Source organism: Juglans regia, chromosome 16, assembly GCF_001411555.2.
Source record: "Juglans regia cultivar Chandler chromosome 16, Walnut 2.0, whole genome shotgun sequence".
NCBI lineage: Eukaryota > Viridiplantae > Streptophyta > Magnoliopsida > Fagales > Juglandaceae > Juglans > Juglans regia.
The window spans coordinates 13,758,762-13,819,709 of record NC_049916.1 but is presented as its reverse complement, the minus strand read 5'-3'; the positions used below and the strand labels follow the sequence as shown (position 1 = coordinate 13,819,709).

At 36.4% G+C, this 60,948-nt stretch overlaps 1 protein-coding gene across 5 annotated transcripts; it reads left to right on the top strand.

Moving 5' to 3' along the window:
- The first annotated feature begins 387 nt into the window (after positions 1-387).
- LOC108998148 (DNA repair protein XRCC2 homolog) lies at positions 388-32,842 on the top strand. 5 transcript variants are annotated; one of them, XM_018974623.2, is made up of 10 exons: positions 388-672; positions 861-926; positions 3,661-3,840; positions 6,519-6,589; positions 21,567-21,629; positions 24,204-24,338; positions 31,831-31,924; positions 32,226-32,262; positions 32,379-32,479; positions 32,556-32,842. In XM_018974623.2, exons 1-10 carry the CDS (start codon positions 481-483, stop codon positions 32,577-32,579), a joined length of 963 nt encoding a protein of 320 aa, XP_018830168.1. In that variant the 5' UTR covers positions 388-480; the 3' UTR covers positions 32,580-32,842. The 5 variants fall into 5 exon arrangements, with proteins under 5 accessions (XP_018830168.1, XP_018830165.1, XP_018830171.1 ...); XM_018974620.2 differs by having other exon boundaries at positions 861-1,011; positions 3,680-3,840; XM_018974626.2 differs by lacking the exon at positions 32,226-32,262 and having other exon boundaries at positions 861-1,011; positions 3,680-3,840; positions 32,430-32,479.
- The last annotated feature ends 28,106 nt before the right edge of the window (positions 32,843-60,948 follow it).

Sequence of the window (60,948 nt, the reverse complement as noted above, 5' to 3'; positions counted from 1 at the left end):
ACTAGAAACCGGTAAAACCGAAAGTACCTGTTTAGGAGGGTAACCAGTGCGTAATCGGTTTTGAAAAATGCAGAATCGGTACATACTGGTTCGATCCTAAATTTTGTCCAAAATTGGACTGGACTGGACTAGTTACACCCTTAGTATGGTGTTTACTTCTCCTTCATTAGAGGATGGAGTGTGGATGAGAGTTGGTTTTGCCTCTGTTTTATATAGAGATTGATACTCTATTTTAAGAGTTTTTTGAAGTTTAGACAATGTCTGTCATAAATATATTTGTGTACGGAAAATCTTACAATAGAAGTTAGTTTGACTTGTAACTTGAGTTATATATGTAACTTCCTTACGAAATGAAACGATGTTTATTTCCTATATAATAAAAAAGAACATGCCTTGATTTGATTGACCAAATGTCATGTGCTAATATTTTCCCCCAGACTCCCGCCCAAAGCCATCCGGAAGTAGTTTCAAGTGAAAAAAATGGAAGAAGTGGTGGCCAGCCCCAGAGAATGGATCGATCGGAACGAGAGCGCCAAAACGATGCTCGCTAGGGTTTTAACAGCGCGACCCTTGCTGCTTCTTCCCCCACTTCATAGGGTTCCCCTACGCGTCGGTAATGTGGTTGAGCTTGTCGGCACTTCTCCTTCTGCCAAAACCCACATCCTGATTCAGGTCCCAGATAATGATTTCCTCTTATCTTCATTATTTTTATATTTTTGTACTAGAACTGGTCTATGATCATCCTATTGATAATAACGCTAGAAGAAAAAAGAATTATACTGATTGCATGTTTGAAGCTTAATTCAACTCAACTTATGATTATTACTCCGATGATATTCTCCATAATTAGATGTTTGTAGGCTGCAGTGAGTTGTGTTCTTCCTAAAGAGTGGAATGGGGTGCACTATGGAGGCCTCGACCGCTTGGTAATGTTCATTGACTTGGACTGTCGGTTTGATATTTTGCGCCTTTCTAAAATGCTGAAGCATCGAATAAATGGGGAATCTAATGGTAAGAATCTGTACCGCCTTCCATTGTTTGCCGATAAAAGGGCAAATCCATGGCTAAGAGATATCATACTTTAGCTTATGAATTATACTATTGACCATCCTCTCAACATTCTACGTGGTATCAACTGGTTGGAAAGCTATTTATCTGCCACTCATTTGATGCCGAGGATGATGAAAGTATGATGGTGATTATGAATAGCATTTTTCTTAGCTTCTTAACTGCAAATTTGTAGTATAGTTTATTACACCATCTGAATTATACTATTGACCATCCTCTCACCATTCTACGTGGTATCAACTGGTTGGAAAGCTATTTATCTAACACTCATTTGATGCCACATCAGAGGATGATGAAAGTATGATGATGATGATGAATAGCATTTTTCTTAGCATATTAACTGCAAATTTGTAGTATACTTCATTACACCATCAGTTTCACCTGATATAGTATTCCAATTCTTATACTCATGGTACTACCTAACATTTTGTCTGAAAAAATAAAAATTACATGGTCACTGACATGGTCCAACACTTATACAAGGGCATCACCTATGCTAGGTGATTTAGTGATACAACAAGTTCTTGTAAGTTCATACCACTATAATCTATTACAGAAGTCCAATGGAATAAAGTTTTAAAAAAGAAAGTTCTAAGCTCATGCATTGACCGCTCACTATCTTCAAAGCTTCTATCATTCCCCTTCCCCCAAAGGCACCACCCACGGGCACATTGGAACCATCTTCCAGATTTCTAAGATTTGTGAATTGCCCTGAAGGCATCTCCAAGAAGCTAGAAGATCAATTACTCTTCTCGGCATCACCCAAGCTATCCTAGCAAATATTTCATTTCATAAGGTCATGGAAATCTCACAATGAAGTAGTAGATGATCAACACTCCCCACCCTTTTTGCACATACAAGACCAATCCATGATAATAATTTGATGTTTCCTTACATTATCTAAGGCGACGATCTTCCCTCAAGAAGCCATCCTTACGAAAAATACTGCTTTTAGTGGAGCCTTAGGGGTTGTTTGGGAAACACATCCCGTCTCATTTCATCTCATCTCAAAATTTCCTTACCAACATCACTCAAACACATACTTTTCAATTTAAAATTTTCATCTTTTTCATCTAATCATTACCTAATCATTACAACTTTATCAAACTTTCAAATAAAACACAAGCAATTCAAACTTTTCAAATCCCAAAACAGAAATAATATTAAACAATTATATTCTAACAATATTTTAACTTTATATTATTTTTATTCAATTCTTTCTCTCATTTTCCAAAACCTAATAAAACATCTTAACTCAAAATCATTTCACTACTATTCACAAATTACTCAAAAAAATGGACTTGCGTTATGAGTAGCAAGGGATTGGTAAAAATGAGTGAACGGTGAATTTCCTTTCTTTGTAGGACACAAAGAAATCATATCTTCAATTTCCTCCCTCAAGAATTCGTCTACCTCTTATAGAGACATTTTGAGATTATGATATACTCTTCTCCGCCACCATGCTCAATCTATTCGCAAGACTTCTGAAAAATTTTGTCCATCCCACTCACCAAGCTAATGGGACGATAATCTTTTATCTGTATCACACCTAGTCTTTTGGGAATGAGAGGTTGCATTGAGAGTTTTTCAAACTTGACATTTTCATGGAATTCGTGGAAGACCCTTATGATATCTTCTTTGATCACTTCCCAACATGTTTGAAAGAATGCCATAGAGAAACCATCCGGGTCTGGAGCTTTGTCACTTGCCATACTTCTTAAAACTTTCTGGATCTCCACTCCACCTCTTCAAAAGGCATCTCGAGCCCCCCTTGCTTCTTGTGAATCTAGAGCATAAAAAACAAGTCCATGTAACTTCGATCTCCAAGAGAATTCTTCCGAAATCTTTTTCTTGTAGTAGAGCTATATGATCCAAGATCTCAGGGAGGTTAGAGGTAGGCACACCATTCATCATTAACATCTCTATGGCATTGTTTCTCCTATGCGAATTAGCCATCCGGAAGAACTTGGTGCATTTAACTCCCTCCTTCAATGATAATGTCTCGATTTTGGTCTTCAAGATATATCCTCGAACAAAGAAACTGACTCAAGTTCTGCAATCAGTTGAGTTTTACCTAGACCTCTCCACTTTTGACATGTCCCTCTCCTCCTCCAAACCCTTTAATCCCTCGAGTTCTTGGTAGGAGGAACCCTTTATTTTTCTTTTTGATGCACCATATAATAAGCAAAGTTATCCGAGTGAAAGAGCCAAACAAAGTATCTATTTTAAATGCCGTTGCAACCTGAAAATAGGAACTTTAGAAATGGGTCAACTATATGCTTTGTTATCACCTTGCTTTGTACTACATATAGTGTATGAATCCATGCGAAACAATTGTTCACTCTTTTCCTTATTCTCTATTGTTAAGAATGAGAATTTCAATGCTGGCCAATTGTTCGGATGCTTGGAAGAGGAATGCATTGGAATCCGAAGTTTATTTGGCCTGTTTATGGAGTCATAGAAAAGGACTGTAGCTACTGTTACACATGATATAGGAATCCTGATTTCATTTTATTTCCTCGAACAAAAATAAGTTTTTCAATCTCTTTATTCATATAGAACTTGAGCAAGTAATAATTTAATTTGCTGTAGTTTTGTTTGAATTTTTTAGGATCATTAAAAAAAATAGATCAGGAGCACATGGATTTTGACTTATGGAACAATGATACCAAAAAGAGTCCTACTTATGATGAGGAATTATATTCTTTGTGCATGAGACGGTTCCTGTTCATTCGCTGTTATGATAGTTTTCAGTTTCTTGCCACGCTCAAGGTGAGGATATATTTCTTAATTTTTTTTATCCTTTTTATCTCTAAATAATTTTTCTGTTTTTTATGCTCATGCTATTTCTTCGAGTTTTCTAAATATAAAAAAAAGAACTCTTTGAGTTTCCCATAAACTTAGAGGCCAAGAATAGATCCACACAGCTTAGGAGATATAAAGTTAAAAGTAATGCTCCTTGGAGCAGGAATAATGATAAAATTATGCTCCCACAATAGTTCGTGCTTTATTGGAGGAAAATTATCACAACCTCATAGTAATTATTTGGTAACTGCCTCCATTTACTTTATGTGGAAGTCAAAGTTGATCTACTTAAGATATTAGAATTTACAATGAAAGTTTCTTTTTGATAGGTCAATTTACACTGAAAGTTATGTGCTGCTAGAAGTCAAATATAATATGAACATATTAGGATATACCTTGAGCCTGCCCAATTTGACAAATAATTTTTGCCTTCACGAAGATGCCCATATAATACTTTTTCTACCATTAAAAATAAAACTCAACTTTGTTGTTGGGTTCGTTGATCATATTCCGAATTGTCCAAGATCCAAGAGCGAGATGGTTCAATATATCTCCTCCAATAACAAAATAAGGGAAAGCAAGATCAGATAATGATTCAATAGAATGAATAGAAGGAAAGCATAGCAAAGAAGAATAAGACATCACATAACTTCGAAAAAAATATGCTTCAAAATCTAAAAATGCAAAACAGGGGGAATGAGATGAGAATGAATGATGAGAACCAGTACAAAAAGCCTCTAAGATGGATAAAAATAGCATTTAGATATATATGAATGTTGCATCAAATTGTTCGTGAAATTTAATATATGTGGACTGGGTAATCTTTTAGGGAACCATGTCTTTTGTCACTAATAGTTCCTGGACTTGTTGACCTACCTTCTACTATTCAATGTGTCACATGCCATTGCTTTTATTCTCTAAAGTTTGTTCCAACACCATGGTTTGAGTGTGTCATAGCGCTTGAAGGTGAGAATCAGTTCTCTTCCATATGCAGATCTGCAAAAGTTCAGTCAAATTGAAGTGAAAATTCTCATTGGTAAAGCATGCTATCATGTCACTGATACAATGCTATGAAGCATTTAATATATTCTTTGAAAAAAGGTACCATTGTGGATAACATAGCAAGATATAAACTTGATCTCATCCAGCAATTTTGAGGCTCATCCAAGCTTGAGATCAATCTCATTCTCCTTGCCTTTAAGAAGTGGTCAGTTTATTTCTCTAAGTAAATTTCTTCCTGTGGTAAGCAATCTTGAGGATTTTGAAAGCCATCATGAGATTCACTTATTACTTAATGGATTATGTTCAAACTTCGCTACTGAAATAATCTTGTGGTCTTGTAACAACGCTTAGATATTACTTTGATCAGTGAAATTTCAGCCTATGTTGCTTCCTTTAATAGTATGACTCCATTAAAGTTATTATAGGTGAGATTCCTAGAATGCCCACGTTGAGACTCCTAGAAGGTCCTTGTTAGACCACAAGGCTCATTACTCCTTTCCTTTAATTTTCTACTTTCTTTGAATTGTGGGTCACAATCACATCTCAGTAAGACTTCCTTTTAAACCTCATCCAACCCTAAAAATCATATTCCATAAATCCCTATAATTTCTACTGGTGATGAGTACTATTCAAAGGCCCTGGACAGCAAATATATTTTTCTTGTCATTTTACAACGTCACTTCTGCCCTCGTGTTTGCTTGACCTTGCTCACTGGAGATAGAATAAAGTGTCTTACAACAAAGATGCTTGTTGATGGGAGTTTCAAACTCAATGGTGATATCTGAGCATAAACTTGTTCTTATGACCTCCTGCTTTGCACTTTATTAGGCAAGTAATTATAATTCTTTATATATTAATGTTGATGAAAATGAAATGCACGCACATTGTAGTTCACTGGAATACACTTGCCAATAAGTTAGTAAATGTGAAGTTTTATTAAAGGCCATGAGCACTTAAGCCTCGTTTGTTTTTAGAGATGAGACAAAATGAGATGAGATAAGTTGAGATAAAAATTAAAAGTTGAATAAAATATTGTTAGAATATATTTTTTAAATATTATTTTTGTTTTGAGATTTGAAAAAGTTAAATTGTTTATTTTATTTTGTGTAGAAATTTAAAAAAATTGTAATGATTAGATGAGATGAGATGTGAGTGTTTGGGAAAACAAACGAGGCCTTAGTTGATCTATAATCCATCCTTGTCATTTTTTGGCATGAAGGACCACTTTGTGCCGATCTGCTGCCAGTAAACCTTCCAGCTCATTGAACTATCAATTCTTTTTTAGGTCATTGTATTAAACAAAGAGGGGTTCTCTTAAGATTAGATGGCAGAATAGTAACAATAATAAAAAATCAAATCGAAAAGTTTTAGAGGTGTTATTTCCTTTTCTTTTCTCCAAGAATTTCTCTTTAGAAAAGCATCATCCACCATGTTAGCAATGGCAGATATTACTTTAAGATGTGCATGCCAAAAAAGAAGCATATGATAATTAAACTAGCATGATTACATTTATTTTTAAAGAATTATTTACTTCCTAAAACAATTTATATGCCATATTCCTCTTTAAAACTGTCGCATTTATTTTGGTTCTATTTACTGTGGAAGATCTTATATATTCTGTTATTTAACTTTCCTGATTATAGACATTGAACTATCGGATTCGGAAGGAACAAGAACTGCATGGCATTAGTGTTCATATACTCATGATCGACAGGTTTGTTTTCTAACATGGAACATTACATATCTGCATTGTTTTTCTAGGATTTTGTTAATGGCATTACCAATTCTCGGGGGTTGATATTTTTCTTTGCAGTTTATGTTACATTGTTATGCTTGGTTAATTTTTAGAAGTGGTTAGTTTTATCTTTTTATTTTTATGTGGGTGGGGCTACAATTTTCACTTTAAAAGCTTCTCGAGTTTTAGCTCATTACTATAATCATTATTTTAATTTCTATAATTTTTGTGGTTATCATCATCAGTATAGTACGTCGTCATCGTCTATAATTTAAAGACTTAGTTTACGATACTAGGAAGTGTATAGTCATGTCACTTACCTTGTAGCACTAATCCTGTAATTTAATCATGAAGCTCGTCACCTATATAAAATAACATATCTTCAATTAGTTCTAATCAAGTGTGTGCTAATATTCTAAATAATTAACATATACTAACTTTTAAGAAAATAATTTATGTTGTAATTAAAAATAATTATTTAATTTTGATAAAAAACAAACTCAGAAGAGACTGAGTGGGTGGCATAGTGAGTTTAGGTAAGTTCGAGTATAATGGGAGTCCCAAAAATGTTAGTTATTGAATAAAAAAGACTTAGTTTTGATTAGGGAGGGAGGCTCCTTGATCATAACAGAGAGGAGTTGGAAGATTTGGGGAAAGCAATGTTACATTGGTTTATTAGAGTATTGGATGAATGCTTGAGGGGTGGGATGAAGGAGATGTATGCTAAGACACGGAAGGTGATAGAAGCTTCATAGCACGGAGGTGCTCAAATACCCGCGGTTGATATATGGCATTGGTGGAATCTGGTGGGGACGAAAGGTGGAATATGGGGGCTGGAGGAGGTTGGCAGATGTGATGAAGAACCTTATCTCGGAGGAAAAAGGTGTGAAACATAATGGAGTTGGGATTCTGCAGAGGTTACTGGGGATGAAGTTCAATACTCAGCATCAGTTGTGTAGGGAGGTGTTGGTGCAGTCCAGGGAACAACATAGGGGTGGAGGCACTGGTGGTAGGGAAACCTATGGTAATGGCTAGAAGCTAGTAATGTTTCTTTTTTTTTTTTATAAGTAATAATATTATATAAATATATATCAATAGGAGTAACTAAGTACATTGGATGTATAAAAGAAAACACGTAGCCCATACAAGAAAGCCCCTAATGACCCAAAAGCCCATGAAAACCTACCCAAAATACACCAAGCCCGAAATGGAATGTAACACACAACCCCGACCCCAGTCCCTAGATTCTGTAAAAACCTCTACCCGAAAGCCCTCCCTTTAGCCTTCCCTCATCTTGAACTAGCTCCCTTAGCATTGTAGTTGATTGCCCATAAAAGATTCTTTAACTCCCTGCTTTTCTTAAACTTAGATTTGGTTTCAAGCACGTGGCTCTCCTCAATTGTAGTGAGTAATGTTTTAAATTGGTCTTCATATTCTCCATATGAAAACCCCAGGGTTTGTAGAAATCCGTTATCTTTATTTAGAATCCAATCCGATGTTGAACCCACTATATCGTTAATCGAAGGAAGAGAAACCAGGGGAACGACATTGTCCCCAACCACAATACCCGACTGCACTCCTGACTCTAACCCTTCCCCCACACGAGGCACCAATGACAAATCGAGAATTTCCTTTCCTCCAAATTGTTGCTCGACAGCTATATGGTTGTTGTCCTGTAACGCCCCAATGGAAGGCTCAAACCACTTGGCCTATACTCCAAAAGGACTAGTCAATGATACAATTGGAGCCCCATTAGAACTTTATAAAGAGCAAGAACTCTCCTTCCCAAACAATGTGGGATCCCATACACCACCTACCCTTATCTATATCATATGGGGTATCACAATCTACCCCCCTTAAATTCCCGACGTCCTTGTCGGGCCTGTCCATTGTAGGTGGCACGGCTCAAGTCCCACATTTCTGGTTGGGATAGGCTCTGATACCATTTGTAACACCCCAATGGAAGGCTCAAACCACTTGGCCTATACTCCAAAAGGACTAGTCAATGATACAATTGGAGCTCTATTGGAACCTTATAAAGAGCAAGAACTCTCCTTCCCAAGCAATGTGGGATCTCATACACCACCTACCCTTATTCATATCATATGGGGTATCACATGTCCCCTCCATCTGTTACCAAAACAGGTTCCTCCCCTCCATCTACATTGATTGTATTTGCTCCACCCCTCGACAATCCTTGCCCGTTTACCGTGCCTGCTTCCTCAAGAGGGGAAGCACTATCTTCTGTTATCCCGTTTGCATCTTCTATAAGAGGCTCGACTGTTTTTGTTATCTAGTAATGGTTCTTAAGCCCTCGGGTATAGTATGTATGCAAAGGGAAGGAGGTGGTTAGGGTTGAGCACCGACAATGTCGAAGTCGGGCTGCCCTACCTCCGATTCCTACTCTGATTCACGTAGCCTTCGATCCGACTCTGACTCCGACTTGTTGGATCGAAGTACAAAGTTCTTCCATAGAATGACCAACTCTCATAGGAGAACTAGCAACATTGAGATGTTGAAAATACGTGGCAGGGATTGTGTGGAGGCTCTTGTGATTAGCGAGCATGTTAATGACTTTTTTGAACAATTGCTTTGTGAGCAGATGGGATGGCGGCCAAAACTCGATGGACTAGCTTTTGAGTCCATTGATACATAGCAAGCCTTGTGGTTGAAGAGGCCCTTTGAGGAGATTGAGGTTCATAGCGTGTTAAGGATAATGGTCAAAGATAAAGTACCTGGCCCAGATGGTTTTTTCATAGGATTTTTTCAGACATGTAGGGATGTGGTGAGGGAGGATTTAGAGGTTGTTTGGATAGTGAGACGAGATGAGATAGTTTTAATTTTAGTTGAATAACATATTGTTAGAATTTTATTTTTTAATATTATTATTATTTTGCAATTTGAAAAAGTTGAATTGTTTATTGTATTGTGTGGAAATTTGTAAAAGTTGTAATGTTGATATTGTTGTGAAATACTATGTAAAGCACACACACCAACGATGGTAAATAAAGTTAAAAGCAACACAATCAAGAACACGACACACAATATACGTGGTTCGGCAAATTGCCTACGTCCATAGAGCTGCAAAAATCTTATTATTCAGAGGAGATTACAATCACTCAATCTCAACTCACTCTCTAGGGCTTTTTGCTCTCTCACACAATATGTACTCACAAGACAATTGTTCTCTCTCAAAATATGCTTCAGATGGTCCAACATAAGTCTAATATGACATATATATAGTGAGTGGCGTTGGAAATCCTAAGTGGCAAAAACTGCGTACATCGCTCTAGCGGACTGTCGAGCGTGACTCGAGCGAACAACCAAATGAACATTGGCTCGAGCGGAGTGTCAAGCGAACACTAGGGTTTGTGTCTCGCTCGAGCGGAGTGTCGAGTGAACTCTCTGACTTGCCTTAGCTCGAGCGGTCTGTTGAGCGATGTTGAGCGAACCTTGGCTCCAGCCAACAGTTGAGCCAACAGTCGAGCTAACTTTAGCAAACACTATTTCAACTCTAAAACCAGTCTCCACATATACCTCAACAATCCCCTACTTGGAGACTGGGTCTCTACATGCCAGCCACTGTTTCCAGCCAAGCCCTATCATCTCTGCAGCTCACAGCTCCCGTCTTCAAGCTAGAAAACGCACTGAAGTCAAGCCTGACTTTAGTCTTCCACATACATCGCCCTTAGGGCGACTCACAACTCCCACTGCACTAGGAGTATCCGGTATCGAACCGATCTTGGCAACCTTAGCTAACTTTCCTAGGCTTTCATGAGGAACGGCAAAGCTGACTCCCTTTTGGTTCCTCACATGTTTCGCGCGATCAAGCCTGTCTTTTTGCACTCTTGTATTTCCCTGCACATCACTGGATCTTGATGTCAAATACAAAGAATTAGATCTTTTACTATGCGCTAGGACCAACGCACCCTTAGTGATCTTCCAAGCTTCTCTAGAGAATATTACTGCAAAACTGCTGTAACCAAGTTGTCCCACAGAGATCAGGTTTTTCTTTAGATTTGGAACATGTCTGACTTGCTGTAAAGTCCATATGCTCCTGTTTGGAAGTGTGATATGCACATCACCCACTCCCACTACATCCAATGCCTCTCCATCAGCCGCATACATCTTCCCAAAATCACCAGCAACATAATTCTGCATGATTTCTCGATATGAAGTGCTATGGAATGAAGACCCTGAATCCAACACCCAATCATCAATTGGACTGTGCACTGTAAGAAGTAAGGCATCATGAATTTCTTCTGCCACTACATTCACAGCATCATCATCAGAACTTTCTTGATTCCTGCAGTTTCTTTTGATGTAGCCCGGCTTGCCACAACTCCTGCACGTGATCTGTTGCCCATATCTCATCTTGCTATTTCCCCTGCCCTTGGAGCTTGACCTGCCATGTCCTCTGCCCCTATTGTCAACAATCAGGATAGATCCTGAACCCGAGGACTCACCCATGTCTCTCCTACGTACCTCTTCAGTGAGCACCATGTCACGTCTGTCATCGTAGTTCAGTTTTGCCTTGCCGGTTGAACTACTCATAGCCATCTTCATGGACTCCTAACTATTTGGCAGTGATGCCAACATAATCAATGCTCTGATCTCATCATCAAACTCAATCTCTATAGAAGACAGTTGATTTGTGATCGTATTGAATTCATTCAAGTGTTGGGCTACAGACATACCTTTAGACATCTTCAGATTGAACAATTTCTTCATCAAGTGCATCTTATTATTCGTAGACGGCTTTTCATACATACCTGACAAAGTCGCCATGAGATATATCGTGGTTCTCTCCTTACTGACATTGTGTGCCACTGTTATGGACAAAGTCAGCCGAATAAGACCTAGAACCTGTCGATCTAACAGGGTCCACTCAGCATCAGCCATGCTCTCCGGCTTCTTTCCCAACAATAGAAGGTGGAGCCTCTTCCCAGAGAGATAATCCTCAATCTGTATATTCCAGTATCCAAAATCAGTGCCGTCAAACTTCTCGATCCCGGGTGCGTTTACTTTATCTCCAGCCATCATTCTCCTTCAGATCGAACCTTGGCTCTTGATACCAGTTGTTGTGAAATACTATGCAAAGCACACACACCAACGATGGTAAATAAAGTTAAAAGCAACGCAATCAAGAACAAGACACACAATATACGTGGTTCGGCAAATTGCCTACATTCACAGAGATGCAGAAATCTTATTATTCAGAGGAGATTACAATCACTCAATCTCAACTCACACTCTCTAGGGCTTTTTGCTCTCTCACACAATATGTACTTACAAGACAATTATTCTCTCTCAAAATATGCTTCAGATGGTCCAACATAAGTCTAATATGACATATATATAGTGAGTGGCGTTGGAAACCCTAAGTGGCAAAAACTGCGTACATCGCTCTAGCGGACTATCGAGCGTGACTCGAGCGAATAACCAAATGAACATTGGCTCGAGCAGAGTGTCAAGCGAACACTAGGGTTTGTGTCTCGCTCGAGCGGAGTGTCGAGCGATACTCGAGCGAACTCTCTGATTTGCCTTCGCTCGATATCGAGCGAACCTTGGCTTGAGCCAACAGTCGAGCCAACTTCAGCAAACACTATTTCAGTTCCAAAACCAATCTCCACATATACCCCAACAGATACAAGATGAGATGCATTGAGAGTATTTCTTAATCCAAACAAACCCCTGAATGAGAGTGTTGCATGAATGCTTTTCGGTTGGGAAGTTTGAAAAAAGTCTCAATGCCACATTTATTGCACTTATTTCCAAGAAGTTTGGGGCATTGGAGGTGAAGGATTATTGGCGTATTAACCACGTGAATGGGGTGTATAAAATCTTATCGAATGTGCTCGCAAATCGCCTAGGGGAGGCCTGGGGAGAATTATTACAAAACCCCAAAATGCATTTGTGAAAGGTAGACAAATTCTGGATTCAGTTCTCATTGCTAATGAATGTCTAGACAGTATACTAAAATCTGAACAACTGGGGATTTCTATGCAAATTAGACATTGAGAAGGCATATGATCATGTTAATTGGAAGTTCCTACTTTATTTGTTTGGGAGGTGAGGGTTTCAGGTGAAATGGTGCTCGTGGATTAGATTTTTTCTTTTAAAAGAAGAGCCGAGGTCACATTTACAAGAGTAATCCCTTCCCAATTTTTATCAAGAAAGCCCTCACTTATGGCGGAAGAATACCAAAAAATATAACCCCTGAGAACAAGGAGCCCAAAGGTAAAAAAACCCCTAAAAGCCCAACAAAATACCCCCCAAAACCAATACATCACCCTCGTCTAAGATACAGAATGCTAAGTTTGTCCATACGAATAATTCCCCGGATAGGGCCTTGAATGGAAGTATTGTCTTCAAACTGAAAATGATCCCCGTGTGACCCTTGCTTAGCTAAAAAATCAGCCACCATATTAGCTTCTCAAAACATGTGCCGAAAGTGCACATTTAACTCCCCAACAATGGCTACAATTTCCTCCCAAAAATTCCAAAGAAACCAATATTTGCACTCCCGTAGCCAACATCCAACTATGACCATTGAATTTGACTCGACCAAAATGTCTCTCAAGCCCAATTGCTTATATAATCGAAGCTCAAGTAGAGCTTTACATTCAGCAATGTTGTTAGTAGCATGCCCATATGAATGAGCAAACCCCGCCACCACTCCACCTTGAGAATTTCAAATAATGCCACCTCCACCTGAGTCTCCCGAATTACCGCAAGATCCGCCATCTACATTCACTTTTACTCGCCCTCTCGCCGGTGGACACCATGCAATAAGTTTAAGTCTTTGTAGCAACCAGAAGAACTGGGCATGCTAAGTCCTCCAGGACCGTCCTCCCATGGATGCTTATGGACTGAAATTTCTCCATCTTACTCGACAATTCTCTAATTGACATTTTAACAGATCGAATAATAACATCAGGATTAAATTCCATACCTCCCATTCTTTCCACCCATCGAGCCCTCATAATGCCCATGAAATAGCAATCGGAAGCACCCCTTGAAGCCAGCCAACTTGCGTGGACATGGACGCTCGTTGCCACTAGAAACTCATCATTCCCTCCCAATTCTGGATCTGTGGAACTCTCATTCGGCAAGAAATTTCCAGATTTTTTGAGCTCCTCCACCCCCGCATAAAATGTGATTCAAAGACTCCATTTGTGGCTAAACACAACACTCACACTTAGAAATAATAGGAATGCCTAACTGTTGAATAATGTTATCCACCGGAATTGCCTTCCTCTTAGCTCGACAAACAAAGAAAGACCACTTCTTTGGAAGCCAATTCTTTAGCCATTTTTTCCAGGAGCATATTTCACCATGCTGTCGGATCAAACTCCAAGCGGATTTAGTAGTGAACTCTCCACTGGTTGTCGGCTTCCATACGCACCTGTCTACCCCTGAACGTAGCTTGAATCCAGCATCACAAATCAACGTTACAATTTCTTCCGGAACTTTCTCCCGCAGTGCATGAAGGTTCGGTCCCGTACATGTAAGAATGTTCGCCACTTGCAATTTCAAATCACCAATAATAAGAAGATAAGTGATTAACGGTCGCTCCCCTACCTAGTTATCCATCCAGAAACTCACATGGCCTTTCCGAATGATCCACCGTGAATTATTCAACACCTATGGCATGAGCTCCATTATCCCTTTCCAGAAGCCAGACCCTTTGTTAAGATTCGTCATTGAATAGAGATGAGAATTACCAACGTATTTGGTAATGAAAAAATTTGACCACATCGATTTATCATTAACTTTCATGCAGACTTCATAAGGATGATTGAACCTCATGCAAATCCGAAATACCCAACCCACCCTCTTCCACCGGCACACAAATTTTACTCCAAGAGATCCACCTTCTTTTTTTGTTTTCCAATGAGGAAACCCCATAGAAAATTTGAGAAAATCCTCTTTATCCCCGATATCACGCCTTTTGGTAAATTCAAAACCAAAAGCATGTGTATAGGCATACTATTCAAAACATGTTTGAGTAGAACAATTTTACCTCCAAAGGAAAGAATCTTACTCTTCCATCCAGCCAACTTTTTTTGAATTTTTGTCAAGAGCAAATCGAACACTCGGATTGTCATTCTCCCTACAATTAGAGGGATGCCCAAATATGTACACGGCCAAGTTCCTTCCTCAAATCCCGAAATAACCTTCAATTCATTTTTCCGGCCATCCAAAATAGAGGATGAAAAAAACATGGACGACTTGCTCGGATTAATCAATTGACTAGACATCACTTCATACTTGTGCAATACTCCCATAAGATTCCAAATTGATGACTTGCCCCTATTAGCAAAAATCAGAATGTCATCCGCATATAACAAATGAGAAATCAAAGTACTTCCACTAGGATGGAAAGTACCTGTTATTTCTCATTGTCCATATCAATATTTTGCAACGTTTATTGATGAGAAATAACAGGACTCACATTCCAAACATCAGTTTGCACAATCTCAAAACATGTAGAAGCACGACTTCCATGCGCAGGAAAATGTAGTCTTACTATTACCAAGTCGACAAGTAGCACAATCAAAAGATATATTATAAGAAGAAAATGAATCTTTATTACCTAATAAACCATGTTTCATAAGATGAGTCAAGACAATACAATTAGGGTGACACAATTTCTTATGTCAGACCTTACTATTATTGATAGTAGCTGTACAAGCAAGATAAACAATATTAGGAATAGAAAATTGTAAAGGAAACAAACGTCCCACATTAGGCCCCTTCGCAATCACCTTCCTCGACATCTAATCCTGCACAAGACAACTACTACGAGAAAAATGAACATCATAGTTATTATCCACCAATTGTCCAACTCAAATCAAATTGGTAGATAATCCAGAAGAGACAAAAACATTGCGAAAAGAAGAGCCCAAATTACCAACAACAGTGATAAGAAGAGTACTGTCATCGACAATTTGAATGTTTTGCGTGCCCCCATACTTACTAACACCATGGAGCCCCGTTGCACTACCAGTCATATGATTAGAAGCATCTGAATCAACAATCCAAGAAGTTGAGTTAGTACTCGTACCTTGCAGGCCTAAAGCAGTAAAAACAGACACAATCAATTGCTGAGCCATTGCTTGGATGATTAAGAGCTTACGGTGCGAGGTGCAACGGAAGAAGATGACAGAACAACATCCTGAAGAGCTTGGTATTGGCGATTTTGAGGCCACATCCGACAGTCCTTGATGATATGACCTTCTTTCTTACAATAGTTACAAACTTTCTTAGGACAATTGCGAGCAATGTGATCAAACTTCTTGCAACCGAAACACTGCAACTTGTTCATCCTTCTCCCTTGTGCTGCATAGGCGACATCAACAGCTTTGAAGAGACCTTCTTGAGAGTCATACTCATCTGAGTGGATAACCGCTTTTCTTCACGCAATAAATCTCCCAAACAAATATCCAAAGAAGGAACCGTATTTACGGTTCAATAAGCGGCCCGGACAGGCTCAAATTGAGGCCGAAGCTTCATCAGAAATTGATCGTGTTGACTCAGCATGAACCACTTGAAGAGCCGCTAGTGCCACTGAGGGGGGGACCTTAGCATGAACAATTGCAGAATAATCGCTCCAAAGATTAATAAAACCAGAATAAAATTGTTCAATGGTCAAATTACCTTGACTGTAATTGCTAATTTCTAACTCCAATTGGAACTTTCGAGCGATGTGATCTTTGTGATAAATATGGAGATAGTCCCCACATAGCCTGAGTTGTAGTAAAACAACGAACATTTGTTACAAGATGGGGCTTAATCGTCCCCAATAACCAGAAGACCACCTTAGCATCCTTGACCTCCCATTGTGCAAATTCCTCTTCATAACTGGGAAGTTTATCAGAACTATCAATATGATTTGATAATTCTTTCTATTTCAAAAACATTTTAAATTGAAATTCTCACTTAGGAAAATTATTTCCGATAAATCGAATAATAGTATTCTCAATAGACATGATGAAAACCACTTAAAAAATAGCAATAATCCCAACCAAAAAATACTCAGGCAATCACGACAATAACTAGCAAAATAACTCCCGAATAATAAGCCCAAGAAAAATAAACAGCAAGCCCAACCCAATTCAGGTCCAAATCCAAATGAGAATAAGGAAGAGCCCAAATGTTAATAGGCCCAAGTCATGCAACCAGATTGCCCTAGTTAGAGCACTAGCATTGGACTCATCAAATTCATCTTCAAATTTGTTTTCCATATATCTAAAACTTTCTTATCCATAACTCTACATTGAATTAGCTATTGAATTTATCAAAATAATAATATAATATTATTTTTTTAATAATAATATTTTATTTTTCATATTTTATAATTACACTAATATATGTTAATTAATAATTTAATTTGATTCTTACATTATTATTATAAGACAATTGGAGATTAAATGTGAATAAAAAAGATCATTGGAGATTAAAAGTGAATAAAAAATAGATTTGATGAGTGAACAGTAGCTCTTCAAATTTGAAAAAACCTATACATTTACTGTAGCCCAAAATTTCACATTTATCTCTTTGGCTAATCCAATGCAGCTCTCTTTTGATGAAATTCATCATATTTTACATTTGTCTAGGCTTTTGATGAAGCCAATGCCAATGCTCTTAAAGTGCCTTCCCAGAATTGACGACACCCTAGAAAGAGACAACCAGCACCTTCATCGGCCACACCAGGAGTAGTCGACCACCACACAGTCACCCACAGAAATTGCCGATTACCACACACAGAGCCGATTGTCACACAGCTACCTAGCCACCATGCAAAACCACCAAAAGGAGTCTACAACAAAACGATACTCACAATTCAACAAAAAATTGCCGACAACCACCAAAATATTAAACCCACAAAGTTGATCACCACATAAAGCACCGACTCCCAATCGAGAACACCAAGAGCAAGAAAAAAACTTGTGAAAACAGAGGGAAAAAATTTCCTCCCACCAACAACTGAAATCGCACACCAGGGATTAAGACCACAAAGACGGAAATCAAAGTGGGGGCTCTGATACCATGTCAATTGGTCTGAGGCCCTTTACTGAGGGTTTACTTTCATTATATAGAAGAGAATATACAAGATTGTCACCAGATTCTATGCGTCTACCAACCACTAATATACCATACAAGGTAAGTATTTACAGCCTAATTGACACATATATATATAATCTAGCTATAAATAAAATTATCACCAAAAATACAATAAATCTTCCCAAATCACATCTCCGTAACAAAGATGTAATGCAAAATTTCATGTAAAAGATCTGTGAACAAATATTCATGCATGACGAGGAATCACCCTCTAAGCATGAAGTATACTTTTTTCCCTAGGGACACGTCTACCCAATCACCGACTTGAAGACACCACACATGTTATGCCTTGGGAATCTCTCAATTCGTCTATCAAGTGAGGCCAATACGAAATCATCTCACCTCGATTATCACGTGGACTCTTACTTCCTATATGAAAGTCGTGGCAACGTGTCATAGGAATGGTGCTGCGAGTGTAGGGACTCTCAAATCACAGAGTAAAGATAATCCATAAATATAATGAAGGAGATGTATATTATTTTCATGAGCAGAAAGGGAAAAGTTACAGAATATGCAAAGTTAAACCTTAACATTCCCACAACATTCACCCCATATTCTCATAACTATCTTAGAAGCTAACCTACCTCACAATATATAAAATACTACGGCAACGCTGACACTACTCTTCCCGTTACTCTCTTGAAGTCACTTGCTCTCTTTGAAGACGTCGATTCTAAAAAACTCCAATGCTTGAGATCTCAAAATTGAGATTTTGACTTTTACTTTAAGCCATTTATAGGCTGGGATCGTTAGGTGTCCTTCTAACTTCTTATGTCCTTGAATAGGAGCCCTTTAGTCTTGGTCGTCCCTTTGCAGGATGATAGAGACAGACTGACGGGACAAGGTGTGGTACCCCATATGATATGGATAAGAGTAGGTGGTGTATGAGATCCCACATTGCTTTGGAAGGAGAAGTTCTTGTTCTTTATAAGGTTCCAATGTGGCTCCAATTTTATCATTGACTAGTCCTTTTGGAGTATCGGCCATGTGGTTTGGGTCTTCTATTGAGCCGTTACAAATGGTATCAGAGATTATCCCAACCAGATATGTGGGACTTGAGTCATGCTACCTACAATGGACAGGCCCGACGAGGACGTCGGGAATTTAAGGGGGGTAGATTGTGATACCTCATATGATATGGATAAGGGTAGGTGGTATATGAAATCCCACATTGCTTGAGAAGGAGAAGTTCTTGCTCTTTATAAGGTTCCAATGGGGCTCCAATTGTATCATTGACTAGTTCTTTTGGAGTATAGGCCACGTGGTTTGGGCTTTCTATTGGGGTGTTACACAAGGCATGCACATTCTTGCGGCTTGCCATGTGTCCAATCCGGATTCCTTCCCTAAGTACGGGTTACCCATGTAGCAATGGACCATACATTTGGAGATTCATACGATATGGCCTGCAGGACCATAATCTTTTTTGCAGACTCACTCCTGATCTGACCTCTCAGGTGGAGTGTAGGCTTCTGCGTATGATATTGCTGCCTTATGAGTATTTTCATGTTATCCCGGAAAGCTCATACATCCTCATGGGTCTTGTCCTTGACCGTTGCTTGTTGTTCAACCGAGCTACTAGCCTCTTCAACTCCTGTTTCTTGCCTTTTGCACCAACCTTTCTCGCCTCCATACTTGCTTGCTCGGCACAAAGTGAAAATTGTTACACCTGCGCTCAGATGTGTCTGTGAAGCTTTCTATGTGGTGCCGCTCGTCCTTTCTTTTGGTTAGATGCAGTCTGCAGACCTTGCCTCCTCATTTTTCACTAAACGAATGAGGGAGGATCATCTTTGCCTTCCACTTGCCAAGGAAAGACTCCTTCACCTTTCCTTTGCCCTTGGAAGGTGGTCTGTCTTCTTACGCCGGTGCGTTCCTCACACAAGAAGAGTTGGAGCAGGAATAGATGATTGAGGAATTGGGCATAACACAATCAATGAAGAATTGATAGAGTTGGCTGAAATTTCCTTACATTATGTAGTGTTTCCTAACCCGAGAACAATGAGTTTTGGGAAGGATATAGAATCAATGGGTTAGTATTTTGATAGATGTTGGGAGTACCCATAATTTTTTGGATATCTTAGTAGCTACTCGATGTCAGTTATCCATCTCGAAGACAACTTATAAACGAAGGTGGCAAATGGAGAAACCTTATGTAGTGAGGGAAAATGTACCGATACAAACTTCAGGGTGCAAGGTATGAACTTTTCTACTGATTGCTTTATCTTATCATTGGGGGTTTGTGATTGTGGTGTTAGGAGTCCAATGGTTAAGATCATTGGGTACCATAGTCTGGGATTTTGTGCAGATGACAATGAAGTTTCCCTATAACAACAGTATGTAGTCTTAGAAGGACTCCACACTAATAATGGGGAGTTGATTCATGAAAAGGAGGTTACTAAGGTTCCTAAATTGGGAATTTTTTTACAGCTTATGAGCTTAACAGAAGTGCCACTCCTAAAGAGCAGGCTGAAATTACTACTCTATTAACAAACTTTACCAAGGTTTTTGAGGAACCTAAGAGTTTACGCCCTCAAAGAGTTCAAGATCACCAAATCACATATTCCTTCTTTCCATTTCCGATTCCAGCCTAGATCAACCAGTTTTTGTGAGACCTTATTGTCACCCATATTACCAGAAGACTGAAATTGAAAAAATAGTGAAAGAGCTCTTAGCAACTGAAGTGATAAGGCCTAGTCAGTCACCATTTTCATCTCCTATCTTGTTGGTGAGAAAGGCTAATGGTATGTGGCATATGTGTATCGATTACAGTGTTTTGAACCAGGTTACAGTGAAGGATAAGTATCCTATTCCAGTGGTGAATGAGCTCTTGGACGAGTTACAAGGAGCTACAATTTTCTGTAAGCTGGACTTGCATTTTGGTTACCACCAGATTAGAATGAAGGAGAGGAGGACATTTCCAAGACAGCTTTTCGCACTCATGAAGGCCACTATGAATTTTTGGTTATGCCTTTTGGTTTAACAAATGCACCTTCCACCTTTCAAGGCCTCATGAATGAAGTTTTCAGGCCTTTCTTGAGAAAGTTTGTTATTGTTTTGTTTTATGATATTTGGTATACATCAAGAGTCTAGAGGCTCATCTAATGCATTTGCAATCTGTGTTGCAGACCTTATAGGACCATCAATTATATGCTAAACAGTCCAAGTGCAAAAATATGTATACTTTGAGATAGAGTACTTGGGCCATAGTATATCTCAAGATGGTGTTAAAGCTGATGCCTCTAAGATTGAAGTTATGGTGAAATGGCTCTGCCCTGGGAGTGTGAAATCCTTGCGGGGATTTCTTGGGCTTACTTGCTATTATCGGAAGTTTATCAAAGATTACGGAATGATTGCTGCCCCCTTGACTGCCTTTCTCAAGAAGGACCCCTTTCATTGGAACATTTTAAAGACTGAAGGTTGCTGTCACTAATCCTCCAGTGTTGGCATTGCCTGATTCTTCTAAAACCTTTGTTATAGAGTGTGATGCGAATGGGGATGGGATAGGTCCTGTGCTAAAAGAAGATGGATGGCCTTCTTTAAGCCAAGCTTTAAAAGGGAAATAATTGCAGCTGTCTACTTCTTACCTGCACTTGTTCTTCTGGGATTTGTTGTTGATCTTAAATATGAGAGAAATGAGAAACACAGACTATCTTTTCATACTTCTAATGTATTAATAAGAAACTTTAACCTTTTGAAATTACATTGTATGCTTCTTACCCTTAGCATGATATCCAATGTGAAGTTATGTTGGTTTTAGTGCAATTGGATCTGAAAATAGATTGATTTTGTTTAATTGATAATATCTAAATTTGGATCCCTTTCATACCAGTATTGGAGCTTTCCATTGGATAGATCGTGCCTCAACATTCATGCCATTAGGGGCTACTAACAGGTAACAAGAGCAGTTAGGTGACTGATACTTCAGTCGAGTCTTTGATTTTTTTCCTTGTTATGAATTGTTTTGGCTTCTATGGATTTGTTATCAGTCAATTTATAATTTTCCTGCAACCATATTTTTTCCCTAGTTTGGCTTTTTGGTTATCATACTAAGCACATAGACTTTGTAGGATTCCAACTATGACCCACATCAAATCTAGACCATACCTTTGAATAATTTGATCTTTATGCTTGCTTTCCCTGGAGCTTCACTCCTTGTGTCCGTATAATGTAGGAAAAACCATTTGATATGCCTAGTTGGTGCTTATAAATCAAACTCATAAAATTGATCTCCAATGCCAGGAGCCCTGGTGCTAACTTCAAGAAAAGCTTTTTATCAAATATGCCACATGCATGTTACCTGTTCTTTTTATCAATCAAAAAAAGAATATTATATCTCACAAAGTGCAATACTTTTAATGTTTTGAACCCCATGCCTTCACCTTGAAAAGGTGGAGAATTTCAAGTACATTACCAAATGATTGTTATTGCCTCTATTTATAGATATCGGAACCACTATACCAAAGCCACAATGGGCTTAATATTCAGGAATACCTTGTATCTATTTTTATTAACTCTAGTTAGGTGCTCATTCTTGTATACGTCCTGTGTACTTGGGCTTCGTCTAGTCTTTTATTCTGTTTTAAAAGTCTTATTTAAATATAAAAAATATATCCAACCTAAAACTACATTATTTTAGGCTTAGGAACTACCACCGCCTAGAGTAGTGTATACAGATTGTCTTAATGTGAACTACTGCAGGGGGGTGGAGTTAAGGGACTTGATTTCGCCCAAGATGAATTTATGGATCTGTCACTGACAACACAGATATGAAGTGAGAGGCTTTTTACTGATTTAGAAAGAGTTTTAAGTGAACTGAGGTCCTCCTTTCTCAGGCTTCCCTTTTCTTCTTGTTGCTATAATTGCTGCCAGGAGGAACACACTGGAAGACAAGAACTGCTTGTGAACAATCAAAGGTTAAAAAAAAGACAACCCAAACCTCACAAACACTCTGTCAAGCACACGGTAGATGACAAAACGAATATATAAAATACAAACAACTGAAAGTCACTGAAACAGTAAGCGAAAACTGAAGTTCCACCACACACGAGTCAGCTTCACACCACAGCAAACTGAAGTTCCACCAGTCGAAGAAACTAAAACTTTTCTGCACCTCAGTAAGCGAAAACTGTCTTCATTATCTGTTCCTCTATTTTCGTGCAACAAAGAAAACCCACTAAAATAGACTTTCCAGTAAACCAAATAAAGCAAAACACAAAAATCAAAGTAAAATTATCCATTCTAACACTGATATATTGTTTCGAGAGACATGGGAGGTGCTGTTTGAGAGATGCATGAAACGGCTAAGGTTTGGGATCACAGATTCTTAGTTTTATTGTGAAATTGGACTTTTGGCTTTAGATTTGAAACTCAAAACCAATTTGAAGCCAATTTTGAGAGACAAAAAAGAAATTTTGCACTGGGCCCTCCAAATCCACATCCAAGATACAATTCATTGCCAAACCCAAGCATCCATCCAGATTGTATGTATAATTCATGCAAAGTTCGGTATAGCTCTCGGTTGAAACAAGCTTGATCTTAGATTGGTACAAAAGTGGAGCTGGACAATAAAAGGAGTTAGATTTTGAATAAATAATTTGTCATTTTCTCATTGATATAGTGACATTAATTTCGTTTTGGTTTTCTGTTCCTCATACATCCAAGTAGGGGTGTAATTGATCCACTTAGTCCATTCGGTCCAGGCCAATGTAAAATGGGTCAAACATACAAAAAGCCCAAAATCACTTCTAATGTGTATTTTTACTATTTTCGGCCCATCAATACAAAAATCCTACAATGTTTGCGGTTTTGAATATAAACTATTTATCTTTAGTTTCACATTTATAGCTTGAAAATAGCCTAAAATAAGTTGGGAAAATTATCGAAATTACTCATATCCATCCATGAAAATTAGCAATTCTCATAATAAAGTCACAAAAATAGATATCTTATAAAAAATAATAAAGTTACAAAAAAAAAAAAAAAATAGAGAAAATGAAATTAAAAAATGCAATATCATCCAAAGTCCAAATACATATGGTCAATGGTGATAGGTTAGATGAAAATTACATAATTAACTTATATAACTACCATATAAAATAATATATATAAATTTCTTTTAAAAAAACTATATATATATATATATATACTTCGGTCAGTCTGATCCGGTCCAAAAAAATACACCTTGAGACTAACCGAAAACCAAAACTATTAAGATATATATGGACCAGACCGAAAATGTTGGGTCGAGACCAAACCATTCGGTCCGGTCGGGTTTTCCAGTCCAGACCGATTAACTTACACCCCTACACCCAAGTAGCAATCATCCTCACATATATGCATTTGACTTTTATTATGTTAAGTTGGTACAATATGTGCTGTAAATTTAATAATTGTCGGTGTAAATCTGATTTGTTACGAGATTCTTAGATCGTACCTGATCTTGCTGATTATATTGTTTGATTTGAAGGAAAACCCCCTCTCTTCAGACTGTGTCAGAAACTGTAGTTCAGGAGATTAGAAAGCTTCTGCTGTTGCATCCCATGCTTGTCATAGCTACAAAAGCTACCATTTTTGGAGATAGATATTCCATGGAGACCAAACGGTGAGTCCCCGAAAGGCCAAAAGTTCTGATTATGCCAGTTCCAATCCTTTTCTTATCAGTAAACAAAATTATATTGGTCGAAAGAATAGGCAAAAGCCCAAGCACATGGGAATGTGAGTTCCAATCTTACTTTCCTTTTGTGTGAAAGTTCTTAATTTTTTGTTCCCAAAGGTCAAATGATAATGATTCTTCACATAAGTAGATTTTTTTTTTGTGGTCAAGGGTCATTATCCTAGATCCAAGCTCCAGATCTAGATGTGGGGATTACCCTTTGGTAATTGATCGAATGAACAACTTCAGTATCAATTAAGTCTTAAAAAAGAAGTTTATTAAATGATCATCCAGAACATGACTAAATGAATCAGTAATTACATTTCAAATTAATTTTAATTGAACTGTTGACAAACCTCCTAGTTTCAAATTTGAAGTATTACATGTTGTATGTCATAATTCAGCTCCACATTATACAGAATACACTCAGACAGTGAATAGCTTTTCTCCAATATTTGTTCCATTCTTTGGCTTCAAATAATCTGAAAATTATCATATGATATTGATTTACCGAGCAAGGTCTGTAAGATAAAGGTCAAAGTTTTCATAAAGAGAAATATGATGAGTTGATATGATATCTAGACACAATCAAATATAAATTATATTACTTAAGCTCGATGTGACTGCTTAAATAGCTTTCCTCCAATATTTGTTCCACTTAGCAAATAGCACTTCATTCAACAAATGTAATTTAGCTTATGTTTTACCATTGGAACATGTGCATTGAAGCATACATTGCAAAGGAACAACATACATATCAATTGGTAAAGTGTTGATGGTATGCTTCCTTCAGGTTTCGGCCTTTACCGCTTGAGCCAACCCATATGCTCCCTAGGGGTTGGCCCAAGTGGTAAAGGACTTGGTCTTGGTGGTATGCTCCCTCGAATTTTAAGGTTCGAGTCCTCTTGGGTGCAAAAAATCTCTAGGTGCTATCGGATTGGAGAATTTTCCCCTTGAATTACCCGAGGTACACTGCTGGACACTCCTTGCCAAGGGCCAATGCACCCCTGGGATTAGTCAGAATGTTGTTCTCAACCTGGTGCCAAAAAAAATTATAGTGGGGTATAATGCATGCAGAAAAATATCAAAAGAATGGGGCGAAGACGTAGTAGATTGTAACACGACATTCTCATAGTCATTAGCTAGCGTTTTCGTAGAGAAGAACCTACCTTATCAGTGAGTTCTTACTGAGTTGCTCGTTGATGATGATTCTGGTAGTCCGCGTGGGTGAAAGTAGATCTCAACTTGCAGAGTTATAGTTTTGCCTTCTCTTTGGAGATTAGAATAGATGAGAGAGAGATTGAGTGGCATAGGATAAAAGGAAGTCATCTTCATGAGTGCACAGTTTTACTCGTTGCGGGTTGGTTCCTTGATTGGTAGGTAATCATTAGTCCGGGTGTACGCTAGATGAAAGGGAGACAGAGAAGGAAAGGACGTGCTTAGACGTGAGTTAGGAGCTCGACTAAGGAGAATGAAGCTCATTCCTACCACTTGTGAATGTCACCCACAGTGCAAAAAAGTGTGACGCAATTGCGAAGTGTCAGGGTGGGATGCATATGTTGGTGGAGTCCATGACTGCCTCTGACCTATGCATGCATCATCTCAAAACAACACCGTTTGATGGAATACTGAGTGAATACCTTGCATGCTTCCGAGTATTTGGTCGGGTTAAGTCACTTCTGAGCACTCCTTAATGTGTTCCCAAGCATGACTAACGTACTCACGAGCATTTGCTTGGCCAAGGAAAGGAATGAAGCTTATTCCTACTAGTTGTGAATGTCACCTACATGGTGAAAAAATATCTGACACCAACTACGAAGTGTCAGGGTGGGATGTGTGTGTTGGTAGAGTTCGTGATTCCCTTTGACCTGTGTGTGCATCATCTCCATACGACGCCATTTGATGGAATACCAAGTGACTACCTTGCATGCTTCCAAGTATTTGGTCAGGTTAATTGACTTCTGAGCACTCCTTAATGTGTTCCCAAGCATGACTAACGTACTCCCAAGCATTTTCTTGGCCAAGGAAAGGAATGAAGCTCATTCCTATCACTTGGGAATGTCACCCAAGTGGCGAAAAATTGTTTGATGCCAACTCCTAAGTGTTAGGGTGGGATGTGTGTTGGTGGAGTTTGTGACTCCATCTCATTTGTGCGTGCATCATCTCAAAAAGACGTTGTTTGATGGAATACCGAGCAACTACCTTGCCTACTTTCGAGCATTTGGTTGGGTTAAGTGACTTCCGAGCACTCCTTAATGTTTTCCCAAGTATGACTAATGTACTCTAGAGCATTTGCTCTAGCCTCTACCGAGAGTTATGGGGAAGCATATTTCCAACCATTTGCTCGGCTTCTCAACACAACGTGGGAATAACTCCGAGCTTTAGCTTGGATGGAAGGTAGGGCGATGAAGGTGTTCCGGATACCTGCTCGGACTCTTATTGTTTTGCTCGTGGTACGTGTTTCGAACACTGTCTATCTTTGCTCACCCAATGCTTTACTCAGCCCATTGCTCGCCCGTTCTTTACACTTGCTCATTCGTTACTCTCCCTAGCTCACTTATTCACCAAACAGGCACTTAGTTATACTCCAACTGTTATTCTTTGAGTATCAAAGTTCTCCAAGGGGCTTCTGCTATGGATTTCATAATTAATAAACAATCAACATATCACACATATGACAATTAATGAATACACTAATAACATGTTCATCATGTCTAAGAATGAATAGACAAACAACATGTTCTTTGCATGAATCAAACTTATCTTTAGGTTTCTTTATGGCCAACATGCGTTAACTCTTGTGTGTAAGGTTGTGCACCGATCCCACAACCTATGAGCATAGGGGCGATAGCTAAATATTCTTGTTCTTGTAAATTAATTTCTCTTTGGTTGACCATATGTTACCATACCTTCAGGCAACTGTCCTTCAGTGTGGCTTGCACATCCACCCTTAACTTTGCATGGGTACCATGCATCTCTTATAAGTTATGGCCATCATTTGATGCTTCACATTCATTCACATAACTATGATTTTCTCTTGACTTATAAGCTGACATGAGCTAATATGACATTCATATTAAACATGTGTGACATATAACAAGTATTTCATGTGCCATATCATAACATTCAGTATACGTCATGGTATTCACAGGCAACTTGCTTATTATCATAGCTTTGGTACATGAAATGGGCTTTCAATGAAGGATCATACGTAGCATAATAATGTAATAGCACTTTTCAAGCAAGAATAGAATAGTTACCGCACCCTTAAGGGTATATGATTGATGTATTCTGCAAGACTGGCAATTCCTCAAGAGCTGGAGAGCTGTTACTGATTTTCATGACAAAACCATCCAAGAAAGATGTAACAATCTATTAGAAGGTTACTAGATATCTAAACTTGAAATTTGATGGAAGGAATTACAAAGCTTGAAGAAAGCTCATTTGAATGACAAAAGGGAGGCTGTTCATAGGATATCTGTTAGGAGAGGAGAAGCACTGCGTTTTAGGAGATTCCTTGACTTTTGGGGGCTTAAAAGGGGCAGAAGTAAGTGGGAATTGTGGCTAGGGTGAAGGAATAGGGTTTAGGGTCCTTCATAAGAAAATGTTAGGTAGATGTCTGGGTTGAAGGTAAACGTGGCAAAGTCCGAATTACTCCTCGTTGGCAATGTGTAGAATGTATCTAGTTTGGTGGACGTCTTGGGGTGTAGACTCTTCATTTGCATACCATCTCTTGGGCTTCCCTTGGAGCTCCCTTCAAAACCAATGTTTTATGGGACTACATTATTAAAAACATGGAGGCATCTAACTGGTTGGATGTAACACCCCGTTCCCCTAGGGTTATGAATGAAGTCATTTTCAAGTCAAAGTCATTTTTCGACTTTTGACTTGAAAATTTTTCTTCTTAATGAAGCACCAAATACAAAAGATTCTATAAATTTATAAAGTCAATCTTTGTTAAAATGCTTAAAATCTAAAAGAGAGTCTGCGAAAGCACTTATTACAATGAATCAAATGTCATGTACTTATCAAGAATAACTTATTAAACTGAAAATAATAAAAATAAGCATGTTATAAACTGCCTAGGCCTCTGCCTCGCCTCCCTGGGCCAAGTTTTGTCTGCAAGTCAATCTTCATAAAGATCCTCACCTCATCGGGGGAGGTTAAAATATAAAAACATACAAAAATGTGTTGAATACTCAATAAGTAGCACATCATACATTAAACATAATATTAACATAGGGTTTCTTGGAAACATGCATACTCATAGTTACATACGTAAAGAACATGAACATGAACATGAATCTGATCTGTGCATGAAATGCCTTAACTTTTCTTTTACTTGTCATAGGCCGGTACCCACTGTTGATCTCTGAGTTAGGGTTAGCAAATCTTAATAGATTCCAATTTTGCCCATGACCACAGGTTGTGGAATCTATACATAAGAAAGACACGTTGGGTGTACTACCAGCATGCACATCTTAGCAATGCAATATGCCCTTTAAACATATGGTACCATCTTCATATCAGCCGTTACGTATATTAACAATCATACTTCATAATCATACATGCATTCTTTCTTGTTATATTTTGTCTTATCATATCATAGTTTCAAATGAAATAGTGCCTTATCATATCATAGATTTCAAATGAAATTGTACTCTTTCATAGACTGTAATGACACATGTTTCCTCACATAAAATCATGAAATTTCATAAATATTTTGATGCATAGCTCTTCATATAAAATCATGAATTTTCATACATATTTTGATGCATAGCTCTTCATATAAAATCATGAATTTTCATAAATATTTTGATACGTAACTCTTTAACATAAAATTGTAGGAGTGGCCAACTGTTTGGAAAAGATACAATGAGATTTTTTATGAGGGAGGGTGTCAACTGGATTGAATACCTCCTTTGTGAGGATTTCCTTTCATTATATAGGCACAACTGTGCAAGATACAAGGCTAGAATCAAGCCTAAATTACAGCAATTAAATCTGTCTAAGCAAACTAGGACTATGTACAAAATCTGTCTAAGTAAGGAACATCTGCTATCTAAATAAGGAAGCATATATATATATATACAAAATATGAAAGCTAAATAAGGAAAGAAGGTAACGTAGCATGCGGTCAAAGGGTTGGGGAAGACATCAAGGTCCATTGTTTTTTGAAGAAATGTGCTAAGGTTTGCATGCTAGTTGAAGGTGGTGGGCTATGGGTGAGAAATTTAATGGTCTTTCATCAGGCTTTTATGGGGAAGTGGCTTTGGCGGTATTCCTATGAACGGGAGAGCCTATGGAGAGTATGGGAAGAGATTGGTGTTCTCTTGAGGTAAATGAGTCTTTAAGGGGTTGGTCTTCAGAAGAACATCAGAAGAGAGTGGGATGATTTCTCCCGGTATACTATATTTACAGTGAGCAAGGACTCAAAGATATGCTTTTGAATGAAATTTGATGTGGGGATCAATCCTTGAGAAGTACTTTTCCAGTTATAGAATCGCTTGCATGAAGTAGGCATATGTGGCCGACCTCTATACTCCTTGACATGATTCAGCTCATGGGGTGTCATATTCACTAGCTAGGCTAATGAATGGGAGGTTGACCCTTTTTCATCATTCTTTGACAAGTTTTATGCACATATGGTGGAACAAAATGGTGTTAATAAGTTGCTTTAGAACCTATCTAGGAGAGACTTCTTTTAAGTGAAGTCTTACTGTGAAGTGCTATGTAATCACTCCAAGGATCGTTTTCCATGGATGCTTATTTGGAAGATAGGGTTTCTCCAAGGGCATCTTTTTACATTTGGAAAGCGGCTCTAAGGAAAGTCCTTAACCTGGATAAAATTAAGAGGCATTGGACATGATAGCGGTCAACCAGTGTTGCACGTGTAGAAGAAATGAAGAGGCTGGGGATCGCCTACTTTTACATTATCAGTTTGCTAGCATGGAGCATATTCTTCAATTGCTTGGTACTAAGTGGGTGATGCCTTCAAAGGTGGTGAGTTGTTAGCACTTTGGAATGGACAGTTTAGCCACTATCAGTATGTTTGATTGTGCAAGATGGTTCAATTGTGCATCTTATGGTGCATCTCGAGGGAAAGAAACCTGTGTGGCTTTGAGGATAGTGAAAGATCGTGTCAGAGTTAAAGTTTTGTGTTTAACCACCTTTTATCAGTGGACATAAGCCCATCATGGTGCTCCCTTTTCTATTTCTCATTTTCAGAATTTTATACCTCTTTCCCCCTTTTGTTAGATATGTGAATTCATGTATAATTCCTGTATACATGAAAAGTGAATTCATGTATCACTTTTCAAAATTTATCTTACTCCTAAAAAATGCTAGGGTTTGTTGGGATACATCAGGGCTGACAAAAATAAGATTTTTAACTCCTCAAAAGACTTGATTTCCTTGGAAAATTAATTTGGATAAACTCCTAGAGTTCTGACAAGTATTGGAAGAAGAGTCCTAAATCTATGATTTGTCCTAAAAGATAGGGCTGGCAGCAAAATGGCATTCCTATTCCTAATAGGAATTGAGTTTCCCTATGATAGACTTTTAGACAACTTCCTATTCTTTAGGAAAAAGCTGGCAGCATAATTTGAGGAAAAGGTATCCTGAATTTAAGGCTTTATACATAAAAATTTGGGGGTGGCAGATCTGTTTGATCAAGAGGAATCATTGTACAAGGATTCCCAGTTTTTCTTGCATTTTATTTACTATTCCTATTAGGACATGGATTGGGTGTTTTTCTTGCATAATAAACTAGTTTTCTTATACCTCTTTAAAGCCCATCGAATAAACCTGCAGAAATAATAATAGTGATGCAGAGAAAATTACGAAAATTGCTATTTTACCCCCTTAATAAAGTTGGTGTTGTGACAACAATCTAAGCTTGCCAGAAAGTCGAGGATGAGACTTGGGGGTTTGTAGCTATAATTTTAAAATTCAATTTTTGGTTTTGCCATGTGGGCTTAAGAAAATACAGATAAGAAGTCGATAAGTATCTAGGAAATTACTAGGAAGGAGTAGGAAATGAGTCATGAATCCTTCGAAAGTGGTGACTGGGTTTCTACATTGTTTGGGAAGGAAAGTTTCTTGCCCTTTATTATGCACTTCAAAGGACTCCAATTGTAACCTTACTAGTCCTATATGTGGCTTGGGCCGCCCTTGGATGGTACATAAAGAGCTGCTGGGAATTTTATTTAGTCTTTCTCTAACTTTGACAGACTGGTTTATATGCCTTTATATTAGCTTTTGCTAATTCTTGTCCTAAAAGGACCAAGTGGAGAAAGTGTCGTTCTTGAATGATAGAAAAGTGTGATCTCTATGTCTGTTCTTGGTTTCGTGACAGCGATGGCTAATTTGTAGGCCACTTTTCCTTTGCAAGTCTTCATTCTGCTTTAGGTTCTTGATTTATTGTTCTATGTGCTGGCAGGAATTTGGGGAAATTGGATACCTCAAATTCAAGAAGCATGAGCAGTACATCTCTGCAACTTCCTTACCGTGAGTACATGCCTTCTGTCTGGCAGGTAATGTTTCATGATTAGTTGCTTTTTAATATTATATTTTCACCAATATATAACGAGGAGGTAATATTCAACTGCAGGTGATATCGCATATCATTACAAATTACTTGAATGTGGTGTTTCAAGATGCATACATTTTTGTCCATGTATCTTGTGGTTCTTTGTGGTTGATTATAAGAATATGCATTGGACTGTGGGGTAGTTAGAAAGGACTTTGATGTTAAATTATTAATTTTGAAATTTTTAGGGTGCATCAGTGTTAAAAGTCTTATTGAATACTTGCTTTTATCTTAAATATTTGCAGACCTTTGTTACACACAGGGTACTTGTAGGAGCATCAGGTTTAGAATTTTCTTTATGGTGAAAATGCAATGAATTTTGCCTTACTAATTGTCGTATCAGCCAATAACTTTTTTTTGTTCTCAACTATGGATGTACATTGTTTTGTTGCTTCCAGATGATCCTTTCATTCGAACCAATGACGGTGATTGCTCGCTCTATTTTTCAGAATGGCTGCTCCCACCACAGAGTTTTGTGGATAAATTTATAGTCAAAGAGGTAAGCAAGAGCCCATGGTACTCATCGATTGCGAATGTTCTAAATTTGACATCGTAATTTGTTTTGGAAACTGTAGGCTGGTGTCTTCATGGTCCCATGAACTGCGTGAAGATTTGTTTGTGCAATCTTGATTCTTTCTTGATCTCTAACATGATGCCGATCAAAAGTACATGTCAAATAGTAAGAGAAAAACAATTACAAGAAACTATGTAAAATTAAAGAGAAATAGTAAGAGAATTGAAAGATTGTAATATATGAATCTAGGTCTTCAGGAACTTGATATCATTTATCTCAAATTACTTATGTATTACATATGATCCTCGAGATTCACTTTTACATTGAAGGATAAGAACTATAAAATGGTGACACGAATTTCCATGGACTTGGAAATTCTAAAAAAGTACATGAATAGGAATTCCAAGAGTTCATATATGAATGGATAAGAATTCCAAGGGTTAGAATCCTTGTATGATCATATAGAAGAAATACGTCTCATTAAAACCTTGTCAAGGAAAAATCATGTGAAAAAAATCGGTGTTGAAGTCAAAAGAGTATTGGTTCTTGTGTGCCTTTGAACAAAGTTTCTAATTTCGTTCTGTTCTGACCAGAGCGGTCGAGACTTTCTATACCAGGTCAATAACCGGCACAGTTTGATGAGTTGATCTGTTTTGGGTCAAATTTTGACCATTCCAAATTGTTTCGATTTGTTCTCGTTTGATTTAAGTGTTTCAATCAAAACATGTGTGATGCCCCTAACCTCTGCTTAGGATATAACAAGACTTTGAGTGTCGGAACATGCAACATATGGTTATATATTACCTTTCATCATAGATAATATGTAATGCATCATAGTATGTAATAATTGCAGCGGAAAATTATGATTTATAAAATTTTCAGGCCATAATGAACTAAATATCCCAATAATTCAAGTTCACCGTAGAGAGATGTTGCCTTACTTAACAAGGTCCAAACAGTAAGGTATAAATTCAAACATGAAGTGGGAGATAGAATCTCCTTATTATTGTCAACGTAACATATAACTTCACTTCGGCGTTATTTAAAAAGAATTCATTCGTACACTGTTGATCGTTCTTCGTCAACACAAATGTTATCACTCCATATTTAATCACTCCAGAGTGGATAGAGGAGTTCCATTAGGATACTTCCCCATCTTACCTTTGGGATCGTGATGAATATATTTTTCATGTTATGCTTTTAAAAATGATTTTCATGATATGCATGTATATGGCAAGTTTAAAAAATAAATAGTTGTATGCAAAAATGCTAAAAATGTCAAAAATATACTAACTGGAACAAATGATATGAAATTTCATGCTAAAAAAATGACAACTATAATATGAATATAACATTTATCAATAAATCATAAATAATCATCAAAGTGTAAGTAAGAGGCCAACTTACAGACTGTCTGAAGTTAGAGGTGTGATAGTGGCTGTCATAAAAATCATACTAAGTTAGGATCTATACTAATTTAAAGGAGAAAATTTTCAATATAATGAAAAATTACAAAAATACCCCTAAACTTTCAAATATTGCTACTAAGGCCCAAAATTTTGCTATTTGTAAATGAACTCCAAACTTAACCAAAATTCATAGACATCATATTTTGCATATTCTAAGACCATCTATTCCCTTAGAATTTTAAATATCAAAGTATACTTAGCTTAATCACACTCAACCCGTGGCATGCACTTAGTTGATGCCTAAATGAAATTTCAACTATTGACCCATATAAATGCATGCCTAAATGAAATTTTGACTATTTATTAAGTACATCCCAACACTTAATCATGCCTAACAAAGTCCTTAAATTTTCACTAACTAAACCATAAGTGATGCATGATATGATGATCTTTTCATCAATAACAAGCTAGATTAAGACCCCATTTGATTACGCAGTTCAGATGAGATGAGATGAGATGTTTTGTTAAAAGTTGAATAAAATATTGTTATAATGTTATTTTTATTTTGAGATTTGAAAAAGTTGAATTGTTTATTATATTTTGTCCAAGAGTTTGAGAAAGTTGTAATGATTATATGAGATGAGATAGTTTGGTTTTGTGTAACCAAACCAACCAATCATGCATTCTTTGTTTCCTAATTAGAAGGCTTTTCTAAATGCTCACATTTCAAATCTAAGTAAAATAAATCAATTCCCACAAATTAAGCATAATTTTAGAAATCTAACCATACATCTTTTAATGATAAACACAAGATAGAGATTAAAACCTATTATGACATGTTTCTAACCTCAATTTAAATCCTCAAAATCATTCTAAGACATGATAAAATCATATCAATTATCAAGACATGTCATAGCTAATAATTCCACCAAAAATAATTTAAACGTTACATCTATCCATCAAGATTTCAGTTTCCACTAAACATGGTACCTCTTCCTAATTTCACCGAAATTTTTTCTAATACTAAAAAACATAACTTAGCATGTAAACTAAGATCTAGATAGAAAAACTTACAAAGTTTTCGTGGCCCTTGAAGCTTCTCACTCAAGAACACTTGGAACACTCAAAGAATAAGGGAAGAGGCTCTCAAGAACACTCAAAGAAAGCTTGAGGAATGAAGTGAGGAAGAAGTGAAGTGGAGAGTGGTTTATATAGGACTCAATGGAGTGGTGAGGCGCGACCAATAAGGATTGCTATTGATTGGTTTGGGCGATGGGTGATGATGCCACCTAGAACCCTCTTTGTTGTGTGTGTTTGGTTGGATTCTGATCATCATTGCATCTATGTAGGGCTGAAATAGCTAGGGGAAGGGATAGAGTTGTCATGGGGGAGTGGAGAAATGGAGGAGAAGTAAATGCTTGGCACGAGGCCAGCCATCGTGCCGCGGGGTATGGTGCATTCTCAAGGCCAACCATTTTTATCTTATTCATTTGGACTCATTTCTATGGATGTTATGCCTAACTTTAAGGCACACTTAAGTGGTTTCATAGGTGGTAGACAATGGGGATTGGTGATTAAGTGATGACGGTAGGTAGCCAAATAAATAAGGGGATTTTTTATGGTGGTTGCCAAGATCTCTTGGTGCTCTCAAATTGGGCCAAATTTTTGGAGTGATGCTAGTCCAAATTCTTCATGCTAATTGGAGGGGCATTTTGATAAATGGGAGTGGAAGATGGTGGCATGGGTGGTGGCTCCTCCATGGTGAAAAAAATAATTTAATTAAAAAGCATGCCATTCGATTGCTTTCTAATTAAATACTTAGGTGCCTTTGGTTTTGGGGTTTTGGCTAGGGTTTTTGAAATCAAAGCTTGGTAAAAATTTTATGAAATGAAATGCAATGTCAAATGACAGAATTTCCCTCAAGAAAATGGCATAAAAATGTTTGAGCTAGGGGCACATCAGTCCATTGCACACAAGAGTACACATGGGTGCTGAGTGGTGTGGATTTAGGGTTGAACTTGTCATTACCCTAAATGACATGTGTAAAAGTTTATCTAAATTTCTAATATTATCTAAGAATGATGGAATTGGATAATCAAGCATGAAAATCTCAGATCATAAGGATGAGAAATAAATAAGAATAAAATTAAGTTTAAAACATAGTTTTAAAGATCACTAATTGGGTGGTGATCAATCAATGCTCTTAACCAAAATTTTAAACCCAATTTAATTCTTTCTAAACTCTTAGGGTAAGGACTACTCTAGGGATGTAACTGGTCCAGTTTCGTCTGGTTTTGGACAAAATTTAGGACCGAACCGGTATGTACCGGTTTTGCATTTTTAAAAATCGATTATGCACCGATTATCCCCCTAAATCAATATTTTCGATTTTATTGGTTTCGATCCAGTTTTCCAGTTTTAATATATTATATAATATATAATATAGTATATTATAATGTGATACGCCATATTTTTTTTGTATATTTATTTTTAATTAATTTAAATATTATTTTTTTTGTTTTAAAATTTATCGGATTTCTCGTTAGATTTATTTTATAATTTTTTTTTAGTTGTGAAATTTACTTTGAGGTGCTTTCTTAATATTAATTAGTGTTTGCATTTAAATTACACTTTGTTTTAATGAATAATTTTATTATTGGACTTTAATTATTATTTTATTTATTTATTTTGTTTTCCCACACACGACACTATCTCATGCACGTATATGATCTTCTAGGGCTTTAATCAACTCTAAAGACATGTTTTTCTCTCTAAAGAAGTGGCCGCAGCAACTTGTGCATAGCTGCACTCCACAATGCCGTCACCAACTACCCTGACCTCCACCCCGCACAGTGCACTTCTGCAGTGCACCACCCACTGCCAACAGAGGAGGATCATCACCACGGGTAGCACCACGTGAGACGCTGGGCACGCGGATCGCACAGCAAGAGACTTGCCCGCGCACGGCCAAAAGCCAACCTACGTCTTCACGGTTTTACCCAACCATCTCATGGAATACGCAGCCTCCCAAGGAGGTCAAATCGTCGCATGCTCCTCCTCAATGCTGCCATACGCTGCCATCGTGACCCAGCCGTGAACCCACAAGTGTAGCCTTCTATAGCCATCTTGCAAGCCTCTGTTCTTCACTCCCAAAACAGAGGATGTGTTTCCTCCTACCTTGAGCCATTACAACCACTACCCACCGACAGCTCCTTCACGTTGCGCCTCCAGAAATCGTCGGCGAAGTTTTCCGTCACCCTAGGTCCGCCTCATCCCACCTCCGCCGCACGGTAATCTCCCACTCTGTTTTCTCTCTCACGTTCGGCTTGCTCATCCCGTAAGCTCTCTCTCTTCGTTATCTCTCTTACCTTGCATCTCTCTCTCTCTCTTTCTCGTCCAGTGCATAGCCACCGAGTGCACCACCTCTCATCGCACACTGAGCTGTTGCACTTTACCTTCTCGATGAGTCCCTGTCGCCGCTGCATTTTTTTCTATTATTCTTGTGTATGTTTATCGTTTGTTTTATGTATAAGGTGTATTTATATATATATATATATGTATGTATATATATAAGTAAAGTTTTAACTTGGGCACTTACTAGTTTTAACCTAATATATATATATATATATGGAAAGTTCCTGGTTTTAGTTTTCGGCTGAGAAGTTTTTTTTGTTGAGTTTATATTTAAATAGGATTTTGTTTTAAGTTTCAATAAATATTATATTGTATTTTGATAATATTGTTAATTAAAGGAAGTAAATCTATTTTTCTTAAGAGATGAGTTTTTTATGACTTATTTTAGGAAAATTTTAGTAACCAATGTATTCATTTTATTTATAAAATATTGTTGGTATTTTAGATATTTTGAATGTTAATTTTTATTGAGTTCTATAATTATCATAATACTTATTCGATAAATTTTCTTCTTAAGTACAAATTCAATTAAGTGGATATTGATGGTCTTAGAAAATGATGATATTTTGGAAATTTTGAGAATTTTAGATTTTGAGGAATTAAATAGGTTATTTTAGAAGCTTTGGATTAAATATCTAAATACGTGATCGATTGAAAATTTATGAGAATTACGTGGTTATTTTTATAGGTGACGATTAATTATTGTTCGACATTTTGAGAAAAATTCCGAAAAAGCTAAGAGGTTTAGGTAAGCGGGGTTCCTATTCTAGACTTTGCATAAAATAAAATGAACTGAGGTCCTTTTTGAAAAATGTGCATGTTTTGCTATGAAAAGAAATTTGAAAATAACCTCATATATTTGTTCTGTATTACTTATGAGATTCTGTTTAAGAAGAAATTATTTTCTGTCATGACTGGTGTAGGCATAAGCTTATTTTTGGCATTATGTTATTGAACTGAGACAAATGAGTGAATATGAAAATTTGATAAATTTCACATGTGACGTGAAGATATTCTAAATCTGTTTTGGAAAGTGTGAAATGATATGAATATCAGTACTTTGTTTTGATATGATGAGGCATTTGAAAAACCTTTGGCATGACTTTCTGATTCTGTTCTGACTCTGATATGGTGATTCTGATTCTGTTTTGCTCTGATATGTGGCCCTGTCACGGGATATAATAGTGACCTCTAGCCCTGTCACGGGATACAATAGTGACATCTGGTCCTGTCACGAGATACAATAGTGATTTTATGTTCTGAGTGCAATCACTTTAGTAACATGGTGATTTATGTTCTGTTTGGCTTTCCGCAGGATGCACAACCCAACCACGTGGGTTAAACATGGTCTCTGTTATGATATGATATGATATGATAAGACAAAAATGTTCAGTCATGTTGTGCCAAATGAGTCTTTGAATATGAAAAGTTGGTTTTCTGAATATGAAAAGTTTTAAAAGTCGCTCTGTTTTTCTGATAATATGTATTGTTGAGATTTGCATATTGATACTGAAATGTTTGTTTTCTGTATTCTGAACTCTGTAAAAATGCTCATGTTTACATACTAGTATATATCCTCTGCTTACTGAGTTGTTGATAACTCACCCCTTATCTCTAATTATTTTTCAGATGATTTTTGAATAGTCCAACTAAAGATCAGGATTATGGAGCATCGGTGAGATGATTATTTAAGCATAGTGGATTACTCATAGAAGATTTATGAGAAATGGCAGATTTTATTAAGAGATTTTGTAGTATTCTGATGACGTTATATTTTAGAGTCTATAAATATATTGATGAATTGTGAGTTTTAAGTTATAGGGAATAACTCTTCGATCTCTGCGAGAATGGGGCGTTACATATAATATATAACATAGTGATATATTATATTATAATAACGATATAGTATTAGCATAAGAGAAAACCTTTAAACCGGTCCGGTTGTTCTAATTCAATAAACAGCCCTCCAATAATAGCCTTCCACGTAGTTCTTTCACTTTACAACACACTATAAAAGCACACATTTGACTAAAACCCATAACAAATGAAAAAAGCTTCCTGCCAATTCGAAACCCCTCCCCTACAAAAAGCCATTGCAAAATCAAGACTCTCACATGAGCAAGAGAGATACAAAAACACACTTGTGGAGAGACCAAGGGGTGGTAGAGGGAGTGAGACCCTAGGAGGGAGCACTGACAAGAAGTACTTTAGTAACGAGGAACCTCCTAAAGAGTTTTGATGCTTGGAGATAGATGGAACAAAAACAGGTAAAACTGAGATCAGCTTGGGCATGAGAGTGCTGGGAGAAGGAGATGCTCATTCACAAAAAAGGTCATAGTTTTGAACCTGTCGACTCAAAATTTCAAAGAAACACCAATCTTTTAGATTTTTTTTACTCCACTCAGAGTTTCACTCTCTCTCTCTCTCTCTCTCTCTCCCTGTCTCTCTTTTGTGGTAATTTTGATTTACTATAAATCGTGAAATTGTGTCTGTGCGAGAGGGAGGAGTGAGGAGTGAGGGATCTGATATGGGCGAGAGGCTTCCATAGGTGTTCTCTTTCTCTTCTCTTTCAATTTTCATTTGTTTGGATTTTAATCATGTGTGTGTTTGTGTAGTATATTTCTCCATTTTCCTTCGTGTCTAATTGTTATTGGTGGGCTATTTTTCTCCTATAATCAGTTGGGCTATTCTGAAGAGGAATTCTGCTGTGTTTGGATGTTGAGCTGAATTGAGTTCTTTATGAATAATAGTGAGTTGAGATGGTAGAGTGAGTTTTGTGGGGTCCACTTAAGATGAGTTTATATGTGTTTGATGTTAAGATGAGTTTAGATGTATTTATGGGAACTTGAAAAAGGTTGTGGTTTCCACGTGTAAAGAAGTATTAAATTGAAAAAGGTTGTGAGTCTTACATGTAAAGAGATTTTAAGTTGATACGAGTTTAGTAATTTGAGAGTTGAGTGTTTGGATATTAGACTTACCTTAAAATTAAATTGAACTGAGTTGAACTTATATGAGTTTAGCAACCAAACGGGGCCTTAGTATAACTATTAATACAATAGACTATAGTGATATAAGATTTTAAAATTTAATATTATATTAATTAGTAATTTATTATATAATACAAAATTATTTTATATATAATATATAAAAATTATATACAACATAAAAAATTAAAATGTATATATATATGAATTGGTCCGGTCCGGTTTGAAAAAAAAAATTGAAACCGGATCGATTTTGACTGGTTAGAAAAATAAAACTGGTACTAGATCAGACCAAACTCGGTACTGGACCAAACCCACCGCTTCGGTCTGGTCCGATTTTTTTTCACCCCTAAACTACTCATATGGCTAGCCTTCTAGATTCTAGTGCTAATTTAAGAGTTAATCTATAAGGATGGGTGGGATGTTATAGATATGTTTGTTGTATGTATTGTTAAGAAACTTATTGATTGAATATGGTAATTGTGAAGGTTGGGTGGATTGATTTTATGCACATTGAATGTAATGTGAAGTTTATATGACTATTGGGTTGTGTGATGGATTTGTGTTGAGCTCAAGTGATAGATGAATGGAGTATATGCATTTTTGTGTCGGTTGAATGTATGGACATCGATTAGTATATGAAAGTTCGCCCTAAATACTTTATTATTGGAGTAAAATGTTAAAATGTGAATAGAAATCATATAAATTAATTTGTATTTTTCAACTTAGATTTTATTTGTAAGGATAAATTGGTGGGATGTTATAGATATGTTTGTTGTATGTATTGTTAAGAAACTTACTGATTGAATATGGTAATTGTGAAGATTGGGTGGATTGATTTTATGCACATTGAATTTAATGTGAAGTTTATATGACTATTGGGTTGTGTGATGGATTTGTGTTGAGCTCAAGTGATAGATGAATGGAGTATATGCATTTTTGTGTCGGTTGAATGTATGGACATTGATTAGTATATGAAAGTTTGCCCTAAATACTTTATTATTAGAGTAAAATGTTAAAATGTGAATAGAAATCATATAAATTAATTTGTATTTTTCAACTTAGATTTTATTTGTAAGGATAAATTGGTGGGATGTTATAGATATGTTTGTTGTATGTATTGTTAAGAAACTTACTGATTGAATATGGTAATTGTGAAGATTGGGTGGATTGATTTTATGTGCATTGAATGTAATGTGAAGTTTATATGACTATTGGGTTGTGTGATGGATTTGTGTTGAGCTCAAGTGATAGATGAATGGAGTATATGCATTTTTGTGTTGGCTGAATGTATGGACATTGATTAGTGTATGAAAGTACACCTTAAATACTTTATTATTAGAGTAAAATGTTAAAATGTGAATAGAAATCATAGAAATTAATTTGTTTTTTTTCAACTTAGATTTTATTTATTTTGAGATATTTATAAACATATTTTTATATTTAATTTTATAATCTTAAAAGAGGGGGCCAAACTCCAGTCAAATTCAAAAAAAAAATTTGATTTGGATTAATTTCCAATTGCTTCAGGCGTGTGAAGGAATTTCAAAGTGACATGCAATTTCAGTGTAAGAGGACTTTCAACCAAGCAAGAGTCTCCACGTGAGCAGGATTTCTTTAATGGGTGGAGGACTTAACAAAGTATCGTGTTTCGTCCACCGCTCTCAGGGAGAGTTACCGTTAGTGTAATTGTTCTTTTTTTACTTGTATTTTTTTATACTTTTAAATATTTTTTAAAAAAATAAAAAAATCACAATATTATTAAAAAATATTTCCTTAATCACTAAGTAAAAAAAATTATAAATAAAATAAAATAAAATAAAATACTTAATCATTAAGTAAAATAATTTCCGTTAGTTATATAAAAAAAAAATTACAACATTATTAAAAAATACATTCTGAATTATGAAATAAAAATAAAAATAAACAAAAAAATACTAGCGGTAGCTCCCGTGGGAGCGGGACGCTAAGCATTATCCCTTAACAAATAGTAGAGCAATATTGGAGGGATAGGTAAGATTGACGTAATACGTGATTCTCAACCTACGTAGGCTTTGTTCACTTTTAAAAATTTTCATGTTAATTTAATTTAATTTAATTATTATAATTTTTTTAAAATTTTTATATAAAATAAAATAAATAATTCAATTTTTTTAAATTTTAAAATAAAAAAAATATTAAAAAAAATATTTTAATAATGTATTATTTAATTTTTAATTTTTATCTTAATTTATTTTATCTCATTACAAAAATAAATGAGTCCTTAGAGTACTGGCAGCTGTCTCGCTAAAACAAAGGGATCTCTAAAATTTGATGAATCTAGGATTTAAAACGTTGACATTGGATTTGGTAAAAGCAAAAACTCAAATTTTAAGCTACAGTAAATTTATTTTCATCTTCATATTTGAAGACTTAGGGTAGGTTTGGAGAGTGAGATGAGAATTTTGTATTTTGTTTTAGTGTTTAAAATATTATGTTTTAGTATTATTATTGTATTGAGATTTGAAAAAGTTGAATTGAGATTTAAAAAAGTTGAATTGTTTATTATATTTTGTATGAGAATTTGAAAAAGATATAATGATGAGATGAGATGAGATGAGAATTTTGTGTCTCATCCCACCCCCAAACTTGCCCTTACTTTTTATAGTCTATCCGGTTATTTTATTACAAAATTATTCTTCCAACTGCTGTTTTCCTTTTCGCCCATAATTCGGTTTCCTTCTCCCAGAACTTTCTTCCCTTTCTTCCTCTCCTTTCTCGTTCTCCCATTTCTTTCGCCCATGAATTCGAAAAAAATTTCCTTTCTCCCTTTCAAATTTTCCTCTCCATTTCCTCTCTTCCCTTTCTCTTTCTCTCTCTTTCTCACTTCCCTCTACAGCCCAACACACCCTCTCTCCCCTTCTCTCCATTTTTTATTTAGGTTTTGCTAAACCCAACTTCATAAACTCACCCTTTACCATCTAAATCGCGCTTGAGGAGCATGATGAAATCTTAGTGATGTCGTTTGAGTAAATCGCTCTTGAGGGGTCGAGGAAATCACTGCCCAATCCTGGAAATCACTGCTTAAGGGTATTTTCTTGCATTTTTCTAAGCACCCAAACTGAGAGCATTTTTCTTACATTTCTATTATGAATCGCAAGGTTTCTAAGCTGATCTTTGAGCAATATTTGCTATTTTTTTAAATTTCGAATTGGGTTTTTGATTCCAGCTTTTCCATTTTTGTGTGCTCACATATTCCGTAATTTTCTTATTACAAATTTCAGCGGAAGGACTCGTAGCATCTTCAATTTTTGCATATACTCCATCTTGGTCTAATTCAGGTATTTCATCTCTGCGTGTGTGGAGTATAATGTTTTTAGTTTTTAGTCCCATTTTGGTGGAATTGAACATGCATTAATATACTGTTGATTGAGCTGAGAGTTCTGATTTTAAATAATGGGAATTTTTGGGTTGAAGGCATGGCTTCAAAGTTGTTAATTCAGAAACATGGAACTCACCACGGTAGACTGTCGACGCTGCCTTGCTCTTGACCTTTTTGTAAGATACTACTATATGAACCATAATTTCTCACTTCCCTATAGAAGAATTCTCTCTCTCTCTCTCTCTCTGCGGCATGTGCACGAGTGTTTTTATGGTCAGCAATGGGGCAAGATTAATTAATGATTGTTATTTTCTTCTGCTATAATCTTGTTAGGTTCAAGGAGATTAGATGAATTGTATATTTCCTGAAGACCCTGGTCAGGTATGCTTTATTGAATCCATTCCCTTTCTAAAGGGGTGTGGGATTGATGTTGGGAACTTGGATTTGGGAAAGCTAATACTTTACTGTGTCTGCTAAACTAGAAAACCAAGTGCTTTAAAGTTTAAAGTTTCACCAACCACTTAAAATTGATAATGCTTTTGAAATGGTTTTTCCCCTTCTTGACTAGCTGCTGAATGACAACTACATCAAGGGGAAAGAGGCACCTGAGCTGCAGGTAGTTCTTGACTATATATGAATATAATTCTTTCTTCTTAAAAAGAAGATATCCTGTGATCTTCTTTCTTTCAATGGAAAGCTTTTTTTCTTCTTTTTCTGCATGGTCCTAATAAATGAAATGGAATTAATATGCATTATTATTATTATTATTATTATTATTATTATTATTATTAATATTATTATTATTATTTTTGCTATTTCTTTCTTATTTTCATTCGAAATTGTTAGGATCGTCATAAAGAGCCAAAGAAAGATCTGAGAAGTGGAGGGTTGTGTCTGATTCCAGTGTCATGTACGCTGCAAGTTGGGAGAGACAATAGAGCAGATTATTGGGCTCCTACTTTCGGCGGGGGCTTCCAGTAGATCATCATCATGGATTTTCAAGTTAAATTGTAGCTCACAAAGATCACTACTTCACAGAAACGATATAACATCATCAGTAGCAGTCACTCTGCTAAAATCTAAGGCTGATTGCTCATTATGCTATACAATCTTTGACTCTATACAAATGTGCTATAAATTATGTGGTTAGGATTTGTAAGTCCTTAATCAATTTATGCCAATCACTCTATATATTATATTCCTCCTAAAGCTGCCGCTACATTAATGGTTTCCTTTGTATATGCAGTGTTAGTAGTATGAGTTGAATGATCATTCTAGATTTCAAGCAGTTAGTTGATCGAGTACTCAATGTTGTTGTGCACGAAAGCCCTGCGTGACAGAATATAATTCTTAAAACCATCTACACTGATCATGGCACAGTTGATTGCCTTTTGCCTTTTCTCTTTGGTGACTTTTCCATTAGGTTTCATTACTTTGGTATGTTTTAATAATTTTCCTTGCTGTATTTTTTTGAATAACTATAGATTTAAAATATCGTTCTCTGTGGGTTGCAACTTAAGGTCATCTTTAAGGTTACAGAGTGCAAAAAACTAGGAAGACATGTTTTGGACAAACACGTGGCTGGGTAGTCACTATGAGATCTGTATTAATTATTTTGAACTTGTTGAAATTATTTGGGTACTGCTACTGAAGTGTAAAACTACTATTGAAATGTACTGCTATTTTCATTTTTTATGAACTGGTTTGTGGAGCTATGACATTATTTTGATACTAAAATGTGAATCTATTGAAGTTGTTGGTTTATGAACTGGTTTGTTGGTGGAAATATTGGGTAGAAATGTTGATACTGAAATGTACTGCAGCTTGGTCTTTGTTGGGTGATACTGAATGTTAGTGGATTTTGGGATGCAGCTTGGCCTTTGTATTATAAATTGATGTTATAAATTGTTGTTAGTTTTTGTCTTTTGGGTTGCGGCTTGTTTTTATGATGGAAACAAGTTGGTTGGCTATAGGTTTGGCTACATTATGGTTGGAAACAAGTTGATGAAAAATTAATTGAAAAATAATAATTTAAGTATCAAAATAAATTATTAATGTACATATGGTTAGTGTAATTGCAAAATATGAAAAAAGAAATTAAAAAAAATATTATTATATTATTATTTTGATGAATCCAATGACTAATCCAATGTGAAATTATGAATAGAAGGTTTTAAATTTATGAAAAACATGTACTTTCTATCAAATTTTAAAGATAAATTTGATGAATCTAATACTAATACTCTTGCACTTTCAGAAGAGGACAATGCTATAGCCCCCTTGGGGGCTCCCACTGGGGTGAAGTATTGTTTTACATGTGTTTTTTTTTTTAATGTTATTTTTTATATAGATTTTTTAATACTTTTAAATATTTAAAAAAAATAAAAAAATTTAGAATATCATTAAAAAATACTTTCTTAATCAGAAAGTAAAAAAAAAGTCATTAAAAAATACTTCTTTAATCACGAAGTAAAATAAAAAATCATAAAAAATATTTTTTATGATTTTTTATTTTACTTCGTGATTAAGAAAATATTTTTTAATAATATTATGATTTTTTTTTATTTTTTTTAAATATTTAAAATTGTTAAAAAAATTCATATAAAAAAAACTTAAAAAAACACATAAAAATGCACTTGCTAAACTCCGGGGGAAGATCTAGCATTTTCCTTAAAAAATGAGGAATTGGATTTGTTGGTCAGTGAGGCACAAGATTTGAGGTAAGAAGCATATGGCTCGCATGAGAAGACCTTTCAAGTTGAACTTCTTTACAACAGAGCCGCTGTCCAAAGGTCCGGCTATTTTTATGTGAAAAACAGCCCTCCAATCAAGTAATGACACGTAAGGAAAAACACACAAAAGGCAATACGGTAGACCACAGAGAATCAAGGTAGTTCCTGATGGGAACCAAGATGGACCTACTCTTAAAGATCATTTGCAACTTCCAGATGGGCCAAGAAGATCAAGGAGATAATGCAAGGATTGATGCAATCCACTTGGGACGAGTTTAACAAGAGCTCAACATTCAAGATGGGGCTTGAAGGATGAAGATCCAGTTTTAATTCATTTGATCAGCTACGGAAGAGGGCAACGACAAGACTTAAAGGCTTTGGGCTCTTGAAGGGTTTCAACTTATTTAATTCAATTAAAGAACTTATTTTATTAGTTTAGAATAATTGAATTTATTATGGGAAGTACTTAAGGGGGCCTATGCAAGGGCATGTTGGGAAAGTTATTATTTTAATCAACTAGGGTTAGGGTTACTGTAGCCGAGTTACTGTAGCTAGGTACTGTAGCCGCGGCACTGTTCATCCAGGGGCACTTTTGGAAGATGAGGGTTTATTTTGGCTAGGGTTTCATTAGGTTTTCCTTTAAATACTCTATGTAGCCTCATTCTAATCAGATTATGAAGTTTATGAAATTTGATGAATTTATTCATTGTGAGTTGAGTTTATCTCCTCTTGTTCTTAATTGAACTTTTGAACTTATCAAAGGTAAATCACAACCTTTGTGGCGTTCCTCCTTTGTAATCTGGGTTCTTGAGACGGGTTCTTCAACGGGTCTAGATTTTAATATAATCTAGGTTCTTGAAACGAGTTCTCATCAGGTCTAGATTCTCCATGCTTGACTTGATTTTGGCTTTCTTGGGGAGTTTTCAAATTGATTGTGGGTTCAAGGGATTTCTTTCCCGCGGGTTCATATCAGTTCCTTTGTCTTTTGCACCGCCCAAAAGCATTCGGGTTGCTCGCTGCTTCGCTGGTCTGTGCACCTCCCTCGGTCCGATGCAAGCATCTCAGTCCGACGCCAACTCCGACGGAGATGCCGACGTGTAACGCGAGACTCGAAGGCATGACCAGCGCCCCTCTCTTACACTAGCTCAACGCAATTCTGGGCCAGATTGCAATGCCCCTTTCTTGTGGCACTTGCCAAACATCTCTGATCTCATTTGCACCACCTCAATCTTAGTTTGACGCCGACGCAACCAGTTGCCCACAAGGATTTCATGGCTGACACTCAGGTATGTGTTTGATTAAATGCCACAAAGGGTTGTAAATGGCTGATACTCAGTTGTCCACATGGATTTCATGGCTGACTCTCAGGATTTCTAGCTTTGTCAAGCCTTTCTTCTTAATCTTCTAAGTAAATTCAAATTTATTTGCATAAAAGGCTTGCAAACAAAGCCATTCTACCTCTGTCCATTAAACCTGGTTTCAAGAACCATAAAAAATAAAAATAATAATAATAATAATAATAATAATAATAATGGCCTATATAAACCATTATTCTGGCTTATGTAAACCATTATCCACCTGGCCTATGTTTGCGACGATGTAATGTCCTGTAGCTAGGTGCTTATCTAGTAGTCAGCCCCTTAATGGCCTATGAGGACATCTCTTTGCAGAAAAGATCAATTGGACCAACTCCTTGCATGCATGCAGTAGTACTTGCATATTCTGGAAAGACTCAATTTTAGTGCATATGTGGACTTGGTATATATAGTTTGTGTGATCCTTATTGTCAATAATCTTGCCATCATATTGCGTTTCTCTTTGTTTATTCTAAGTCTATAGTTAATTCTGACATAAAGCAGGGAACAATTAAGTTTGATGATTTGGTGAACTCTATGTTTGGAGAATATGCAATCTGATTCGTTTGCACCTTTTATTAATTTTAACTATGTTATAGCTGCAACTATACTTGTATCAACTATACTTTTTAATGCACACAAATGTTTTGAATAACTATTGAATTTATAATTTCAATGTTTAATGCGGTTTTTTTGAATAACTAATGAATTTATAATGTGGTGGTTTTGTATTGAAGGAACAAATTTCTTGGGTTGATAGTGATGAACTTGAGGCTGAAAGTGTAGATCATGTAGAATGTTCACAAAGAGTCAACTAATGACATTCAGATGGTAAGAAGTCAAGTTGTATCGAACTTTTCACAAACAGTCTAAGATCCTCCACGGGTGCCAACAAAAGGATGACCAAAATCATTAAGAGCGAAAAACCCAAAAGAAACACAAACAACAAAGAAAAGACATTGTAGCATTTGCAAGAATGAGGGACATGCAAAAAACAATTGTCCTTTAATGAGGTATATTAGTTTTGTAGTAATTTGTATTTTATCGGCTTTGAATTGAAAAAGTTTGTGTTTTGTTGTTGTTTTTGTAGAGATTCTGGGCCAACAACTGACAACAATTCGATACATTTAGAATGAATGTGGAAATTTTCTTATATCTTGTATGTTTATTTATCTTTTCTTATGTTTAATTCAACTTCAACAAAAGGATTAATTTAATCCGTCTTTATTTTTAATGTGACGGGGAATTTGGCTTTCTTCACAAGTTTGGTGGAATTCAGATTGTGAAGAGACTTTGTGTACCAATGTTTGCTGTTCCGATGTGGCAGTTTAGTTACAAGACATTATGTATTTTATTTTGGTTGCATTTTCTTTTGGACAATGACATGTATTCATGAATTTGATGGTTTATCTATGATATGCTTGGATTCAATTTTAGTGCCATGGCAAAAACCTTACTTGGACATAGAGAATTTCAAATAAACTAACCAGCATCTGATCATACCAATAAAGTTGGGAATTTTCAAATACATTCAATCCATGAAAGATGTTCTCATTGCATTAACCACATTTAGTACATTCAAATACAAGCATCTGATCTCAAAGTGTCCGACGCCGACAATGTGGTACATGAGTCGTAGCACTGATTGAGATACATTGTAATTTTTTGGATACATAAAAATCACACCACCAACTATTATAAAAAAAAAACCATGACAAGAGTAACACTTTCAAGACTCCCTTATACTTCTTATCCAATGCTTTAAATTTGGAATGTTCGATGTGTAGCCACTCATGAAGTAGCCTATCGTGCCTCTGTTCAGCTAACTCCAACGTCATCTTATAGCAGTTGTTTTGCTCACTTTGAAGATCAATCAACTCAAAAAACCCACATTGTTTATTAGTTTTGTAGTTTGGACAATTGAAGAATCTTCTACCAAAACTTTTTGCTTTTCCAGATATCCGTAGCTTTGCTTGGCAGCCACAATAGCAAAGTGGTCTCTCCAAAACAAAATTGTCTTCCCCTCTTATGGTCCAAGAACTTGACCTGGAATGAGAATCCAAACTCTTCATTTGCTATCATAATATTGAAGAAAGAAAGTAAGTAGTGACTGAAAAAGTTTTAAAATATTGATAGGTACATTTTGCAATTAAGAGATTCTATAAAATTTTAACCATAGGGTACCATAAAACTCCCACAACATGATTGTTTCATGTCCTGGATTGCAAACTAAGAGATTCTATAAAATTACAGATAGTTAACAAATAAGCCTCAAAGCCAAGGGTAAGAAACAGTCTCTTTTAGAAGAATACAGATGAACTTCAATTACAAGCACACAAACAGAGCATGTTTTGCCTATTCTTTGAACTTTGATAGTTAACAGAGAATGTAATGTAGCTAGAAAGTACAAACAGAACATGTTGATAGTTAACAGATAAGCCTAAAAACCAAGGGTCAAAAATATGGGGAATGAAAGCTGTATACCCATTGATCTTATAATATTTGCCCCCTTTGTCAATCTCACTCACTAAATATTCTAATACATGATGACAAATACAACATAAATTGGCTAACCTAATTATAGTAACTTCTAGCTCTGTAAATTGGCTTGTGACGCAAAGAGATTCGAGTTTACCCATGTGTATGCCAATCGTTATGCATACTAGACACTGGACTCAGCAAACCAATGTGTATTGAATCAAGAGCATTACTTGCTGTAATAATTGACCCCCAGATTAATGTATAAGTACAAATGAAATTCAAATCTCAACCTAGTTGCCTATCATCCCTGTGTATTCTCTAAGTAGTAGAATTTTGATTCCAGAGTAATAAATAATCATGTATTCAAACCAATCAAACCATTTGTCAAATGAGAAATCCAGAAATGGGTATACCAATTTTAGGGATGAGCTTCGACGAAGGGGGTGCTCAGGTTGAGAATCAACTTAGGGGATGCGATTCTGAGTTGCAAATGGGGGTGCGGGTGCGATTCGCTGAGGGGGATTGTCAGGTTGAGCTTCGACCTAGAGGATGTGATTCGGGGGTGCGGGTGCTATTCGATGAAGTGGGTGCTAGATTGCAAAGATGAATTGGGGGTGCGGGTGCGAAGGACAAAGGCCTGTGTAAGGGATTTGCTTCGAAGGGGAAAGCGAGTACTTTCTCAAACAAATTGATTTTCTGATGTTTGATGGTTTAGGATAGATACGGTGGACGGCTTATGTGTAAGCTTATTAGTGGGAGGCTGTTTTTATGTGAAAACCAGCTGGACCGGCTGTAAGTATTTGACGGGTTGGTGAGTAATTCTACATACAACCGTGAAGTGCGTAACCGCCGCGTAATCGCTTTGAAAAAGAGTGGGGTCCACTATTAAAAAATTAATTTTTTTCATGTGGGTCCCATGTTTTATTCATTTTTTTCAAAGCGATTGCGCGGCGGTTACGCAATTCACGGTTGTAAGTATATTTTCTCTTATGATATTGGAGTGGTTGGTGAGGATTTACGAGTGAGTTACTTTTGGAGTTTCAAATATGGGGTAGGTAGGACTACATAGACTTTTCAAAACAAGGACTTTCACAACCAACGGGCAAGCTTTATAATCGAAGGGAACTATTCAACGTGTGCCGAAAAACTTTTCAAATAATAAATTAGAGTTTCGAAAAGAAGACAGAGAGGGCAATTTTTATTTCTAGGTTTTCGTTTTGCTTGGGAGGTTTTTGGAGAGTTTTTGTTATTCTTGGTCAAATAGATAGCTAAATTCTTAAGCAAGGTTAGAGATGATTTTGCACAATTGCAGATATTTTCAATTTGTTTTTTTTTATTCATATGATTGTTCTTTACTGATATGCAAACTCTTGTTTATCATGGGTATGAGAGCTGTCGCTTAGTTAGTTATTTCTATAAGGGACTTACACCGAGACAGTGCCAATTCATAGAGATAATATGTAATGGTGAGTTTTTGCAGAAACATCCAAATGAGGCTATAGAATATCTCAATGACCTTGCTAAAAAAGCTCACACTTGGACCAGACTTAGTGCTATTGAGAGTACAATAGGTCACGACCTGCTGGAAATCCAAATGGTGGTAGAATTTACCATCTTAGGGAAGATGATAACCTAAAAGCAAAGGTTAAAATACTTAATAGGGAGTTAGAAGTGTTAAAAACTAAGGATTTAAAGCCAAAACACATGGCTACTCGTGCAGAGTCCTTTGAACCATGTTTTGTGTGTGGTGAGGTAGATCACCTAACACAAGAGTGCTCCACATTTTCATAACTGAGGGAAATGTATGATAAACAATATAATTTCCTAGGTATGCACAAGAAGTCTTTTGCATCTTTCTCTGATACCTACAATCTGGGGTAGCATAATCACCTCAATTTTAGTTGGAAATCTAAAAATCAGCAACATGCATAAACACCTAAAGCTTATCCTACACTGTATCATGCATCTTCTTCTTTTAGGAACCCTTTAGAAGATACTTTGCATGCATCTTCCTCTTCTAGGAACCCCTTTTATTGAGGCACAGAGTAAAACTAATTAAAAGTTTGAGTTTTTGCTTACGTCGGTTGTTGAAGAAAACAAGAGATAAAGAACCATGTATCCAAGTTGATGAGCTCCTTAAGTGTGAATGAGCGTGGCAAGTTCCCTTCTCAAGCTCAATCCACACCCCAAGGTTAACATATGACACAAGAAAATTTGAATGATGTCAATGCTATTGTGACGCGAAGTGGTAAATTCTTACACATCTTAACAAATGATAAATCAGAGGATATGGAAGTGGATCAATGCAATGGTGGTGTCGAGCTGCCCAAGGAAGCCGAGGTAATAAAGAGCTCAGTTAAGGTACAATTTCCTCAAGCTTTAAAATTGAGTATGCGAACTTTGGATCTTACCATTGAAATTCTACAGAACCTCAAGCACGTAAAATTTAATCTTCCTTTATTGCATATTATTAAACAAGTTACAACTTATGCAAAAGTTCTCAAAGATTTATATATAGTTAAGAGAAAACACTATGTTAAGAAGACAACATTTCTGATAGAGCAAGTTAGTGCCCTAATTGAGTAGTGAATTCCTCCTAATACAAGGACTCTGGTTGTCCAACTATTACATGTAATAATGAAAATCATGAGTTTGGGCAAGCCTTGCTAAATTTAGGAGCTAATGTAAATTTGATGTCTTATTTCATTTATTTGCAAATAGGGTTGGGAAAAATCAAACCAACTATTGTGGTATTATAATTGGCTGATCATTCAGTCAAAGTACCCCGGGGTGTGGTGGAGGATGTTTTGATTCAAATTGACAAATTTTATTATCATGTTGATGATTTCTTAATCCTTGACATTAGTTATATTGTTGACTCTAGCTCTAAAATTTCCTTAATTTTAGGTAGCCTTTCCTCGCTACTGCTAATGCTCTTATTAATTGTAGGAATGGTCTAATGAAACTTTTTATTGGGATATGACTCTCGATGTGAATATTTTCCATATTGGAAAGCAGCTAATAGAGGATAACAAGTGCTACCAAACATACATGATTTACGCATTCATAGACAGGAGAGTTCACATAGCTTATGATTATGATTGTAATAGCCCATTAGAAATTTACTGATGGAATTTCTATTGACTTTAGGAACCTCGTGAAAATCTCATAAATTTTTACGAATCGACCAATCGCACAAGTTTTAGTCTGTCAACATAGTCAGTGTTATCACTCACTATGGTACTAGTAGGGCTGCAACCCAATCAACAACAACTGGGTCTGGACCCAGTTCGACTCGACCCGCACAGTGGTTGGGTCGTGTTTTTTTTTTCCTGGACATTGGCATCTGGTAGGATTATTGCATGGAAAACTGTGTTGTAAGATCTGAAAAATATAATTCCAAAAAAAAATATTTTTTTCCTATGAACTTATTATATACAGGAGGTAATCCCAGTTATTGACATAAACTAGATGAATAAAAACAAATAAACCAGAAGAACTAGAATATTAATTCTTCTAAGAAAGAAGTAAAGGTACAAAGGCATGATGTGAATTAAAAAGAAGCATACGCAAAGAACTATTTAGGCCTATCACATTGCATTCAAATCCTAATTAGTAATCACCTTAGGTCCTTAGAACTAATAAAAAAAAAATACAAAAACCATCTATTACAAAAACTATCTAAATTACAAAAATATGAACATCAATTGATAAAGGACTGAGGAGCATCCAACGATCAAATTATAGCAGCTTCCCATCTTTTCTTCTATATCTGCCATTATGAAAAAGTCTAACACCAATAAATAATAGCACATCAAATAATTCAAGGCAACACAAAGTGGTTTAGTTTCTCTAACAAAAGAGTGAAAATAAAAAGCATACCATCATGTAGACCATAAGCCTTGAGTTACTCATCATCAACGTAAGTAAAACTTGATTATGGATCAAACTCTAAAACAAAAGCATGATAATTATTAAATGATACAAAAATAAACATTATGAAAAAGTTTATTAAATATGTAAATAAGAAATAAGTTTATTATCCAATTCCGCCTCAAAGCTTTCAATATTATAAGGAGGCACGAAGATCAATGGGTATTGGATCCCTCAACCAATTTTGTGTACAAATGAGTGCCTCGACTATTCTTGGAGATAGTGAACTATGAAATGGGTCAAGCACCCGACCCCCTGTACTGAAGGCTGACTCAGAAGAAACAGTAGAAACGGGAATGGCCATCACATCCCGTGCAACTCTTGCCAAAATAGGATACTTTACTTCATTGATCTTCCACCAATCTAAAATATCAAAATTTGGAGCTCGTGTCTCACAACCATGTTCCAAGTACTGATCGATCTCTGATTTGTTCATCAAATTAGATTCAATTATTTCTTGCTCATACTCAACCCAAAAACTCTGTTGAGAATCAGAATCAATCATACTAGGATCAACTGAGGAATAAGGCTCAGAATAGAAAACTCCACTTGAACTCCCATACACAACACTATATTCTCCATAAATGTCAATCATCAATTGTTTCATTTTTGCTATCATTTCTTCGACTAAATTACCACCATATATTTTTTTGAACAAAAAATGCAAAAGATTAAATTTGCATCTTGGATCAAGAACAACAACAATAAATATCATCAAGTTAGTCTTCTCGATTGATCCCCAATATTTATTATACTTAATCTTCATATTTGTCGCCATACATTTTAACACTGCATCATTGCTTTGACACATTTTTGACAAATGTGATTGGATGTCACAAAACTCTTGAAAATATGCATTAGATGTGACATACAAAGGGCCAGAAAGTCTAACAGTAGCATCATAAAAAATCTTCAAAAACTTTATCAATACTCTAACTCTCTCCCAATCACTAGAGTTTGGAGGGCTCAAGTTCACACTACAACAATAACGAAAAAAAGAATCATCATCCTTCTCCAATCGCAGAAATGGTTTTTTAAATACTTCTACAACTTCTAGCACTAGATAAGTTGAATTCCATCTTATGGAAACATCAAGGCATTCCAATTTTGTACAACCAATTTTCTTCTTCTCTATATACTTTTTGAATTTATCCATTCTTGCGGGAGATGATCTAACATACCTAACCGCATTGATCACCCTTGTGATTGAATCATCACAATCTTTGAGCCCATCATTCACAATGAGGTTCATAATATGGGCACAACACCTAATGCGAATATACTTCCCTTCCAACAAATGACCTCCTACGAACTTCCTTAAATACTCAATCGCAACATTGTTTGAGGAAGTATTGTCAACTGTAACAGTAAAGATCTTGTCAATACCCTAATCTTGTAGACATGAATCTACTTACTTTCCAATAGTTTCTCCTTTGTGATTAGGGATCATGCAAAATTTTAGAATTCTTTTGTATAGTTTCCATTCACAGTCGATAAAGTGTGCAGTAAGACATATATAATTTAAGTTTTGAATCGACGTCCATGTGTCAGTGGTTAAACTATCCCGCCCAACCGTCTTAAATATTTTCCTAAACTTCTCCATCTCCATTTTAAATAGTTTAATATAGTCTCTCGTGGCAGTAGTTCAAGATGGCACTTGGAACCTTAGTTCAAGTGATCTACATACTTTCCTAAATCCCTGGGCTTCTACTATCATAAATGGAAGCTCATCACAAATTATCATTTTAGCAATTGCCATTCGTACATTTTCTGAATCAAACTTATATGCATTTGCCGAGTTATTGACATCACTATCTCCAATTCCCTCAAGAGCCCCCTCACGGCTCATAGTCTGTTGATCTGTAAGTCTGATTCTATGAGGATGTTGCTTACAAGTACCAAGATGTTGTAGCATACTTGATGTACCATGTCTTTTGGGATGACAAGAGTAAATCTTGTGACAATAATTACACTTTGCTTTTGGGTCATTTAAAGGGTATCCATCTATTTTAGTGAAATGGTCTCACACTGCTGAGAGGTCTTTATTTACCCTCCTTTTACGAGGAGGGACTGGGAGACTTGTGTCACTAGACAAGTTAATATTTGAAGTAATTTGTGATTGGTTTTTCAAAGGAGTAGCAGTTTCATTATCTCTTAAATTTGTACGAGTGTCACTGTTAAAGCAATCCATATATGAGCTGACATATAATATAACATATATAAATCAAGGTATTAGGATATGAACTGAAAATTACTCTATTTTTATGATTTAAAGAAACTCAAAAGAAAGAAAAACTACCATCATTCATGTATATTTTTCGTTATATTAATATGATTAAATAACAATTATAGTTTGGGCTGAAAAAGACAAGATGCAAATGCCAATGCGCATACAAAGTCAAGCTCTCTCATTATTATGCCTTTGTTTCATAGAACTTTGTAAACTTTAGACAACAAACTATTACTACTGCAGCGAACATTGAACAAGGTATGTAGTTGGGCATGTTACAAACTATTCTTAATAATATATATGTGTCGATAAGTTAATCTCAAAGCTGGTCAGGACAGTAGCATGATAGAAACTCTATAAATCGTGTGGCTAACACTATTCTTTTTATTGGGTTTTTAATGAGGGAGAATTATGTTTATTTGTCAGCCCTTCAGTACTCATAAGAAATGCAGGTCACATTAAACCCAAGTGAGCAGATCATGCTTTCAAAAGTCCAACAAAAGATTCAAATTGTGCCAATACTAACTAGTTTCAACTGAATAATGTAACTACCAAGTAGGCAAACTTGGGTGATAAAGTAGCACTACCCTTTCCAAAATGCAGTTCAACAGTCATAAGCTGAAAAGAGAAAATTTCAAATTTGAAAATAGATAAGGACAGAAGAGATGAGAGGGGAAAAGAGAAAATTAGAAGAGAGATGCCAAGCAAGGAGAGGTCCTAAGGCTGCAGGAGGGTTCTGAAATAGTTGCAGATTTGTTCACAGGTTTTGTCAGGGAAGCTTAATAAGGGTGAGCTAGAAGATGTTGTAGTCATCATGAGGGGTTTGTGGATTAGAAGAAACAGTTATATTTTTTAAAAAAATTCCTTAGCCCGAGTAGTGTCATTAGAAGGGGAAGCTCAGAACATTGTAAAAGCAGTAAGTGATTCAAATGAATATCTGTCTTGCTATGGAAGCATCATTGAAGATTCAAAGTCTCACGTATTCTATTTAGGAGACGTTTGGATTCAAAGATGACTTGAGATGACTTGAGATGAGCTGAGATGAGTTGAGATAGATTGTGAATAGTAATGAGATGAATTGTGAATAGTAGCAAGATTTGTGAGTTAAAGTTGCTGAATAGTAATGAATAGTAGTGAGATGAGTTGAGATGAGTTGAGATGAACTGAGATGAGCTGAGATGACTTGCGAATCCAAACATCTCCTTAAAAAAAGGTGGGTTCTTTCATGTAAATTTCAGATTTGTCAACTTTCTATGAACAAGGGAACCCTAATGGTATGTAACTTCATTATAATTAGGCTCTGATAGACTGCATTCAATAGCGAAGAGAATAGAAATGGAGCTATCTGATAATTACTTTTTTTTTACGGGCACAACCTTTCCCAATACCATTAGACATTACACACAATTCCTCACCGTGGTAACTTAAAATTATTACACATTGGATCTTGTAATACTGTTAAAGAGCATTCATCTCAGAAGTTTAAGCTCTATTAGTAAGCCAACAATGCAAATCGAACAAACTCACTCTGACCACCAAATGATAAACAGGTGGAGGCCCTGCAGAGCAGGGCCAAAAAAAGAAAACCAAATGGGTTCCTAAGATTCAATCCAAGGCTCTCATACCATGTCAGACACCACTTAATTCTAAAGCTTAAACCAATTATTGCACGTGTTTAATGTGGCAAACCTTATTTGCTCAAGACTCTTGATATTTTAGAAGAGCAAGTTCAATTTGTTCAGCACCCAAAGGAATGTATAATAACTTCTTGTACTTTGATTGTAATGCTTACCTGCCTATAAAAAATAATGCTTGTTTCAGCGCCAAAGCCTCACAGGCCTCTGACTCACCTGGCAACGCATTGAATATGTACACATGTGAGTTGGCTCACCAACAATTGCCAGCAGATTCTCCCTATCCATTTTCGGACCTTGGCCAAGCACTTCAGCTATGAGTCCAAATCCCATTTTGGTGCTTCATTGCAAAAGCACTTCAGATTTGTTTCATATAAATCCCTATTGATCTAACCTCAAAGAATATCTTCATTCCTATTGCTCTTACACCGAATTCACATGACCTTAGGAAGTGAAAAGCAAATCTAAATATCAAATGGTGTTAAGGGACGATAGAAACAAGTGCAAGCAAAGATTATCTCCATGACTCCAAACAATCCCTTCATCGATTATATAAACTACCAAAGAAACATCTTCATCAATTATAAACTCTTCATCCCACAAAATGTGACGCTCCCAAATTCCGCTTGGGATCAGACGGACATTTGAAGTGTTGAGACATGCAACACAAGGTTACCTGCCCCTGTTCACGACATATAAAATGCAATATTCCTAATATGCATCTAGCATTATGCAATATTCGCAGCGAATAATTTTTTTCTTCAACAATACCATGCACCAAACCGAAATATCTCAAATACTTAAAACATATTTCATATATAATGACGTACTAAACAACTGAGATCACAACACTAGTCCAAAATGGTTTTTGATCAAAAGAGTGTTGGAGATTGAACACCACAAATACAAATAGTAATGAGGTAACTACTGTACTACCATCTACGTCACACCATTGTTTAGTCGATCATTTCCAGTTGGTCGATTCTCGATTCTCCTTCAGATCCTGTAACAAAATCTACCATTCGAGGGGAAGGGTAGTTGGGACTACCACAGTGAGATTTGATTACAAATCTCAGCAAGTTAATAGGAAACTTCCACACAGGTTAATGGTGCATGCATGACAGTAAAAAGATGAATGCATAATCAAATCATAAGTAATCATAGCATAACTTGACATACAACATAACATAACTGTAATAACTTAAACTGAAACTGAAGCTTAGCATGAACGATGATAGGAACCAAGGTGGGCCTACTCTTAAAGATCCTTTGCAAGTTCCAGATGGGCCAATTACAAGATCAAGGGCCAAGAAGATCAAGGAAGCAATGCAAGGATTGGTGCAATCCACCTGGGATGAAGCCAGCAAGAGCCCAACACTGAAGATGGGTCTGAAAGAAGAAGAACCAGTTTTGATCCACTTTATTCAAGCTGTGGAAGACATGACTTAAACATACGGCCTATCATTATTGGAGGCTTCCAATTTGGTTAAATGATTTATTTTATTAGTTTAGAATAAGTGGGCTTGAAGATGCTTGGCTCACATGTCTTATTTCTTTTGAACTATGTTTTTGGGAAGGCCTTGTATTTTGGCCAAGGGCTTATTTGGAAAATTACATTTTAGGAACTAGGGTTTCATCAATTTACTGTTGGGGTTACTGTAGCCGCGCGTACTGTAGCCGGTACTGTTCATCAAGGGTAATTTTGGGTAAAAGGGGCATTATTTTGGCTAGGGTTTTGATTAGGTTTGGCTTTAAAAACTCTTTGTAGCCTCATTTGAGAGTTAGACAATATTGAATTTTATTTGTGAGTTGAGTTTTCTCCTCTTGTTCTTGATTGAACTTTTGAACTTATCAAAGGTAAATCACAACCTTTGTGGCGTTCCTCCTTTGTAATCTGGGTTCTTGAGACGGGTTCTTCAACGGGTCTAGATTTTAATATAATCTAGGTTCTTGAAACGAGTTCTCATCGGGTCTAGATTCTCCATCCTTGACTTGATTTTGGCTTTCTTGGGGAGTTTTCAAATTGATTGTGGGTTCAAGGGAATTCATTCCCACGGGTTCATATCAAGAAACATAACATGGACTTGAAACATAGCATAAACGTGAATTTGAAACATAACATGGACCTGAGCATGACATAACATAAATGTGAACTTGGAACATAATGTAAACGTGAACATAACATAACATGAACTTTAAACATATTCTTGTCTCATGGGATTACCATGATTGTGTGAACATAAACTTGAACATAACATAACTTGAAACATGACTTGAACTTGGAATCTTATTCAATAGATTTAATCATTAAAGTGACCATATGGGTGCTACACAGGTCCCCTTGAGCCGTGTGTCCCTATCGATTACCGCATCACATCACAGGTTTCTATACCAGCTGTGAGTGCATTAATACGTACTCCACAGTTGTTGTGGCTCCACGTATTCTACATGTCACAATTGCTGTGTCTCACGTAGTGTATGCTCCACAATTGTTGTGGCCCCATGACTTATCTGTTTGTGCCACACTTTCTGTGGACACTCGTAACATAATGTGTGGCACCATTGGCGTTAGTGTCTGGTGCGCTCCGGTGACCAGCTAATTAGGCCCCATTCGCAACCTGTTGACTGTACTTCGTCAACCCAGAAAATTTCACACCTATTTAGACACTCCAGCGTGAACAAAGAAGTTCCACTAGGATATTACCCCATCCTAGTGCTTAGGGTCGTGATTGACATGAATAACTTAACTGGCAAACATGACATTTCGTAACGTGACGTAACGTAACATGAACATGACATAAACGTGACATAAAAGACAGAAATCTTGATGTAGCGTAACGTGACTTGAACATAAGACGATAGACATGACATACTTTGAAACATAAATGTAACAGACAACATTTCTTAACATGGCATACATG

What these genes read in the sequence shown, in the direction of transcription:
- LOC108998148 (XM_018974620.2), top strand. Translation starts at nt 481, where the DNA reads ATGGAAGAAGTGGTGGCCAGCCCCAGAGAATGGATCGATCGGAACGAG. An exon ending in AAACCCACATCCTGATTCAG is followed by an intron (nt 673 to 860) that starts GTCCCAGATAAT and finishes AGATGTTTGTAG; the next exon opens with GCTGCAGTGAGTTGTGTTCT. An exon ending in CCATTAGGGGCTACTAACAG is followed by an intron (nt 21,630 to 24,203) that starts GTAACAAGAGCA and finishes TTTGATTTGAAG; the next exon opens with GAAAACCCCCTCTCTTCAGA.